Raw genomic sequence first — 72089 nt, 5'->3', positions numbered from 1 at the left:
CCCCCCCCCCCGTCTGTCAGTCTTTATGTTTGTCTGTCTGTCTCTCCCTCCCAGCCTAGCTCTCTCTTCTCTCTCTCTCTCTCTCTCTTTCTTTCTCTCGTAATAGTACTTCATAAATAAGTCTGTAGAGATCATGGTTTCTTTTTCTTTTATCTTGAAACATTTTGAAGGCCATTTTAACTCATCCTATGTTTAGCCTAGTACAAAAGGAGAGATCTTATCAAACGCATTACCAAGCACTAAATGTTTCAATCACAAGATCTTTAACATAATACCTCTAATTCCTTTAGTTATTAAGGCTATAAAGTCATCATTGGTGTTACTTTTATATATGTATGTATGTATGTATAGTACCTAAAAGAGAAGAGAAAAAAATACTGTGATGAAAAGAAAAGTATATGCATAAAGAAAAGTAGCTGAAAGTAACAAAGTGCTCTCAAAAGCTCCCAGTTCACTGTTTCATACTACGGGAAATTACAATTTCTTGAATCTCACCACCTTTTCATTCACAGATATATCCATTGGTCTTCAGATCTGTTACAACACAACTTGTGAACTGTCTGGCAGTTGCCTGATGGATTATAGCGAACCTGTATTGTACTACTGCCTATGTGACAACGGTTGGACGGGCGAGCATTGTGGTAAGTCACACATCTTCCAACCCCGCTCCCTTCCTCTCAATGTATGTATGTATGTATGTATGTATGTATGTATGTATCTATCTATCTATCTATCTATCTATCTATCTATCTACTAGTATTTCTCCCTCACGCGCTCTCTCCCTCTTTCTTTTATCCTATCTCTATCTACTCCCTTCTCCCATCTTTACTATCTCCTTCCCTCACTCGACACCCCTCCCCATCCAACCTCTCTCCCTCCTTCCCAGCCCTTTTCTATTATTTTCCTCTCTTTCTTTCTGTTTGTTTGTTTGATATAGTCGTTATATTTTGCAGGGAAGGTCTCTTTGTGACGTTTGTTGAAAGTAAAGTACTGCATAGTGGTTGAAAATTCCGACCTGAATCTCACAGTCATGAGAACTGGATCATTTTGCAGAAACTTTGACGTATTCACAGGAACTTTATATTCCTTAGCTGGAGTTACATGAATTCTTGAACCTGGGCAGCCTAGCAAAACTTGACAGACATAAACGATATAGTTGTAGTTGATTTGGCTTTCTTCTTTTTTCTATTGTAGAATTAAGCTGATGCGGGAAATAAATAATGCCTATAACACAAAGAAACTGGAAAAATGAAGTTTACATTTATGCTCATGTAGGGAAATGAACAATGGAAAACTGCTGACTTCATGTGATTACACAAAAAGTGATATCTATATAGACGTATGGAATGTCACAAGCTCTTCTTTTTAAACGAGATATCACCAAAAAAAAAATGCAAACTTTAAGCTAAATCATGAGTAATTGTGCTTTATATTCACCTATGTCTTAGAGTTATACCTGTTAACCATGTCATCATCATTGACAACTTTATTGTTACTGATGTCTATGGAAATATATACAGGGGTAAGTTGAGAATTTGTTTGACACACATGAACAGCTGTGCCACGCGCACAGCACGGTGAGAAAGATAGCTTCAAACGTGGCTTTTTATTTGTAAGACTAATCGCTTGGCAAGACACAAGCGATATAGTTTCCCTTGCCCTGCTGCATTCTCAACCACTATCGAATAAGTCCATGGCGCGTTGTATAATCTAAAACCTTACCCCGGAAGCCATGTCAAAGGCTACAAGAAAAACGAGGTTGATTATTATTAAGTAATCACAAACTTATATTAATGTTTGTAAATACAGTCTAAATAGGCCTACTCCGAGGTTGTAGGACATTGTTTTTATTTTTTTTTTCATCGAATTTCTAGGAAACAAGTAATTCACGTTCCTTAATTCTGTCAAATATTGTATTTTCGTCGATAAAAGTGGGGAACTCATTTTCCATTTCCATTCATCTACAAAGTATGCCTTGCTGTTTGTTAGTATATCTTTGTTTGTATGGTGCGCTAATGACAACAGAAACGGCGATATCTACAGTGTGCGACACACAAGACCCGTGTCTGAATGGAGGCTCATGTCGTAACGTTGGAGTGAGTGATTTCTTCTGCTCATGTCCTTCCGTATGGTCTGGAGAACGCTGTGATATATCTTGTGAGTATCATTTAACCCTCCCTTTCAACCTTTCAAGTTCTGGGAGGGGGTATTTTTTGCTGCAAATATCGCCATCTTGTCCTAATTAAGCTGAGAACCCTTGAATAATTATCATTGCATATCTTATTTGGGAAATAGACTGCAGGAACTGACTACATTGTACATTAAATCTGTACGAAGTCAGACCCACTCCCGCCCCCTCCCTCCTTAAAAAAAAAGGAATAAAATTGCGTGTATTTTTGTCAATTCGAGAAAGACAGGAACTTACATTTTCTCAGATCTGTTAGCAATTTGAAGGGATAGTATAGAATTGGTTGAGGTGAGGATTGGCCTTTTAACTTTTTGTGCGATACCAAGAAACTACTCTATATGAAATAGAACAGAGCATACCATTCTTAGAGGAATTTAAAGTTTCTTTGATGCAAATCGGTTTTGGAATGGCTGAGACGTCCAAAAACGAAATAAAACAAAAGCATCATAATAAAAAGTGGGTCCCACCTTTTATTCAGGTCACTCTGTTTTGGGTATATCAGAACCAATTTTCATCAAGTAAACTTTATTTTTTTATAGAATTGCAGGCCCTTTCATATTTCATAAGAGGGTTCTCATTATCTCACAAAAAAAAAAAATGTTAGAAACCTGAAGTTAGGTCTTAACCAAACTATACGACCCCTTTAAGTACCAGTGAGTTATGAATTAATCACTTGAGAGAATTTCGAAAAATAAGTTTGCATAGCAGTAAAGGGCTCCGAATGATTTTTTAAACTAATGAAACTTTAGAAATGAATCATGCATCAGATTCACAATGAAAGACACTTTACCAAATCGATTAAAAATGATTTCTGAGACTTTATGTGTTAGTATATAGGTTCAGTTAACTTGCAATAACAAACTCGGCTCACGCTAGCTGCTGATTAACCTCTGCCACAAATCTTCCGAAGAAAGCAAAAGAAACTGCTTTATTTGCTGAAGTTATTAACAGAATGATATCAACAGGTTCTGTTCCTACTACCTATTACTCCTACCAATTCACTCTGAAAGTCATTAAAGAGCCTGATCATTTTTAAATGAAAAAAAAAAACAATTATACGGAGCCAGATCTGAAAAAATCAAACTGCGATTTCTGTTTTTTGGTGTTTTTTTTTTTTTTTTTGAGGGGAGGAGATGGAAAATGCGTCATGAAACGGTTTTTTTTTCAAACGTTTATTTTCATTTGCAGTAATAAACGACCCATGCGACCAGGACCCTTGTGAAAATGGAGGCACTTGTGTATATCTTGGCGCCTCGTATAATTCAAACTTCGTGTGCTACTGTCTAGACGGGTTTACGGGATCCCAATGTGAATCAGGTATTAGTATATTTTGGTTTCGACTTTTAGCTTAAGCATCATATTGGGTTATCATGCAGACATAAAACTCTATAGAGACATTCTGTTGGAAATTACTCACTAGGGGACAAGTAATGGCTGTGGGAGCAAAATAATGAACCCTCACATTTTGCAGTTAAAAAAAAAATGCAGTAATACGACACAATTCTAACAAATACTCTTCCCTACACATGCTTTGCTTTACCTTTGATATGAAGTGATTGTAGATCTGTGTCGGATATGAAATGCATCCACAGATCATTGATTGTCTTTAAAAAGAAATAAAAGTTTCATTTTAAGAAGTCCCTTGATGAGTTCTATGAGCTGCATTTACAATGTACACTTTCCTCAGCATGATTATGTGTGACAGCGAATCACGTATTTCCGATTCGATCGTGTTTATTTGTTTGTTTGTTTGTTTGGTTGGTTGGTTGGTTGGTTGGTTGGTTGGTTGGTTGGTTTTTTGTTTTGTTTTGTACTACAAACTGCTGGTAACTCTAAATCGACTCTTATGTAATTTTATGAAGTCTAATACTTCTGTACGATATTAGTAGAAATCAAACTACGCTTTAGGCTGTTTTTTTTTTTTTATTCCCCTGTATACTACGATACATGTCTCAGAGGTCCAGGACCCTTGTTCACAGCATTATTGTCTGAACGACGGAACGTGCATCGCGAGCGGAGGTACCGCCTTTTGCATCTGCACAGACGATTTCACTGGAAAATTCTGTAATATCTGTGAGTAAAAATGAAATGTGATCATAAGTTAATTGGGTGAAATTGCGCAGCTACAATGATTTATCTTCTAAAATGTCTAAGGAAAGATGCAAGTATTTTCCTGCAAGTGATGAACATAATGATAAACGACCATGGTTCTGATTCACTTAGCAATTTTCACGCTGGTGATGTTGAATGCCTTCTATTCTGATGCTATTGATGGAAGAAACTTGCTGTCTTTATCACCCATGATTTTAATAGTAAACATAAACCTTGCATCCTTGATCTGCTGCTTAATAATTTAATCAGCTGCATGTGAGCATTGTATCAAAGTTTATGGATGCTTTCATTTGTGACCATGTAGCGACAATTAGGGGCCTACTGAACGAACTCAAGAAATATGTCCACGATTAAACGTATCCTTGGATTGGATAGATTTAATGCATCAAAATCAAACAAAATTGCATGTGATTTTAAAATCATTGTGACGGAATTGAGTTTGTTATTAGATACACGATCAATGCGTTCTGATGTTTGATTTTCTTGCTTTAATTTTTTGGGAGTTTAATTCGGAAGCATACATTTATAAGTAATATCTTACATGCGTGCATACATGTTTAAGTCCATAAAACAATTATGCATAACCATAATATGTTACCACAATGCCTTTAAAAAAGTTGCAGTCATTGGAGCCGAGAAAAATCTCAAATTTAAAGCGCTAATGACTTTCTCCCCTTTTCATTGGTATTAAAGTTTTAGGGGAGAATTTGCCAAATCATAATAAGAAAACTCAGTTTGTGGAAAATTGAAGAGCGACAAATTCATAGAATTGATTTTAAAAAATGAACCATTGTGTATATATATATATATATATATATATATATATACACATTATCATATATATATGTATATATGCACATTATCATGAATGCGTATTCATTCAATGCTTATGTGTTTATATATGAAACTTTACCAGCTTCAAGCTCTTCGAACAATTTGTGTGCCAACAATCCATGCCTTAACAACGGTGTCTGCGTACCATCTGAAAGTGGCTTCTACTGCGTCTGCCTCTCCGACTGGACCGGCGAGCTCTGCGGTGAGAATGTTGGTCTCGGGGTTTTGTTTTTGTTTTTTTCACAAGAACTCCTTTGTACAAGTGCTTATTATTATATATGTTTTTATATATATGAATTTATTATCGTGAGTGTAAAAGGACAAATAAGTTGCATTTCTCCCAAAGTTTCTAAAGATATGTTTGTAGCAAGTTGTAATCTGCAGTTTCGAACCTGAAGCGGTTAAACTTCAAAGAATCAATGGATGTTGTTTTGGTGTCAAAATCATTATCACACTGTGCGAAATCATCGAGAGACCGTCAGACCAATGTCTTAACTACCACCTGCCCAATTTAGGAAGTATATTATCAAAACTTTTAAATTGATCTCTTGTGTTTAAAGGGATAGTACAGTTTTGGTTGAGATGAGAATTAGGCTTTTAAATTTTGGCAAGATACCAAGAAAACACTTATGATATAGTACAGAGCCTACCGTTTTAAGAGGAATTCAAAGTTTATTTGATGAAAATCGGGTTTGAAATAACTGAAACATCCAAAAACAAAGTAAAACAAAGCGATCGTTACAAAGTGTGGGTCCCACACTTTACTAGAATCGTTCTTTTTTGGATATCTCGGCCATTTCAAAACCTGTTTTTATCAAATAAACATTGAATTCCTCATAAAATTGCATGCTCTTTCATATTTCATATGAGATTTCTCATTATCTCACCTAAAAATGTTAGAAACCTGAAATTAGGTCTCAACCAGAACTGTACGATCCCTTTAACCGCCTCGTCTCCTGCATAATTGACAAAACTGCAAAAAGTAAACCGAACCAAACTTTATTCACGTTACTCTGAAACGCGTTTGCTGATGTTTTTCTTTCGTAATCCTAAAAATATGGCAAGTTTTAGTCTGCAGTTTCCGATCTTACGGTTAAATCTCATCGGAGGTGTGTTGTTTGGGAATGTCCTAATCCTTATGAGGCAGTATGAAACCATTAATCACATGAATGATGTGGGGGAATTTCTGGTGTCTTACTAGATCACCACCATTAACCTATATTGATGAGCATTTAAGATACATCAGACTAACTACATCTAAACGTGAACTTGAGCGTGTTTTTCTCTAGTATATGTTTAATTTCTGTCATACCTTTTTTTTTTCCAACATCATCAATTCTTAAGAATTTCTCGTCGCACATCGCGGCATGGATAGATAAAACAAACAGATGACAAAGACATTATAGTAAGACGAGAAAAATAAGATATCAGAATATTTGAATGTTTTTGTAAGCGTATGTCGTATGATACGTAGTGGTATTTTTTTTTTTTTTTACTTTCACACCAACTTTGAATCAGAGTCCCTCAAACGGATTTAATGGATGAATCCTCTCTACAGACAAACTGAGTTACACTGTAAAAGTTATTTATATAATCGGCAATAAGATCTATATATGTGTTGTTATAGCGGGCCTTCTGCATTTTACATGCACTTTGAAATGAAAACCCCATCCTTATGTCACCTTGTCCTCTTTTCCTTGATGTAAAAAAAAAACAAAAACAACAACAACAACAGATAAGGCAGCCGTGAACTTCTGCGTCACCGATCCCTGTCAGAATGAGGCGGTCTGTATGTCGTACCCAAACGGGCACGTCTGCGTGTGTAAAATCGGCTGGATTGGTGACTATTGCGGTAAGAAAGGAAATGAAGGAACTAGGTCCAGCAAAGTTGGCAGAGCACTGCGGAATGTTGGGCAGTGTGTTGGGAGGACCCTTTTTCAATCTAGCAGGCATTGCCGACCTACCAACAAATCAGAATGCCCCTTTATAGCGTAGGCGACTGACGGCTAAGTCAGTGCTCACAAGATTTCTCACATCCAATGTGATGTCTACAGACTTTGGTGTTTATCGAACATAAGGCTGTCAAATGTAAAAACTATGTTTTGTAATGCACACTTTGTATCAAAATCATCTCACGGAGCTATTACAATTCTTAGAGTAATAGATTGACATATGTTAAAAAATATGAATTTTATGATGAAATCACAATGTGTGATAATGGTTTTGTTTGTAACAAAGAGAGCAATCAGGTGCAAGTTTCTTCACTTTGTCTCCCTCTACAAATTAAATATATATGAATAATATCTTTCTTTCAAAGAGGGTAATATTGGGAAGGCGTAATACGTTCTCCACATTGGTACTATTATTTTCTCATGATTGGACACAATGTATGCATGCGAGTTGGAGAGTTAGTTTTATAGAAATATAATAATATACCTTGTCATCTGCACTCCACATTCGTATGTTTACACAGAGATAGCACTGTCTCAGGCGTGCGAGAATCTGGATCCCTGTGACAACGGGGCCGAGTGTCACAACTACGGGCTCGATGGCTACTGGTGTGAATGCACGGACGGCTGGGAGGGCACCAATTGCGAAACAGGTCACTCATTCCTGCCTTTTGTCTCTGTTGAGAACAGGTTTAATGTTTTCTAAAAACAGGTTTCACGTAACACATAACGATTATGGCAAGAACGCATACAGGTGCAACAATGCAATGAATGTTATCTTCTAAAGAGACTGCGGAAGTAGTCTTCATTTTTAATGGATACAGTCAGAGCTAGTTCACAGAATTCTCAAGAGAAGTCTAAGCCATTTTCTCAAGTTAAATGCAACAGACCATTCCCATGCTTGCCTGTATGTGAGTCAGCACATTGCCTATCCATATTTCCGAGGTTCGGTGCTGAATCTGTTATAATGATTTATTGTAAGTCAAACCTGTCTATAGCGGCCACCCAAAGGAAAGAAAAAATATGGCTATCATAAACATGGTCGTTGACACGTTATTTTTTTTTCTCTCGGAGGGAATTGTTTTTAGTGGTCGTTTACGGCAGGTGGACGCAGCAGACAGGTGACCGCTATGGCAGGTTTGACTGTAGTTATTATCATTCTTTCATAAGGCTGCCACGTGAGCTCCAGAGTCTTCCTGTAAATCATTTGTTTCGGTTGCAGATTTTCAAACGCCTCGTTTTTGATAGAGTGACACGACAATTGCTCCTGCGATAATTGCCCTGGTCTCATTTTCTCCGAGGACGAAGGGTTCTGGTTTTGGGTTGGAGAGGATTACAGGTTTAGTTTGATGTGAGAGTTAGGATTAGGGAGAGATTAATGCTTGTTGGTATAGAATCTACGTTTGGTTTTATAGCATGCAGATAGTTTATGGGAGCAATTGTCGCCAGGAGCAAATGTCGTGGAACCATTATTGTTAGATGTTTAACAGATACAGATTCACTTATTCCGTACACATCGCGTATCAGGTTAAAGGAACATGGTTGGAATATATTTCATTGTAAGTTGTCACGACTGAAAAAAAAAAGAAAAATGACATCTAGACATTCAACTTCCTCTCAACAATTTATTATGCAGATTTTGATGAATGCCTGTATGACGATATCGACTGTAACGAAGGAGATTGTGTCAACACTGAGGGTTCCTTCTACTGCGATTGTCCACGAAACTGGGCAGGCTACCACTGCGGTATGGATGTGACTGGAGTACACGGTCCTTATGTCGTCATATTCTAAAAACACGCCCTTTTAAACCGAGGGTGCAGCTAAACAATCTTCACGAGCAATTACATATATCATGTTTTACTTTAATACTAACAACTATATTGTGCTGCAAGGAAATCAGTATTATGATTGTATTGGTCATGCATTACGTAGCGCATGGCATGCTTCTGTGCTGCATATTAACAGTATCTTGAAAGTGAGCGTTATTCCGAAATTCATCGTTAACCACCACAACTCTGCCACTGCTTCTACGTTTTCAATTGTTTACTCTCATTAACTGCAAATATGATAGAAGCATCACTTCCACTGTCTCTTCTCTGATTATTTAAACTTTTTTCAAAAGTAATTATATGCATTGCCCTGATATTGACCATTGTAATTTCGGTCGTTATTGTTGTTGTTAACCCTCGTTCTTATAGTACTTTCACTGCCACTAGAGTGATTCGCAGTATTTCCACTATATTACAACTACTTTGATGCTATTGGTTTCGACGACTTTCTTTCCTAGTACCTTCGTAGTACCTTAGAAAAAACAAAAGAACAAATAAATAAATAGATAAATATATATATATATATATATATATATATATATATATATATATATATATATATATATATGTGTGTGTGTATATGTATATATATATATATATATATATATATATATATATATATAATTTTTGCTGTCCACTTTTTTACAGAACACCAGTTACCCTTCTGCTTGACGAATCCCTGCCTCAATGGAGGCACGTGCACAGATGAGCCCGGGAACCTGACCGAGTACAGCTGCGACTGTCCAGAAGAGTGGGAAGGCTTCGACTGCCAAATCGGTACTACATCTAAAGAGACGTTAGCTCATTATGCTATCCACCACATCTTCGGCAAAAACGTTAATCAACTGAATGGCTCTGCTAAAACGTTTTGTGGAATGACTTTTCAACGTTTTGGAGTGATTCTTAATGCATTTTTTTTATTACTCCTTTCTCAGATACAGATGAATGCATGCAATCAAAGATATGTGGAGAAAATGGGATCTGTGAAAATACCGAGGGATCGTTCACCTGCACGTGCATAGATGGCTGGGTGGGAGATTCGTGCGACACTGAAGGTAAATTTCTTTGTCGCATAGAATAGTTTTCTCTACAGGATTGAGATACATGTTGTCTCCGTGGATGTTTTTGTTGTATTTAAATTCGTTTCTGCTACGATGCACTTATCAAATGTTTGCAGGGGTTATGATATGAGGCTCAACCACTCTCTCGTGCTCGGTGTTTGGAATTACTCGCAACTCTAGTCCCACTGTTGTGTCCAGGTCGCAGTGTTTTAATGATGGACGAATATTTTGATGCTTTGTAGACATACAGGAAATTGCCTCAAATATCACCATATACCACAATGTGAAATTGTTATTGTTTCTGAAATAGATGCAATCCATTCAATTTATGCTCCAGTAAGCAGTAGAATAGTGTGAAGTTGTTTTTGTTTCTTCTTTGCATACATATCAACAAATCACATTTAACACCTCCTCCTGTCAATACACAATCTTATGGTTCACGGGCTTTTCAGTCAGCATCGCCTCAACTCTGGAACAGTTTACCTGAATGCCTGAAACAAACAGACTCAGTAGACAATTTTAAATCCATGTTAAAAACTTATTTGTTTATTGAGGCGTACATATGACTATGACTCATGTCTTATACCGTCTCTGAAACTGTACCTTCTTCTTCTTTCTCTCTTTTCTTTCCTCTTCTTCCCTTTCTATTTTTACCCGTAGCGATTAGAGACATTTCATTTGATAACGTGCTATATGAATGTGAATTATTATTATTATATCTTCATCTATGCATTTGAAGGTTGCCTTTTTAATTCAAATTCGATAGTCAATTCAGCACTTCAATTTCTTTATCTATGTGTCATCTTAATTTCTGATGCTCTCTTTCTTCATTCATCCGTTACTTTGACCCTATGGAAGAACTGTATTGCTACTGAGAGGCAACTAATGTTTGCCTATATGCTGAAGTATTCTTGTGTTGTTTTGTTTTATCCGCAGACTGAATACAAATTCACGTATGCCTATCACAGCAAATATAAGTTATAAACAATCAGAAGTAATCAACGTTTAGCTAAGTTTTGAAATACATTAAATGATGTCTAAACAGATCACTGCTGCCATTTTGAGATTATTTTTTTTTTCTTTCTTGTCTATCGGATTCCCTTGAAATGTTTCAATGATTTATTTCCTTTTCACCTTATGCAGTTGTGGCTTCAAATGCTGCTGTCAGTACAGGTAGGGTATATTGGATAAGTTTTTCCTGTCAAATATGAACTATTTTTCAGAAAGCGGATTACAAGTGATGACCGGTGGCTGTTTTCACTTACCCTTACTTCTTATTTTCTACAGATTTTTTCATGTTTTTGCAAATTCTCAGATGTCCCTATGGTAGCAAATCTGTAAATATTTTAGAGAAAAAAGATTTTAATCCCAAAATGAGTACCTGCGTTATCATCAATTTGAGATATTTGCGATTAAAGCAGGTTAAACAAAGAAACTGATAAGAAAATATTGATACATCCAAAAAAAAAATCCAGACTACTCATTGTTATGTAACAAATGAGAAATTACCGGAAATGTTTTATTTTGCTCCTTTTGATGATGGATTTACTAAAATTGTGGTATTTTTTTTTTAATCTACATTTTCATGTCGTGAGTCCGGCAACAACTAATGGACTAGCATTACTGTCAATCAAATGCATCACAGCTGTTCACTCAGCAAGTAATGGTTATGTTCACCGACTGAAATCTTAAAGATTCGCTGCAATTATACAATATTACTATCAAAAAAGATAATATATGTAGGTCCTACTTAAATCAGAACCTTATACATTTATCAGATTATTAGGCCTGTTTTTTTGTTATCTTGTTCGCACAACTCAAAATTGTGTTAGCATGTGAATGACGTCTGTCCTATGATTATCTAAAAATGTAAGCACGTTGTTAAAATAATATCGTCACCATTTTCTTCACAGAAACCATAATCATCATCGGTGCGAGTGCTGGAGGGGTGTTTATCGTGATCGTCTTTTTCATAGCAATCTCCGTCTGTATCTGCGCGAGGTAAGTCACAAGGAATACTTCAAGAAAGAATTATCTGTAGTAACAGGATGTATAAATTCCCAACTGTAGTGACCAGGGTTGGGTCCGGTAGACACGAGAGGTTAGGGGAGGGAGTGATTCTATTCATTTTGCTACATGTAAGTATATTTATATGTGATGTGTGTGTGTGTGTGTGTGTGTGGTATAACATGTTTTTACAAGTTTGCTTATTATAAAAGATTTGTTTGACTTAAATTTCGCCTTTTATAATAAAATTTCGACAAGGGAAATAGAAAAATTTTGTAATCTCTCTGTGGCACTAAAATATGTCACTTCTTTATTGTATGAAGTCCAATAAGAAACCAATCAGTTGTCGTTCAGAACTGTCAATGCATAGCCATATTTTACGCTTGTTTCGATGTAATAATGCATGAAATGTGATGCAAAGAAAGCAGCCGCAAATTAATTATTGGAAAACGATAAGCATCACTCTTGTTTTGAACATTGACTCATTATTTGTATGAAGGCATCATTCTTCCAAGTCGCCTGCCGGCACAGTCCAAGTCGCCCATAATAGCTACCAAAATCCGCAACCGTACCACACCAACCAGTCCTTCGTGGGGGATTGCATAGACGTACCTCCACCTTACCAACCGCCGCCTTCAAAGCCGCCGTCGAAGATCGTGACAAACAACGTCGACTCGACCGCATATGCTTACGAAGTGCCGCTGCCGTCTCCTACTCCGCCGCAGTACATGTCGATGCGTATGTCGCAGCCTCCCATCCCGCCGGCGCCTGCTGACCAAGAGTACTTGGAACCCAACTCTCAGACGCCAGTCGCCACAGGGTCCACGGCACCTGGCGTATCTGGCTATACATCACTGGATCATAACAACGATCACCTCTATGAGGCACTGAATGACATATCCCAGCCTCCAGGAGAAAATAGCTATATAAACATAGAACAATAGAAAGGTTTCATTTTACCAACCTCAGAAATATGTTGTTAAGAAGTTCAGTCTGTATCTTTACAAACAAAATATTTTATGGTGCTGTGACAGAAAGTGTCTTCTAAAAGCCATAACAATATTATGAACGTAACCACAAATGTATCACTTCACGATGGCTTAACCTAGGTCACACTAGTACCAGATCAGTGGTCGTATCGGTCACTTCTGAACCCGGTAACATCTGGGATAATGTGATGACCTTTGCTCAAGACATAGGTTATAAGTTTTGCAACAATGTCATGATATTTCTGATCAAGGCTCTTCCACTGTCACAAACTTGTCCCATATGTATTCTTCCATGACCTTGCGAATACATTCTGACAGAGGGTTGCATGAATGTTTAGATATATAATAGAGGGGGAGAGCATTGTGCGTGTGCTACTTTGTGTGTGTTTGGGTTGTGCTTTTGACTAGGAGGATCTAAATCCATTACGAAACAATATAACGACAATTCGTCAGCCAAAATTACAAACAACGGCTAAGAAAAAAAAAAAACATTATCTTTCATTATCGAAGCGGTGGGCCTGAAACTCGAGACTCAGGAACCGCTACAAAAAAGAAAGTCATTTTCAACATTGTTATCATATTTATCACTGACTTACATTATTTCATGCGACTAACGAAAACAATAAATAGGGTTGATGCTTCAGTGAAAGCTTAATACGTCTGATATATAGCTATTTATGTATAAAGCGCCTTACCCTTTTGAAAAGGTGCTATACAATTACGTAAGTTATTACAATGTATGTAAGTTATTATACAATGTACGTATTTATGTGTTTATTGGATTTTTATCTTGAAAGCTGTCACAATAGGCGGCTGTCACACGTGTATGGTTTTTCTTTGATTAATTCACAATACAAACCAAACTTATCTGCCGGCTATCAAAAACAACAACAACAACAACAACAACAACATTAATCACTGTACGATACTAAACTAGAATTTTCTCAATCTCCGTTTCACTCTGGCTATCAGATGTCGAGCTGTGCGAAGATACAGCCAAAGCGCATTTTTAAAGGGGCATCGCAGACGATTTTCATAATTGCACATCATGTAGTACATAAATCGACAGCTCCATGTATAGATTCATGGAATTTATTGTGGTCCTTGAGCAGAGAAACCAATACACTGAAAATCTTAAACAAATTAAACTGCACAGTGTTGATGACATCAGAGCCTTACATATTTCTGAAATGTAAGAAGCAGTGTAATTCCATTACATTACCACTTACTCAAGAAGTTCACCTGTGAAGAATCCATGCATGCCTTCTTCTTTTGTTCTGCTTCTTTGAGCCAAAACTCGTGCAATCTTAAAGCGAGGCTGCCATGTCATCATCCTTGCCCATTGCAATTTGTTATAAATTTTGAAAACATTCTTATTCCTCATCCCAATCACTATAGATTCTGAAACTCTGTACTCAGTTTAACTAATTCATAGATGTTCAAAATGATGTATAAGTATGAAAATCATCCGGAAGTCCCCATCAAAGACCTACCTTGTATATAGCCATATTGGAGAAGAGTTGCACGAAAAAGGAGACTTTCTTTTTTCTTTCCACTAAGGCTTAGTCATCCTTCACTGATCTCTTTTGCCCCCGTCCAGCAGCAATATGTCTGTATTATGTTTATGTTTTTTGTCTTCTGATATGTTTACAATTTTATTTTTGTTTAAAATCTTGTCATTACCCAAAGGGTTAAAATGAATTTTACATGGCGATTGCCACTAATAAAAAGTCTATGATATGCGTAAACTACTTGTCTAATAGTGTACAGGATTTACTACTTTGTTGTGGTTTTCGAATGTATATTGGAAAAAATAAAACCTTATGTTGGGGAACGACAGTACGGTATAACGTAACCGTCTCCTAGGCTGTACTCAGGAAACTTACACACGCACACACACAAACAAACATACACACGCACATGACCATTGTATACATGTAGTATATATACAATATGTATATATGATTATTATATATCATACATAATATGAAAATACTTACCTGATGCCCGCACAGGTAAGTATTTTCATATAGATCTGCACATGTACCTTTTGACATACACAAATATGCATGCAGAGAGAACTTTGGACAGCTACACTGCTTGTCTGTACCTGTTTAATTACACGTAATGCAAGCCTACATACATCAAAAACCTGTTCGATCTTAAAAGGACAAAGCAAAAAGAACAACAACAACAAATACATAAAGAAGAAGCAGAAAAGGCTCGGCTTTGACAATAATACACCCTGGAGGGTTTTGAAACAACTACGGAAACACGGTTGTTGTTGAAAAATGTCGTATAAACTATCTACCACGTCGTGAGAGCCAATTAAAAGGTACCATCCCCGGGGTAACATCATAGAGATATACAACCTATTACACGTATGATGTATGGCGCGCATATTTCTTTAAAGTACGGTGAACGAGACATTAAAATCAAGAAAATCATATAAAAGAAGGTGTCAAAGCAGAGGGAAATGTCTCCTAAAACAGATTTTTAATGTGACTTATTAAAAGATATTCGCGCCACTGGGAAATCGCGAGTTAAAACTGACTGATTTGCTTCACTGATATTCGCTCCGGAACAGCCGTCTTTTTCGAGCCCTAAAATATGACGTCACGAAATTAACAAAACCCTTTACGAGTGCAGCGGGACATCGAGGCCGCCATTCATAAAGCACGTATTTCTTGGTGAGCGGATGCAATATCTGACCTGTCTTTAATCGCCTCTGCTTTCTCGGCTGCGGCATTAAAACGTCCAATTTTTACCTTATAGGCCTATTCTACGGAAAGACTTTGACATCGAGTGTGTATTGAGTGATGCCAGTGACAATGACACTGATAGTGACAGTGGCAAAGTTGGAGTGGTAGAAGAAGCGAGGGAGAGGCGACGGATATGGAAGGCCGCCGCGGACACAACTCCTTTGGGGCATACATGGAAACGGGCACACTGCCTCCCCATACGTATGCCCCAAACAAATCACATCCGCAATCTAGGCCCTCCATAGGCCTAGATGGAGCCCACTGTGTGGATGGCGTGGTAGCACAGCGCACATTTCGTGACGTCATAATTTTGGTCACTAAAATTTCGCCGTCAGATCGGGTTCTGGTGGTCTAAAAAGGGTCTCAAAACACCATCCCTCCATTGTTCTGGACACGTTTTTGCCTTCTGAAAGTTAATTATTCATATTCCTAGAGACTTAAGCTTTCCAGAAATGTATAAATCACCTTGTTATGAATATCGTCCTTTTTTTCTCGTTCACCATACTTTAAATGGTTGTGCCATTCTGAAACAGCACAGTTCGTGGGTGAAATGCCAAACGCCATTGCTGAAATTAATCAACTGGACTATATTACACTCGTGGAGAAGATTTTGAACACAAACTGCATCAAATGGCGATAAAACAAGAATCTTTCCCATTCCATGTATAAAGTATATCTCAAAATTATTGTATGCACGTCGTTACTTTCAGTGGAGATCTGTTAAAACCCTAGTAATAGTAAAGGGTGATCCACGCAGAGCCTTTGTAATGAGAGCGTATTGAGATCTCTGTGGATAATCCTTAAAAATTAAGTAAGCCCCGATAGACAAGCTCTCAAAGGTGGCGCTGTTGAAAATCTCACTTCACCGCCGCCGTCATTGTGCGTGAGTCTGTCGCAGCTACAGATAAAACCAGCAGAAAACGACTCGCAAACTAATTTCCTTGCTGTGGTAAGCAGGCACATTGTTTGTCGAGTTTCCGGATGGTTCGTTGGGACTATGTTCTCTTCAGATTCTCTACGGCAGAGATATGCATGTGCCGAGTGTGTGATACCAAACCTGATGCACATTTTCTGCACATTTCATTCCGTTCTCAATCGGAAAAAATATATACTTTTATAGTTCGTGAATAGAAGAACAGCGCTCCTCGAATGTTGATGTTATCTTATACGGTCTTCAAAATCATTATGGATTTCTTTCCCGCCGTGCTCGCTCAGCTCTTATGCTCACACTTTCCATTCCATCATCGCACAAAGTAATTTTGCTTTTGAGGGGCTTGATTCGCCGTGAACAAAGCTGTTGTCTTGCGTCGTAGGCCGCCATAAGTCATACTGTAGATATTTTGGAGCACGCCTGTGTCCTTTACGATTTTATTCCACCTTGTTCTTTGAGGGCCTGTTTTTCCCCCAAGCATTTTGCAAGCAAAATTTCCGAGCATCGTCGTACTTCTTAGCTTTCTTACCACGAGAGCCCCCGATCTACAAAGTATGGTACGCGACAATAGGAGGTCGACGTCTGACTCACTTACAAGTGGTCTTTTTACGACGAATAATTACTGGTCTCATCTTTGGTTAAGTCCACGTCAAAATCGTTCAGACTATCACCGTTGTAGCCCTTAGCCTTGTGTGTCTTGTTGAGAACTTCCCGGTTGCCCTTCTCCTTTACTCCCGGGGCGGCTGAAGACAGAATTAAGGATGATGAGATAATGATAATAAAGATAGGTACGTCGAGCTGGGCAGGAAGCCAGCTGAGGTCGAAAAGAACAATCGAAAGAGGTAGCAAAATTTTGCACTTGTGACAAATACAGTTTGCAAGTGTTCAGCCCTATGAAATGTTTTGGTGTCAGAGATCAAGTGGAGCCATTATTTCACACTCATCCCATAAATTTTTGTTGATGATTTTTAATGGTTTAACTTTTCGAAAGCCAGGACGATGTCGGGGTTAGTGATTACAGAATACATGAGCTCAGAATTCAATGCTGACAGCTTATTTCATTATATTTCAAAGTATTTGATAGACGGCTGATTTTGCTATTTCCAGTCACTTTATCGAGCAGTTGGAACTCCACATTTCTAAGTTTATCGTACATTATTGTTCAGTGAGCAAATTATACGAAAGAGTGGGACAAACAGCCGCTTACTATGAGGACAAGAATGCCATTCATATCTTCCACAATTTGACACCATAAATATTTGTCTTAATAAAAATGAAAGAGGTAAAGAAGCTGGTGTCATATTGTAATGCGCAAGAAATATCTCTATATTCCATTACTTCATATTCATACTGTATAGAATAAGGAAATAAAAGAAAAAAAAAGATGAAGAAGAGGAACAACAAGAACAACAAATTGTATATTGACATTTATGCACAGTCATGCTTGAGTTAAATAGCTGTGAAACAGACAGGTTAAAATACATTTTGTGGCATTCGTGGTTCACATCATACGTTTCCTCTCAGCTACGGACTTAATAACGTACGTACGGTGCTGGCAAATGTCCCCGAACCAGTTCCTGAAGCATTTGCATTTCCCCGGAGCCACACAGCGGCCGTGGTTGTAGCAGTTATCCTTACACGAAGCTACACATGACATGCAAACATACACATTCAAGAGAAGACGGCAAAAAGGAAGGAGAAGACATATTTAGAAATGTGGAGGTGGTCATGTGTAGGTGGTCTGTGTGTGTGTTTCCCCTTCCTTAGGCTCGAAATAAATTTGCAGTGATACAACACAGATTCTGACTCCTCTTGACTATTCTGACTCTGGTTCTATAAACAATATCGCCACAGGCAAACAAAAATAAAAACAAAAGCACCCCCCCCCCCCAAAAAAAAAAAAAAAAAATAGAGAAAGATCCCATGGTAATCTGACGGCAACTGCTTGATGATACTTCCCACCCAGACGAGTGCAATCCACAGTCCTTAAATTAAGTCTAGCCATATCATTTCTTTTAAGATAATGTATGAGTGATTTATGTCAAAAGAGCCACAGATGTGTATCGTTATGTGTTATTATCAACATTATTTTGTTCTCATTTTTTACTTCTTTAGTAAAAACATTTGTAATCAGTGTTTTAAGAGTCGTGTCAGTAACCCGACAGTAACTTAACAATAAACGAAGCATTTTCATCACCATATCAAGCTGGACGAAGCAAACTCAGCACTGCACGCAACCACAATGAATGAGCTATTACCTTGCTAATAATGTATCACATGAGTTGTAATATTTTCTTAAAATTACCCCGCGGCGGGTACCAACAGTCTACCAAGCAAACGACGAATATCAACATTGATGGCGCTGTGTCCTTACCGAGATGACAAAACTTTCCGCTAAATCCCTTTGTGCATGCGCAGACTCCTGGAGAAACGCACGTACCTCCGTTGTAACAATGCGGATTACAGAGCACTGTAATGAATAGAGAATAAAGTCAATCGACATTATATAACACAGCAGGTAATATCATCTTATATCAACGCCAGTCACAACAGATATCATTCTCCGTAATCTACAGGAGAAGCTATAATATCATATAAGTGCAGTGTAGTAGAAACGATGATGACACTGAATATCTGAATATGACGATCTGAAATACTGATAACGTATAAGTTACAATATCGATGAACGATTGGATATAAATTAACAAGTGAAAGAAATAGAAAGAAAATAGAATAAAAAGTTCATCCTTGAAACTCTGGTGTCGATATTCAACCTAAATAATAACGTAAATCCACTCGAGGCGGTGGCTTTGATGTTAGAATTTATTGATCGTTGCGGTGAAGTCAAGATCTTTTAGTGAATACCCAAAACGAACCGCTTCCTGTCCTGACCGGCGTCTTCAGTGTAAGGGCAATAAAAGAAAGAAGCGTCTACCTCCTAGCATGAAGCACTGATTGCTTTCTATCAAAACACATTAATGTGGCTTTTTAACCAACCAAGCTACAGGGATGTCCTGGCTCCGAAACTGCCTCGGTTGAAGGTAAAAGAATCCAGAGAGGAAAAGGCACTCGAAAGATGCACCTATTCACTCGGCGTTCATACAGGAAAATCATAATTAGGTTCACTGTAACGTGGCATACATGCAACTATTCGTATAATGTTTGTTTTGGCTTCAGAGACGTGGTTTGACAGTAAAGCCCCTGACTCGTGATAGTGATTATACATGGGGTTCACAGATCGGCCATATTCCCAACGTGTCGGGGGGGGGGGGGGACAAAAATCGTGTGAATGTGTCAATTACCACATACATAGGTTATTGACTACGCTATATTTTATTCATCAGTATTTAGAAGTTTGCAAATCATACCGTGGAACGCAGGGTGTGTAATGAGGGGGTGTCTCAGAGAGAAAAGAGGATATTTTGGTTGAAAAGGAGAGCATTCGTATATTTTCTTTCTTTGTAACTCGATGAATGACTTTTCTCGCATTGACGCCTGCTCCCATTTAGCGTGAATACAAACGAATTCTCGTAAAATTGGACGACCTTCCTACCGCATGCATTCTGAGGTAACAACAATTCTTGCTTCCAACCCATCCCGTTCCCATAATTCATGGAAGAAGAATAGGTATTTCCTATAACATTACATTCTGACCCAAAAGCGAAGGCAATTATGTGCTAACTGCATAAACCATCATCAAGTCATCGAATCAATGGGACCATTTTCTTTCTTTTTTTTTCTGAGACCACCTCGACGATAAACAGATGAGGAGGAAATATCTCCACAAAAAAAGGTCTTTTGGATTATTCACATAACATCAATGCGGATGATAATCAGAGGTGGAAGTGTATGTGTGGAAAAGAAAAAGAGTACAAAAGTATCACCTTGGCGACATTGCGGGCCGTAGTAACCATCTTTGCAGTCACATCTCCCGGACAGGTTGCACTCTCCTCCTTGGGCGCAAGGTGGGTTGCACACTGAATCTTTCCAGCGAGAGAGGGACGTAATAACAGCATTTTGATGAGCATGACGAGTACTTGGATTAATTGGACTGCATTTATTTTGCAATAAATACACAATTCAAATTAACTATATAGGCTGAGTTTATAGGTTAGGTCAGATGAGGTAATTTGGTACACAGTACATGAGAAAGATATACGCCGAAAGCTAAAAGGAAAAAGATACACGAACAAATCAATGATCAGTTATTGATTCAAACGCAATGGACAAACCTGTCGTAAGTTTAGATAAACATTCATAACATAACTGCACATTGGACCTGATATTTGGAACTCTCTTCCTTCAGAAATTCGAATTTTAAAGTCTATGTATTCTTTCAAGAAAGCTGTAAAGACAATGCTGCTTTCTGGATATCAGTGATCTTATAATGTCATTGCAATTGTATCGTATGTGAAATTCCCTTGTTGAATTATCGCCGTTCAGAAGTTAGTGCGTAATGTTATGTAACCGACCATGACCTGTAAGTGTTCACCTGTACCTCGGTGAGAAAATACTTTGCTATGCTTTACTATTCAGTGATCCAGGTGATCTAACTTTGTGTATAGTGAAAGCAGACAAACCTCTCCTCTCTCCTTTCTCCTATCCTATCTCTATGCAAGTCATCCCTCCCCTTATTTTCCTATATGTTATGTATTATGTACGAGGGCTGCATGCAAATCAAGCAATGCTCAAGCTGTAGCCCTTCTGCGTTATTCATTGCATCACTGATATGTTCTGTTGTACATTGTAAAGGCAATGAAGAAACTGTATTGCTGTACATTCTAAAGGTAATGAAGAAACTTACCTTGTTAGCACTTAATGTTTATGTATATCCATTTATATGTATGGTACCAACAATGTATATGATATATGTGTATGTATCTGCATAAGCAATGATATAATGCAGGAATCAATAAATCAAATCAAATCAAATCAAATCAAATTAATCTAAACAGCGATCTGTATATTATCTAAACTAGATGTAGCTTTCACCCTTCCTTTATTTGTGTGGTGTATGCACTAAAATCAATCTGCACATGGGCAGAGACTCCAACCCCAAGCACCTTCTGATCTGGAGATTCTCCCGCCTGAAACCCCTAGCAAATGGGAGACTCCAACCTGATGTGCACGAAGCGCGATGTTCCTTGTGGCCGGGGTCCAGCTCTAGGGTTCTAGATGTTATCTTGTACTATCTAAGGCTTGTTTTTCAACATACAATGACACTAAGTAAGAAATCATTTCAAGTGGGAGAAATTAAATCTCAAGCGGGAGAACAGGAGATTTCGCAAAAATGGGCTTTCGGCGGGAGATCTCCCGTCGAAAGCGGGAGGGTTGGAGTCTCTGCATGGGGTGAAGCTTCGCTCTAAGAGGCTATAACTGAGCACAGATGACGTGCAGACAGTGATTCATAATCCCATCAACACTTCCCCCTTTACCACCCGCCCACCCAATCAACATCAATTTCCTCACTAGGAGAAATGGAACAAAAAAAAGGCTATTTTTTGTTCTTTCTGTCTAAAATATCAAGTTTTTGCTCTGTGGAATAGTGAGACTTTTCCATTATCATGTTTAATTCATAGGTCTTTCTTCTCTCTTTCCAGAGAATTTTGGCGAAAAAAAAAAAACTCTGGGTCGTACCATCGTACTGTTTTCGGCAGCATCGTTAGCAATCAATCTTGGACTCTTCATCATTTACAAAATAATACTGGCTTTTGGGGCGGGGGGGGGGGGGATGGGAACAGTTCATGCACAGTGTCAAACACTACTTAGAAAACCACTTAAAAGGAAAGACAACACAATGTCATTTCCCCGAGGCATTTTGCTTCAAATGAGTCATCCGGTTCCCATGTAATGAAGGTAATGAAACCTATACTATGTATGCTGCAGCCATTGTTTCTGTTGGGAACATACTAATCTGATTAAAATAAACAAACAAACCATTAGAATCATCCGACAGAATCCACACGGCAGTGTCCAAAATTTGGTGGATAATAAACCGCGTACATCCAACATTTTGTCCAAACTAATGTGGCTATATATCGAATAGCGCCCTCTGTTAGTTTTGAGTATGGATTACTTGCATGTGGCGGACAGGTGGGCCGCTCTGCATGAAATTTAATGGTACGCATGATATTTTCCCAGCATCATAGTATTTAAAATAATGTACGGCCTTAGAATAATTCCATACTTTTAAACATCCCCGCGCCATTGTGGAATGAAATGTAACGTCTTTGAATAATTCCAGACCTTTTATGCATTCCCGGCATTATGACATTTAAATGTAACGCCTTAGAATGATTAAATACCTTTTATACATTCTTTTTCAATCTGGAAGAAGAGCGGGGATGCCTTGATGTCCTGTCCATCGTAGTTCTCTGTCTGGAATCGAATGCGAAAACTGACGAGGGTCGTTCCCGACTCGCGCCCGTTGCACGGAAACTCGACGCTGAACTCTGCAATAGCATCAACAATATAAAGATCAATTAACAAACATTAATGAATATCAGTAGATAAGTAGAAAAGCGGATACGTGATACTGTCGTTTAACGTGAATACGTGGTAGGCAAACCCAATCGTTTCATTGTCGCTCAACATTGTTAAAATGAATGGAAAGATACTAAGGTGAGTAACAATCCGGGGATTCTTGCAAGAGAGACATACAGCGCCCCCCCCCCCCCTCCCAAAAAAAAAAACAATAAATAAATAAATAAGATAAAGACAAAGTAAATTTGCTTCTCACCAGAGTTTTTCGTCGGGACTCTGCCAGTAGTTGGAATGCTGAAAAGTGGATAGCCAAGGAGATCTGGATTGCTTGTTGTCACGTCCTCTATCGAGTAACGATACTGGCAAAATGAGAAATGAAACGTTACCATGACAACGGGTGAGACATATTGGATAAATTGGAACCGCAAACTGGCTTATTAAAAAAAAAAAGTAAATGAATATTAGTAGATACGTAGAGAAGTGGACTCGTGATAGCATCGTTTAATGTGAATACGCGGTAGGCAAATCCAATCGTTTTGTTGTTGCTCTAAGTGGCGATCAGACAATACGATTATACGTAGATAATAAAACAGGCAATAAGGACGGGATTATGACTGGATTTTGATAGTGCTGTTCGGTTCGCTTGGTGTCTTGTTAGGATTACTCTTCTTATCAAATCGACTTGAATATGGGGTGGAGTTTCTCTTTAGGAGCGAGCATGTCTCAAGACCTTGGAAAAACCAGATATTCCAGAAACCGCATAACAATTAAACAAAAACGAAAAGATGAAGAAAAAAGAAAGAAAGAAAGAACTGAAACATCGCCTGACTTTCATCTGACCCAGACGACGTCTTCACCCCAACTGGGGGGAAGCTGTCAATGGCGGCAAGTCTGTAGCGGGAAATGAGACGCTTCCATGTGTCAAGTTTAGGATTCTATTCCTCCCTCCCACTTCCCTTCCAAAACAACCACTTTTTTTTTTCTTCTTTCTTACGGAGAGTTTCTTGCTACTTATAGCGCAAGTGCTAAGGTTCTCTGACACCCAAAAAGAAGGGGGGGAAAGATACAATAACAAAACGAAAACAACAGCAAGCAAGTTGAGAAAAAAAAATGAAATAGAATAAACCGAAGCCGGCATTTAGACACAGCTTCTACCGCCAGACAAATCCTGTGTCGTAAACATAGATGTGGCAGTTTGGGGTGTTTTTGTTTTGTTTTTTCTTTATTCCATTTTACTACAATTAATAATTTGTTAATACTATGTTCGCCGGGTGTTTTTTTTTTTTTCAAGTCATACACGATAGCATATAAGACGACGTCCTTAAAATTATAGTCTCTTTCCACCCTAGAGTCATAAAGCTAATCTTCGCTCTACCTCCATCAAAGGCACGTCAAAATGACTTCTGACTACTGACTACCGGTAATGATTGCGGCACCAATTAGAGAGAGTCTCTCTGCAACTCCTCTTGCCTAGTCATATTTTCTTCAATCCTCGACTGCGATAGGCGTCTAGACGGAGCTATTGAGTAAACATTTTCGTACACGACCCCTCGGAACCTCTCAGAGGGTGTATACATTGACAATGTGAAACCAGAAATGTTCGCGTGCATTTTAATTTCGCGAATTCCGCGAGAGCCAAGATTCATGACTTCATGCCGCGAAGAAGACCGTCGGCTCCCATTCGCGAAAATTTCATGCCGCGAAAATATCTTGCTTTAGTATAAATTACCCCCCCCCCTTCCCTGCCAAGGTTCTAGTAAGCCAGCCTGTTGATACCATGAGATCTTGGGCTATCATTGAATATTTCATTTGAATTTCAACACTACGAACGGCATTAGACCTACCTCTTGAATGTACGCAGTCATTACAGTGTAGGCTTACTTGTTGACAGATGACATGTCACATTAAGCATATTGATAGAGCATAATGATTTATTTTTAATACAACTGGACCGCATTCGATGAAACCTCTGCTATGCTCTTCATTTGACTTTACTCTATCAATTCTATCAGAGTCAACTTGAACAGGCGTGGTATTGCGCTTTAAACATCTCATACCTCCATAATTCGAGAATATGATTCGACTCATTCCGTTAGACGAGAAGGGTCTACTCTCACGCAGAGTTGCTAGCTCATTTCTGGGGGCGCCTGGAAGTCCCAAAGTCTTGCATGCACGTGAGCAAGAACGCGATGTTGATATATCGCGATGATTTATCATTCTTGAACTCCCCCTGTCAGTCAAGATAGAAACGGTTGACGTAGATAGATAGGACACGCGCACCTATGTCGGTTTTTAGGACGTGTAGACTGTAAACAGTGACTCCAAACCCCTTTCAGATTTTGACTGTATGACGGATGGTTTGTTGTAACAGAAATTAAGGAGTGGGAATGGTTATTTACTGTAATACTTATAGTAGTAAAATATTTTGAGACGACAATGTCGACCTTACGGTGATTGACAAGATGGATTGTTTCATATTTTCCCGTTTTGCGCACTTAATATCAAGATTATTTTCGACGTGCGTAGATATCAGATATGATAGGACAAATTGCTACAGAAGAGGTGCAATGCACAAATCATAAAGATTTAACAAAAGCAAATACATACATGTACAATATGACCTGTTTAGCGTACACACAATGTATGCAAGAATCACCTTGGTAGTAAATAGGTTTTCCTCTTTTCATAGGAGAAGGCAAGGCTTTTTCTTTGCTATTATTTTCTCTTCATGGAATTACAGAGTGTCGCATTCTCTAAAAATCTTCTATTTTCTATCAGTAAAGATCTTGAAGTAAAGAGATTTTTTTTTTTCAATGTTCAGGCCTACACCAATTTGAAGTTAAGATACGCGTTAAATGATTTAACGGAAAAATCGACGACACCCTATTTTTCATGGCAAACTGACATAAAACACATGTATGGTAACCAATAAATTTTGAATATAATTGAAGTGATTCGACCTGATTTTCGTGGCCGATAAGGAGGCAATGATTGCTTTAAAGCAACCAAAAATAAACAAAACATGGGACCATTGGCTTAAAGTTCTCTCCAAAGGACTAGGTAATGAGGATAAAGTGTCTTGCCTAATTACGAAAGAGGAACAACCATTGTAGCCAGGGAGTTTGGACCTTGGATGTCGTGATTGATAGTCCTATATATCTTCTCCATGCTGAAACGCAACAACTCCTTAACGGGGAAATCCAGTCCAATCACAAATAAGTATGATAAGAAAGAGAAATATCTTTCTAGTTCAACGGTATAATTTTGAGAAATATTTTTCTAGTTCAACAGTATAATTTTGATCAAAATCGGATGAAAAATCAAGAAGTTTTGACATTTTGAAGTCTCGCTATTTTTTCGGGAAACAGTTCTTGAAAGGTCAATATGAATATGCAAGTAGCAAAGTGAGCATGTCATCCCAAAAATTAGCAAAACTTTAAAATGTCATAACTTCTTTGCTTTTCATCCGATTTCAGTCAAATCGTTACCACTGAACTCGTAAGATCTTACTCTTTTTTTATGACTAACTTATATTTGTACTGGATTTCCCCTTTAATTTAGGAGGAGCATGCAACGAGTCTGGAAGAGTGTCAACTCTGCGATTCCTAAAATTAATATGAACCACTAAAGTGTATCCGACAAAACAGCTAGAAATTCCATAACCACCCTAACCCTCTTTTCAGTTTTTTCACCAACGATTAGGAGTTTGTTCGTTGGCCCTCCTTCACTAATATTTGTTGTATAACCAGCGGACGATGTGAGTAGGCCTATCCCAGGTAGCCCACCTCTCAACTTTTCGCTGCTTCCGCTTCTTACGTTCTTGCTGGGGAGACAAGGCAGAAAAAAAAATGAAAAAAGAGGCGAACGAGCATGAACACCTGCCAAAAGGGTAATTATTTTTATAACTGAATGCTCTGTTTTGCCTCAAGAGAGAGGAAAACGTATATAAGGTATGCATATATCATTCATCTCTCCATCATTCTCTCATTTTACAGTTCCGAAATCAGTGAAATCTGTCTTTCTCTAACTCACCCACCTCCGTTTCTAATGCTACGAGCTACAGCTCAGTCAGAATCGCCACATGGGGTTAGCTGACTGATTGTACGAGTTCACACCTCACGAATATCCGCATCGTGTTTCCATAGTGACGTCGAAAACCCCATTGGCGAGTGCGTCATAACAGTATATGCTGTACTTCCTTCCCATCGTAATGCTGCCCACAAATTTTCCGTGTTTCCTTGCCCACAAATTTCCTTTGTTTAGTCATTAAGTTTTTGCCCACATTGTTTTGTTGGGCTTAAATGTACTCCTTTTATTTGTAAATACGCATTGAAACCGCAGCACAAGGGAACTGTTCATTGTGGCCATTTCTGGGCATATTACAATTATCTAGAAGATGAAAATATTATGGCAATTTTTCGCACAGGGAGCACAGAGAACAAATCATCACTTTCCATCTTCCCTTCCTAGAAAAGCAGCTTGCTGTGAAATTTGGCACACTTGTATTGCATGCACGTTATCATCTACCGCTAGATGGTTAGGTAATAAAGCGCTTTAAGATTGAAAAAAATACATATAGATAAATATTTGAATATACATCCAGTACACAAACACACCCATTTACACACGCAAACACATGCACAGATTAAAAAGAATATATATATATATATATATATATATATATATATATATATATATATATATATATATACATATATATTCACTGTTTAATTCTTCTTCTTTTTTTTTTCGTTACAATTTATTTCTTCCTTCGTCAGGGATATAGCTCACTGTGCAAGGTTGTTGCCAAGACGGCCTCCCGTCGCGAGATCTAATCTCATTGGCTAAAGATATACTGTTGTGATCCGTTATGTTGCTACTCTTCCTGTGTAGTTTTGTTATTGATATCGTCGGTATGGTTAAGACGATTTCCCTTTGCTTTCTGCTTTTCATTTCAACTATACTCGCTTGTCCTAGAAATATTAGGAAGTGGAATGTTGGGTTTCAAGTTTGTCTCAAATTACATACGAAGAGAAAGAGAACATAGAGAACAGAGTTTAGGAAAGAGAGAGAGAAAAAGGGAAAGAGTGAAAGAAGGAAAGGAAGACAGAAAGAAAGACGGGAAGAAAAGAAAAAATAACAAGGAGAAATAAAAGGAGATTGCTTGTGGGGTGGGTCACTATCTATTAATTAGACGACCACTGTGCCGCGGCAGGGTCTCAATCTCGTCGCAGTTGCGATCGTTTAATGCGGTTACTATCGATGCAGGTAGCTAATTGTCGGAAGAATAGCACGGACATGTCAGCTCGGAGCTCGATATTCGTCGAACGGAATATCACGGGCTAGGGGCCAGAAGAGTTCAGTAACATAGGAGACATGAATGCTCTGTCGGCCATGATGAGTAACACGCCTAGACAATGCTGCACAATTCATATCAGACAACTTGACTCTCACGGGAAAATTGAACAGAATAAAGTGATGATAGTGTTCGTACGCACGCGTGATGTGTGCATGTGAGCATGGGTGTGCTTCATTGTGTTTCATTTCATTTCATTTCATTTCTTTTCATTTCAATGAAATGAATTGAATTCAGTTCAATTCAATTCAATTCAATTCAATTCATTTCAATTCAATTCAATTCTATTCTATTCTATTCTATTCTATTCTATTCTATTCTATTCTATTCTATTCTATTCAATTCAATTCAATTCAATTCAATTAGCACAAATGAAGATGCATAATTATGAAAAACGATTTTATTGATGAAAACACAAACAGACAGACAATACAGTTAAGAGAGTTAGGTAGACAAACAGAAAGAGAAAGAGAGGGAGAGAGATAGAAGAGCTAGTGGGGTTGAAGGAGAGAAAGATGATGCTGTGTTGAATTCAGCGGATGGACGTTCTAGAAGAAGACAAGAGAGAACAGGGACAAAGAACAGAGAGGAGGAGCGGTCAGAGGCTGAACAGAGTGAATAGGAGGATCAGCAAAAGGAAGAGGGGAAAGAAACAGAATTGTGATGATGATAATGAGAAAGTAAAGCTAGAGGGAGAGAGAAAGCGGTGCGAGCAAAAGACAGGGAAGGGAAGATGGAGTGAGTGGAGAAGTGGGAAATGCAATTTCGACTTATGTGAAATCTATTTGAGGGGTTTGCCTTCGGCGTGTGAGGTATGTTGTTTCAATAGGACGGTAAATCCCGGAAGCCTTTCTTGAGATTCTTGCTCAAGACGGCCTCACATGCCTGGAAGGGCGAGTCAACACCATCGACAAGCTGGGGTAATCAATCCGGCTGCGTGGAATTGATTCCGACTCGCCTCTGAGGGAACTGGCGGGAAGAGAGAGGGGGATGGCCATGATGGCGGAGGGGGAGGGGGAGATGATGGAGGGTGGGGTGGTGGAAGACAGAAGGATGGTGGCAGAGTGAGTAGGGTAGAGGAGATTGCAGGAGGAGGAGGTAATGTCAAGGGGCAGTGCGATTACCTTAAATACGTAGATGGAGATGACAGAAGAGGTGATGAAAGTGGGAGGGGTGAGGACGGGGAGTTGATGGCAGTTAGAGGGATGGTGTAGAGGGTGGGGTCATGCTAGAGGGGTGGGGCAGAGGGAGGGAAACGGGAGCTGACAGAGGGATGGGTGGTGATAGGGAGGGGTGATTGCTGTGGGAGATGAAGGGATGATGGCACAGTGATGGGTAATGACATAGGGAGGGGTGATGGTAGAGAGCTGATGGCAGTTGGAGGGGTAATGGCATAAGCAGGAATGACTGTAAGGGGAAGAGATGATGGCAGGAGGGGAAATGGCAGAGGGAGGGGCAATGGCAGAGGGAGGGGTGATTGCAGATGGAGGGGTGATGGCAGTGGGAGGGGCGATGGCATAGGGACGGATGATGGTAGAGGGAGGGGTAAGGGCATAAGAAGGGATGATTGTAGAGGGAGAGATGATGGAAGGAGGGGCAATGGCAGAGGGAGGGGCAATGGTAGAGGGAGGGGTGATGGCAGTGGGAGGGGCGATGGCATAGGGACGGATGATGGTAGAGGGAGGGGTAAGGGCATACGAAGGGATGATTGTAGAGGGAGAGATGATGGCAGGAGGGACAATGGCAGAGGGAGGGGTGATGGCAGTGGGAGGGGAGATGGCAGAGGGAGGGGTAATAGAGGGAGGGGTAATGGTAGAGGGAGGGGTAATGGCAGAGGGAGGGGTAATGGCAGAGGGAGGGGTGATGGCAGTGGGAGGGGAGATGGCAGAGGGAGGGGTAATGACATAAGAAGGGATGATTGTGGATGGAGAGATGATGGAAGGAGGGGCAATGGCAGAGGGAGGGGTAATGGCAGAGGGAGGGGTAATGGCAGAGAGAGGGGTGATGGTAGAGGGAGAGATGATGGCAGAAGGAAGGGCAATAGCAGTGGGAGGAGCTGTTGACAGAGCGATGGATGATAGCAGAGAGGTGATGGCAGAGGGAGGAGCGATGGCAGACGGAGGTGACGACAGAGGGAGGTGAGACAGAGAGAGGGGTGGCAGTGAGAGAGGTAGTATACCAGTGAGAGGGGATAATGGCAGTGGGAAGGGGTGGAAAAGGAAGTGGTGGTGGCAAAGAGAGAGAGAGGTAACGATGGCAGAGCGAGAAATGATGAAAGAAGGAGACGTGATTACAGAGGAGACTTTGATATCGGATTAATAAATTGATAGCAATGTTTGCTAATCAGATCCAGAAGACCTTGTTAAGAAGTGGTAAAGCCTTGGCATACATCAGCATCTATTAAATATGTGCTTACCAAACATCATCACTTAACCAACTTAGTATGCCTTACATTGCCATCCTCATTTGATCAACGACAGAAGCAATGTTCGGTGTCACATACTATGTTGCAGGGCATAGCGTTGATCACAAGATCAGAGTGACTTGGCGACGAGATACGCTGGAATTTAATCTTTTCAACGCACATAATACATGACGAGAATTCAGAAAGTGACTTTAACTATTTCCCACTGAAATCTAAATGAAGGGCACTCAACGGATGCTTGCAAAACGCTGCGAGTGCCATAACATTGGCCTGATGACAAGTGTTTGCTATTTCGCTGCTATTAATATGTTGATCGGATGTGCAAAGTGGGACCTGTGATTTCACCGTAGTCTCTAGGAGGGGTGGGGCGGGGGACGAGTTGAGCCGGTGACACCATGGAGCGGAGTGGAAGGGGTGGGGGAGAAAGATTCTATGCAGGAAATATGAAATAAATCCCAAGTAATTTCCGGGGCTAAACTGAGAATTCTACTCAGGTGGCATCGGCTTCTATCATCCAGGGTGTGAGAGTAGATGTGTACACAAAGGCAGAGTTGCCAGAAATGTCTGTGTGTGTGTGTGTGTGCGTGTGTGTGTGTGCGTGTGTGTGTGTGTGTGCGTGTGTGTGTGTGTGCGTGTGTATGTGTGTGTGTGTGTGTTTGAAAAAAAAAGTGTGTGCACGAGCAAATTTTTTAACGTGAGTTTGTCAACATGTGAAAGTGTCCTGATTAAGAATTCAGTGCATTGCTGCAACTTGTGAAGAGCCATCAACGTTTCGTTTTGTTTTGTTTTTTGTTTGCTTGTTTGTGTGAGTTTTAGTTTGTTCGGTCACACTTCACTCTTTTATTCGTTCATTTAAATATAAGCCAAGTATTACTTATGAATAGATAAGTAAGAATTGGGTTATATTTAAATGAACGAATAAAAGTGTGAAATGTGACGGAACCAACTTAAAGCACTGTTTGTAAACACGAGTCGGTTCCTTCTGTTTAGTGTGTTCTAAGCTGTGTAATGTTATGCAATAAATGGCAAAACTCTCCAAACAAGAACCATTCATAAATAAACTACAAAACTATATATGATTTATACTTATATCATCATTACTGATAAACAGCAAACATATGGAGAGGGATGTAAAGTTTAAAGAGAAATATCAACAAATTTCACAAGGTATAGGAAGGACTCTGGAAGGCTTGTGCACGAACGTCTCTGAGTTGCATTTGTTTTTCTCGGTAGCAACGTTGAAACAGTAGTTTCGTGTGTAATTATAGACACTTGCGGGAGACCGATCTCCAAAACAAAACACGGTGAAGTTCTAGAACGATGTGACTTGTCAGCTCCAAGGTCGGCTTGGAAAAGGAAGGATCTCCTGGCGCCCGTCAGGGAAGGGGAAGGCGGGGGAGGTGGGGATTTCACACAGCTAAGCGTATTGGGAGTGCAGTATTATATATAGCTTCCATGACATGGGCAAGTAGACCAGATAGACCAGATTCCAACTCCCTCGCTTTGAAGCCATTTTCTCGAAATCTCTCGCTCGAGTTTGAATTTCTCCCGCTCTAGCTGTGTGTCCCCCGCCTAATATTTAGCAGTTTCCCGCCCAATCATTTTTTAGTGTGCCCAAGTTTCCCTAATCAGCATTTTAATCAGAGTCCCCAGATTGCCAGAGGGTTTAGGCGGGAAAATATCCCGTTTAAATGATGCTTTGGGTTTGAGTCTCTGCAGATGTGACAGTCATATAATTGCAAGACTGGCAGGGAGGTGTTTCTTCTCACCTCCCTGGACTGACGAAGGCTCATCTCAGTACTAAACTAACAACAAGGCCACAGGAAGAACGACCAGTGACAAAAATACAACAACAACAACAATATAAAGGAAGTAAGTATCGCACTGAAATAGTCAAGTCAGTCATACGGGGATTGTGTGGAGGCAAAATTAATAAACCCTCACGAGAGAGAGATGAATAGAAGAAAGGAAGAGAGTGGAGGGAGAGAAGGAAAAGAGTAAAAGAGAGGGGTAAAAGAGAGTCAGACAATATGAAAGAAAGAGAGAGAAGAGATCATGATAGAGAGCATCAGTGGGGGGGAGAAGAGAATGAGTGAGAAAATGGAAGAAAAGACAAGGTCCTCACAGGGAAGTAGAAAGAAGAAGAGGAGCAAAAGAAGAATGCATTTGGCGAAAGAAAGTGGTGGGGAGGGAAAGAACTGTCTGTGCGTGTATGAGAGGTGTGAAGACAGAGAAAGGGGGAAGACAGTAAGGGGGTCGAAATAAACATGATTGCACTGAGAAGCCGGGGAGCCAAATCAGAAACGATCCAGGAAATCAATAATGTTAACGAGGATGAGTCCCCCTCCAGAGCCGTCAGGGGAGATAAAAGTTATGAGAGATATATTTATTCCTCCGGGGGAGACACACGTCACCGACAACGAGGGGAGATGAGATTGAGCTGGGTGAAAGATCTTTATTGGTAGAAGATGGCAAACAAACAGGAGTCGTGGATCAGGGTCGCAACAAAAATGGCGGGATGACAGATGGGTATAAAAAGGACATGGAAGCCAGACGTGATGCGATGATGAGCGTCGTTGAAAAATGAATTTCCTGTAAATTGCTTCGCATTATAGACGATAAGACTGTATAGTAGATAAAGTGTGTAGCCATCTGTGAATATGATGATAACCTAACACTGAGTATTAATTTTCTTTATTAAAGTTTTGGGGTTTGTTTGAATAACAGTATTGAGCGTTTCACCTCAGTAATATTATAAGAGAGAATACTAGGGTGGACATACACATTCTATTAACAATAATGAGAAATTAAATGATGTTCATGAATAATGACAATAATTTTGCGATTATAATCCAATACCCTCTTTATCATACCAGGAAACTATATGAGGAAGCATCCCTGATGAAGAATACGTTGCAGCCAACGTACGCTATCCAATATCTCATACATGACACAAAGATTTAATTTGACCAAGGAGCTTCAAGCTCCTTGATTAGACTAAAAAAATGTTACGTTTCTTATATGCTTATACATCTTTCATTCTACATCAGGCGTACTGTCCATGTCATTAACAATCATCTTACATAATTAGGCCTATATCTTAAGTTTCTTGCCATTGCAGAATTTAGTAAAATATGGAACTGATTCATCACTATCCCCTCAAAAGAGAGAGGCGGGGTTCATCTTCCTAACGGGTCTAGGGCAATTACCCCCTGGGCAATTACCCCGCACCCTTCCCCTGGCCCTAATCCTAATCCTAATCCTGAACCTAACCCTAACCCTAACCCAAACTCCTAACCCTAAACCTAACCCTAACCCTAATCTTTACTCTTACCTTACCACTAACCAGTATTTGGCCGGGGGGTAATTGCCCTCCGGGGGTAATTGCCCGGATACGGTGTCCTCACGTGTATACCCATTTCGATATTCTAGGGCCGTTAACTCTATCACTACCATTGGTAATATTTTTGCCTGCAATGTCAATGGCGTAGCGAGATGGCGGCCCTGGCAACACTAGTATGTAACAACACTAGTAAACTAGTATGTTTATTGAGTCATGTAAACAAATGACGTGTATCTAAATTTCATTTGGAAATGTACTAGTTACATTGTACTTAATTTGCTTATATGAAATTGTCATATTGTATGTTTTGGCCGGAAATGAAATAAAAATGAAATGAAATGAACACTCTCTTTGTTGCAGAGATTGAGGTTAAAGGGATCGTATAGTTTTGGTTGAGACCTAATTTCAGATTTCTATCATTTTTTTTTTTGTGAGATAATGAGAAACCTCTTATCAAATTTGAAAGAGCATGTAATTCCATGAGGAATTCAACGTTTATCTGATGAAAATTGGTTTTGAAATGGCTGAGATATCCAAAACAGACCGATTCTAATAAAGTGTATGGGACCCACACTTTATTACGATCGCTATGTTTTGATTTGTTTTTGGATGTTTCTGTTATTTGAAACCCGATTTTCTTCAAATAAACTTTGAATTCCACTTAAAATGGATGCTCTGTACTATTTCATAAGTGTTTTCTTGGTATCTCGCAGAAAGTTATAAGCCCAATTCTCATCTCCACCAATACTGTACCATCCCTTTAACCTGGAAAAAATTTTCGATGACCGAAAGGTTGAGAACCCAGCAGCGCTGCATCGTTAGACTTGATGCAAGTTATTTATTTCTTTCTCACTAGATTGATAGTCACATATCGACGAAGGGCAGGTGCTGTGGGTCTTAATTACTTTACCCTTTCTTTCTGCGGCCAGTTGTTTTCTTTTGTTTCAATTCTTGTTTGTTGTGGATTTGTTTTCCCCTCGGCGGACCAGGCACTTTACTCTTCGCATCAATTTCAACATAATCTAATAGCTGTCTAATGTGGCCCTGCATCACAAACCAACAAAAAAGTCGCCAGATATGGATTTTTAGTTAAGCGTAGATTCTGAGAGAGCACATTCTCCTTAAAACGATGTCTAACCCAATATATATGAATAAATAAATAAATGAATAGATGACTAAATTCTATGATCCCAAACTTTATATCTACGTAGAAGAAGAATGGTCTCTCAGACAGGATACAAATTAAAGATTGACTATACTAAGTTGAAACATTTCACCTAATTTGATTCCTAACATGAAATCGGGTCATGCAACTTTCTATTGGTTTTGTGATGCACGGTCGCATTATGGTGACTCGACATTTGCTCCTGCGACAATTCCTCCGGTCTTATTTTCTCCAAGTACCTAGAGTTAAAAGGGTGTGTACAGTTCTGGTCGAGGTGAGGATTTAGCTTTTAAAGTTTTGCGAGATATTCAGAAACCACTCTATGAGATGTCAAAGAGCATGCAATTCTTAGGGGTATCACAAGTTTACTTGATGAAAATCGGTTTTGAAGTGGCTGAGATATCCAAAGACAAGGTGAAACAAAGAGATCCTAACAAAAGGCGTGGCCTTGTCACCTTTTATTGTTATCACTTTTTTGGATATCTCAGCCATTTGAAACCAATTTTCATCAAACAAATGTTGAATCCTTCTTAAAATTACATGCTCTTTCATATTTCATAAGAAGTTTCTCATTATCTCACTTAGGAATGTTCAAAACATGAATCCCCACCTCAACCAGTACTGTACACTCCCTTTAAGATAAGGGTTGTGATAGTTTAGTTTGACATGAAAATTAGAATTAGGATTAGGGTTAGGGTTATGCTGTGGGTAGAATGTCTGTTTGGCATAGCGTGCATATATTTCATGGGAGCAACTGTCACAGGAGCAAATGTCATGGAACCCACATTAAACACTCACAAGTTTCGATTGCTTGCGATGAGTTTTACATGTATGCCCATCATGTCGTTCAACAATATGTATTTCACAATGTTTGTTTCGCTTCTTTTTTTAACTTGTTACTGCTTTAATCATTCATTAGTAAACATTCCTCGTTAGATAAGGTATCGTTTAACTCCTTCATCATTCTTGCAGTTGTTTAACGATACTTATTTGAATGTTGCCTTGCACGTTTCTGGTGTCTCAATATATGCTTCGTAACTATTATTCTTCGGGGAGGGGGATTCCTGCCGATTTTCTGTCTTTCCTTTCCGACTCTCCCCTTCAACAACTTAAAAAAACCCAACAACAACAACAACAAGAACAACAACAACAACAACAACAACAAACCACCCCAAATTCTTTCTTGCTGTTATGATATATATTTGGCTAGTTGCGACTGTCTTTTCCTGTCCCTCTCCCCACCCCTTCCAGTACCACTCCTTTTCTCCCTACTCGAGTTACTCATCAAATTCCTTTGAATCATATTTGTGTACGTCTGCCGTCATGAGCTTCGGGACCGCAAGAAGAGAACCATTTTGTCTCAAAAGCCCTGCTTCTAAGAGTTGAAATATAGTTCAGACTGATCATACAGATATTTCACCCCGGGGCAACAGATCGTCTGGGATGAGGATAGGTGAATTACCTGTCACAGTTAGACATGCTGGCATGGCGAACGAAGTCATTTTGGTTGATCGTCGTATGGCAACCATCAAGGTAAAGGCGACCGCCACAGCCACACACAAATATACACAACGCACACGCACACGCACACGCACACACACACACACGCACACACACACACGTACACACACAATCATGCATACGCGGGTGTACGCACAGATCCCTACCTCGAGCAACGTACACCCACAAGAGTTAGCGTTTTCTGCGTATCTCGCGTACACACGACACACACACAAATACACAAAAAACCGCACAGACACGCACACACACACACACACACATGTACACACACTTATCATACAGGAATCTCATAAAAATTATGTTTGATGTCTTTTTAGATCGCGATGTCAGATACGGGCTAAGGATGTATGACCCGCCCTTGTTGACCCCTCTGCAAGGAACATCATTAACACGACTCCCCGCGGCGTACTTAGGCCTTATAAAAGTTGATAAAATTGCCGTCTGAGGCTATACGGGGGAAAAAATATATATTTGCGGTTCTGCATCGGAAACTTAACATGTCTTAAAACCTAATTGGGAAACGCAACCGAGACTTTATTATCAGTTTCGCATCTGTGCGAAAACGTCAAGCTTGTGTTTCTAGTTAAGAACAACAGATGACATCCCAAGACTGCAATATTGTGACAACTGTGATCGCCGTTGACCGTGGAATTTACTGAGTCCAACCCTTTCCCCTATAAACTAAATTCCAATGCATCTACTGTAGTATTCTCGTTTATTTTTCGTTCGCGATCACACATGCAAATTAGATGATGCGAAGATGTCATCCCCTCACAGATTTCCCCCTTTCATCTTGGACATAAATTTTTATGAATGTCTTTATTTCATATGAATTCAGCACAAAAGATGTAGGGGCCTATAGTAAGTTAATGTGAGTTAGATTTAACACAAGAGTTCAAGAGGAGAAAAGGGGGGAGGGGTCGAGGCGGTGCACAGAAATGGGACGAGCTGATTATTGAGATGACGTGTCCTGATGAGGTCGTGTTTGTCTCGGTCTCTCGTCTCATCACCGATACATGTCGAGCCGATTATGGCTAATTGCTCAGACATGTGGCAGGTGGGTGGTAAAAAGGAACGGTTAGGAGAGGGAGTGGGAGGAGGGGAGGGGAGAAGACAGAGAGAAAGAAGGGGGAGAGGAAGTTTGGAGATGTCGAAAGCTTTCAATACTTTTCTCAGACCTCGTTTGCCTTCTCATAATTCTTTGAAAGAGCGACCATGCAAATTTGTTATTCCGCTCCCTATGTTGGAAGTTTTTCGCTTAGTTTACAGTGCCAAAGAAACGGGACCAACAACACATGAATGTCAGAGGCAGGGAACATCAGAATAGTCGTTTTGGTGACCGTGATATCACCTCTCATGAAATGCTTTTGACCAGACTCTAAACTTTCTAGCTCGTGGGATCCTTGGAAGTTCATGCATCATTTGATTGCTGGTAATGAGAGCGTTGAACACAATTAACCCGGAACTGGTGGCTTTGTTGAAATCATTAAACAGGTGTGATGAAAAAGCGCGCAACTCGCATTTGATTGCTTCGACAAAACAAAAGTGTGGACAACCCCTGTAGCACCGCCACATCAAAATTCTGACGGCATTCTGTGCATGCAAAGTTCCCAAAGGTAAAGACAGAGTTAATACCACCTTCTTCGCCTGGAGCCAAGCCTTTAGCAATCTCACCTGAATCCATATTGATATGGCGCATAAGAATCGTTGGGCAACGGAGGGATTTCTTTTACCCCCCTTTCGTCAACAATTTTCACCTGCAGCTATTTGTCAAGATTGAATATCATTGCTGGCTCACTCGAAAGTCTAAACCTTGCCCCAAATTCCTTTTTACTACGCTTTTAAAGGATTCCAATTACAAAAGAATAATCAGTCATCTTTTTTTTCTTTTAACTTGCACTTTGCCCTCGTTCAGTCAGTTGTTTTGTTTTTATTTTTTTCCTTCTTTTGCGCTCATATAATCTCAACACTGAATTCTTTCTTTGCGGCAGAGAGAGAGAAAGTTTAAGTCGAAGGCGAAGTGTTTGATTTCCGCCACTGGGAATGAAAGTGTTCTCTTTAACACAAAGTAATCGGGGACAACTATTCACACTACATTCCTAAAACTCTTACACCCAGAAAGCCCGGGAACCGATCTCTTCAGATCTCGTTAAGCCGGTACGATCCTTGCTCGACAGCCAGTTCGTTCTTGAACTAAACACTCCACTTAAGCACGCAGCTACTAGAAGTGGCTCCATGACTTTAGGTTTCAAGTTGACTCAGATGTGGATAAAACCAAAATACTCCCGAATGAGCGAGATTTCAAGTAAACAGGACCACCCCCCCCCCCCCAAAAAAAAAACAACAAACAAACAAACAAACAAACAAACAAACAAACGAACGAACAAACTTGGGAACATCATGAAATGTGATTGTTTAAACAACAGGGATGTCAGTGAGAATCACACACGCACATCCCAAAGGGAGAAATATGAGATCATCACCTCACAATAACTTCCCCTATAGTGTAATTACTTTTTGAATTTTTGGTAATTGATTTTGCTGATACAACCTATATTGCTTGTAATGAGTACTGGCAGTATTTGATGCGAAGGACATAATCCTTTCCGTTTCCCCTTTATTCAAATTTTAATCAACGAAAAATTAGGATTTTTGTGCAGATTTATGAATGGATTGCATCATCTCATGATTCATATGCATTTATGCCATTGAGACTCACATCACTTCTTGCCGGGGAACTTGTTGACTTCTAATACACCTTTCTTTCTTGTCGGAATGAAATGAAACACGGACTGTGTGTTTCTCAAGTTGTACTTCTTTAATTAGAGTCAACTTCAACTTACAACCCTTTGTAATGCTTGATCTCTGGCAAGAAACGTCGTCATGATTTTTTTTTTCCGTTTTACTCAGTTTCTTGGATCAACGCACATTTCGCAGTCCAGTGAGTTTAGATGAATAATCATAACGGCAGTGTACTTCCGTTGAGACAGAACACAAGCGCCCACTGAGTACAACAGCCACATAAGGCAGAAATATACGTCTTATTTCAAAACGTTTGACGTATGCTGCTTTTGAATCTTCCGTGTCCGTGAAACCAATTGGTGAAACCAGGGAGGTGATTACATTCAACGCGTTCACTGAGGCACCGTAACCTCCTGTCTCCTCATTCAAAAGGAGAAAGATCTATGCCCCGTGGTCTTCTGTCCACGATGCAGAGAATATTACTGCGATGATATTATGCTGGTAAGAGAATATTAAGAACATCACCCATCAAACAAGAAGAGGCCCTGTGGGTTTACTAAACCGCGAACAATACGAGCGCTGTTCGGTGACATTCCCAATTCCTTCTCTTTTCTCTTTCCCGAACTGTTGCTCGGATATCACATGTTGTGAACAAATCGCTACATTATTTGCCTCAGCAGTCACGACCACAAACATACAATTGCAAACTCGTGCAGTGCAGTAATGCATGCCTCAGTTTCCTATACTACAAATTCGTGACAGCAGTGTGGAAGTGTGCGTCCCATGTGTACCGCTTGACATTGCTTCGATATCACAACAGAGTTACAATGATTATTACCATACAATAACATTTTGTGAGAATTTTGGTTTGTTTGAGTTTTGTTTGGTTTTGTTTGTTTTGTTTGTTTGTTGGTTTCTTTAGGAATTCGCTTTCGTATACCCTTGCATGAGAAAGTATTTTATATTCACAGGTGTGAAAACTATGATGGATGCCACTATAGGTGAAACTCACCCCCGCTGGAGCAGAAAATGAGATGTTCAGATGCCTGGTCTCGTGGGAGAGCTGGAGTTTGGACCGCGTCGAAAGGTGTCGAGTCTGGCCGCTGCTTAGGAGCGAGGAGGGACTGTCGTTCTGAATGAAGTAGTACGGACCGCTCACACCTTTATTTCATGAGGAACGAGAGAATTAATCTTAATCTTTTATGAGGAACGAGAAAATTTAATAATCTGAAAACAATACAGGAAGCGAGGATGAGGTTTTCTACACCACTACTTAATCTCGCAGTATATCATTGACTGATGAAAACGAGAAAAGCTTGTGATCTGATTAATATCAATTGTACAAGCAGTATTGATACTGTTTGGTCTATCGGGTCCAGTCTATGTTATCAGGTGTCTCCTCAACAGTATTCTACGGCATTCCATATCCACTCTAGACACGTTTGCAGTCTGTTCCTGCTTCCACAACGAATACTGTTAGCGATTTCTGCTTATTAACGCCTTATCCCTGGTGGCATCATGTCCATAGGCCTACTTGAATATGGAATAGAGTGATGCTTTAGTTGAATCAAGGAGGTACTAGGCGAGTACCTCCTTGGTTGAATCGAAACAAATCGAATCAAAACACAGGTTACACGTGTTTGTTTGTTTTATTTATTAATCATAAGTATCATCTTACATCCGACATATCTCTGATTTATTTTTAGTCAACATCACAAGCACAGCCAAAAAATAAATTGGCTGTTTGCTGAATGCGTTTGAAGAGATTTTTTCTGGAGTATTGAGTGAATAGAACTCAGAATTGATAAATATCTGAATTCTCATCTCGTTTTTCACCTTACAGTGTGGCAACCAAACCTGCATATTCTGTGTCACAAGTTTTGAGTCGTGTCGCCTCCGTATTTATTTGGTTAGCTAGGGAATATGCATACTCTGTCAAGCGAAGTAGGAAGATGGATTGGGTAAGTGTGGGAGGGGGCGAGACACAAGACATCAATCACTGTGAGAGAAGGAATTCGGTTACAAGTGTACATTGCTGGAATGGTGGACTAGTAGCAGCCTTTTGTTGAAACAGGGTAGAACTTGAGAAAATCAAGTTCTGTGTCAATTCAAAACCCTTTAAGTGCCTATTCCCGTGAAGCACTATAATGATAGTACATTTACGACAAAATGCAAGAAGTGTGGAAGTGTGCAACTGGAACGATAGATATTTCTGATAGTATAGACCAATGGCATGCAACCTCTGTATCACTTTGTGTAAAAGTAAAACAAGTGGGTTGGGTGTTTGTTTTTGTTTTTTGTTTTTATTTCTTGGGGGGGGGGGGGGTGAGGGGTTACCTCACGCCCCAATAAGCCCTCAGCACCACTATCCCCCACTCAAAAACATTCCGCGGTCCTGTGATGTGCTAGGCCAACTCCTTACCAACTTGTGTCGCATTATTTGTAGAGACAGTTAATTGAATTTTTGGGTGGAACTAGGTCCTATACCTAAAAGCTGTCTTGCTTGGTTGTGGTCGAGCCAGACGTCGAGCCCTTTGAACGACCTCGTCTCGTGTGATCGAAGGGTCAACCAGAGCAGGAAGACAACACTGACGAACCCGACGCGGTAACACCGAGACCAGCTTCGACACTGCAGAAATGGCAACATGAATGAAACATGTCAGTATCAATATGTACCTATTTGTTGTGAGCACAGATTTACGTCACAAGTATGATGTGAAGAAATAAAAACACAAAAGGAAGACAAGATGGGAAATCTAAAGAGCAGCTCGTGCGTATCAAACTGTCATCACGACTATTCACATGAACATCAAAAGTGTAATGTAGGCCTATAGCTGCGCTGATATGGTGAAGAGCTTTTTTTTCGAACTTTGACGTATTAGGCCGTCATGCTCTGATTCCATAGATTTTAAAGATAGCAGTTGATGCAGACATCTTTTGAAAGCCCACTCATTAATTGTCAAAAAGTTCATAATTCAGGCAGTAGAATGGGCGGAGTTCTGCGGTGAATTAGAAGTTGGCCACAGCGTGTAAAGGAAGAGAATTTCAACGGTGGAATAGAACGACAAAACCTAACCTGCTCCAAAGGTCCTAACTGTTTGGGGAGACGGTTTAAGATTTTATTCACTGAGGTAAAGTGGAATCATAGTTTTAAGCAATGGGATAAAGGAGAGTCGCGAGCTTTGATGCTAAAGACGGTACACAAAAACGATGTGTACGGCCTTGGTTTAGTCATCTGTAGTCGGTTCGTCGTGAAGGAGTATGATGAGTTTGAAGGGAATTTGTCTCTTGCGGAGAGATAGTAGTACATTGTATCAGAGGTTGTCTGTTTTTACGTCATTCTCCGTGAATAATAAGATCGTATATGCTGGATCCGTATGATCCAGCATGAAAGAGAGGTGAGGCATTGGGTATTTGTTCAAACATCATCGTGCCATGAACCGGTTTCACTTCAGTGGTATAGTGCCCGGTAAGCAGTGGATGACGCGGGTTCAAACCCCAAGCTAACCCCTTCTTTTTCACTTGATGTTCACTATAAGATCAAACATACGATCTTATTCATTCAGAAAAAAAAAATCAAACAAATACAAAAACAAACTGCAAAAAAATTGTATAAAGCAAAACAAAACAAACTTAAATCTCTGTAATAATAATGATGAGATGTCACATATACCAAACCCAAAGTTGCAGGAACCCTTATCTCTGCTCGATAAACTTTGCCACTGGGGTACATCCACGGGCTTTCCATGAATCTTAAGAATTTATTTTGTAATGTCATAATGACGTATAATGTCTCTATTGATTTTCCTCTGTAATTCGCCGACAGAGAAATCCAATTATCCGAGTGTTTAGTTTATAGGTCCCTACTAGTTCAAATGATGCCACGCATGTCACAATAAATATGCAGCACTGGGAGTGTTGAGAAGCAAACAGCGTTGAAGGTGCCCTTGGAACTATAGTGCAAGGGTCAGCATGAGCGAAAAGCACAAAATGATTTTTAAAGTGTGTATTAACTGGATTGAGCTTCAACAAAAATTAATATCTCTTGAAGATGCAGCAGAGGAGAGAAAGTGTCATGTCGTGCATGTGGGAGGACTTTGCGCCTTCACGATCTGCAGTTACAATGGCAGTACTGGCACGACTGGTCTGTATATGTGACAGATTGTGACATCTCTGACGATGACTGTTAGGGCAGGGATGTGGTCGTTTCAACTCCCTGGTTAGGGTAAGGGTATTGGTTCAGTCATGATATCCAAGTGCATGTTGCTTTTGTGCGAATTCCTTTGAGGGATCTATGAGTAATGAAGGTTGTAGAAACAAGAAAAATAGGTTTCAAAGATATGTACTGTAGGCCTACAAGCCTATTGGATAGGACAAATTATATTCCGATGTCCGGCATGTCCGGTATGACCTTCTTCTGGTTGTAGGCCTATTCTTTGACTCTGAACAAAGCAATAAAGGAAAATTAAATTCCCGGCGAGACTGGCAAAATGCAAAAGACTGGCAAGAAGTAGGGTCCTCGACTGGGTGTACAATTGTGAGGAAATCTCGCCGTTCTTTGGTCAAAGACCGCCAACAGCCATACCACTTCGAAATTTCACCGCTCTTTGGTCTATCTGTCAGCCTATTAATTTTCGGAACCACCCCTTCGTGACCTTATCGGGTCAAGCGGCAAAGAAGCTGGATTGACCTTCCTCTCTTAGTCTCGCATTCAGACACCGGCTCTTGCTTGCTTAACTAGCTTCGATGTCATTCTAGTCTGGTTTCCAGACCCTTTGCACACTGGACTCCACGGCAAAGGCGCACAAAACCACCAGTTTTCAACGTTGAGGGCGTCAATATCCTGGATAGCGAAATAGTACGAGCAGAGGGTCTGGAAGCCAGACTAATGTCATTCCGAGTTAATATATTATAGCCACTAATTTCCCCAAGTTTAGCCATTCCATATACAAGGAGTGCAAACTGACCATCATTTAGAGATACAAAGGCTTACATAATGCGATCAAAGGCTCTCCTTTTTTTTTTCTCATTTTAAAAGTCAATTATAGTTTGCTTGAGTGTTATGATATTCACTGGTTGCCTTCCAACAATATCTGCTTGATATAGGCTCCTCATACTACTCAGACGGATAGGAAGACTTATTGGATATTGCTGTCATTGTAAATGATATTTGCTCGGATGCTTTCTTGTACAAAAAAAAACGAACAAAAATAACTATCTAAAAAAGACCAATAAAAAAGCAAATGTTTGGAAGATGTCGCGTCTTAGAAAGAAGCCTATGCAAACTGCAATGTCTCAATTTTGAAGGTCAGGAGTCGAAAGCTACCGAACTGTTTTGGGAGATGGAAATGGGATTAATTATGGCTCTTTCTACCAGTGAAGAATCTGCCATAATATGATTTTATCCTTGCATTATCGCCTGACAAAATAAAGGGAAAATTGACGGTAACTGACGGGCAACAAGCAACACATGGGGATCAGCGATAAAAGAAAGAAAGGGGGCAGGAAAACAGTGGATTAGTCTCCTACTCCGCTGCTTATGAAGTCCGTCGCCCAAACGACAGTCCTTCGCACATTAACATTGGCGCGAAAGGGCGTGGAGAGGATTCTGTCACAACGATTAACACGATATACAAGATGATGGCTCTTACACATCGAATTTTGACAGTGTTCGCGAAATGACTGTCTCCCAAGCTCATACGATTTTTTTTTCATTTTCTTAAATCTGAAACTATTTCTTTCACGTGAAGATTTGTCGTAAAGTCCGACATAATCAAGTGCATTGAAGGCCTATATGTGAATCTCTGCAATAGGTGTTTCAACACAGCAATGATCAAACCAATTTGATGTTTTTAATAGTTTCACTCAATGTCATAGGTCCTACAGTACAGTTTGTCACATCAAGATCATCAACGACTATGTCTGGGAGTAAGACTAGCACCTGCAAGGAACACAATCAATCTTTTCTTCTAAATTTCAGAATTTTGCCCGGGAACACCAGTTCTTTTACCTCAAGTCATCACGAGTTCATAATCACGCTCTTAACGATGTCAAAAAACTCTCTACGATCTGTCGCCCCTGACAACAAGCCTTGGGCAGGTCGTTTACACCACACATTCATAAGTCGAAATACTTTTCAGAAACGTAAGACCACAAACTTGACCCACGTTTTGTATCTGGGGGTAATTGGAGCGACATGCCGAACAAGAAGGCGTGAGGCTCTGAGTTTGACATTATGCCGAGCCTCAAGCTGTCATAAACCCCTTTCTCCTATCCTCTCTACCCCTCCCTCCCCTTATTTCTTCCTCCCTCTCCCTCTCTTTGTCTCTCTCTCTTTATATATATATATATATATATATATATATATATATATATATATATATATATATATATATATATATAATATTATGACATTATGCCGAGCCTCGAGCTGTCATAAACCCCTTTCTATTATATGTAATAGAATGATGCATATACACACAAACGCATGAAATTATACACAGAGAGCGAGAGAGACAGATAGACAGATAAAGGGTGAGATATATATATATATATATATAGGTTTTACCTGTGATTACAATCCTCGTCAAATGAAGTTTCATTGCTGACAGGAAAGTAAACATGTTTTGAAGCACTGGGATCATAGGTTCGAATATTGTCACGTCGCGCAAACAGACTTGCAAACTATCAAGGTACTGATAGCTTCCCAGCAACATCAATAAAGCTCTTGAATTTGCGTCTTTAAATTGTAACAAAGCTGACAATATCATATAGAACACGTTACCCCAAACACATTTGTTTCCATCAAAACAAAACAACGATCAAAGAAACCCTTTACTCTCGTACAAGTTGGCCTTTAAAGAACGATTGGAAATGACACTCACTTTGATGGCGAGGAAGAAAAATAAGGACGGTCAAGGCTAAACATGCGGCATTGATTCTTGATGGGGTAAGTACTGTCACATTATCATGACCTCAATGATACTGTTCCAGTTACGCCAATTCTTGGCACAAAACCCTGTTGACATGATTTGCCGCAGACAATTCCACATCTCTTATACCCGCCTCCTCCTTGATCCGGCAGGGGGTTTAAAACATGAACCCAATTTCTAAATTCCCGAGAAAATCAGTATTGACAAGCAAAAGTCTTCTGCCAACAGTGGCCAAAGGCTCTATAAGAGAACATGATTGCCGCGGAGTACTTAGATCTTGAAAAGTTAAGAACGCAATTTGAAATGAAGTCATCGACTCATAAATACCTTCCAAAAGGCTCTCCTTCGGCGTACCTTTGTGAAGATAACATTGGCAAGTGCTGAACTCTCCTATTACAAATTTCTCGTTGATCTTCTTGTCGGTTTCGTGAACAAATTAATATTCAGAGAAAATGATCGTGAAGTCATAATAGACAAGACAAAATAGACATAAAACATGATGGACAATTAGATAAAATTGAATGAAATAAAAAAATACCTATGTAGGCTTTAACGTTTTAGTTATCAATAATCTAAAGTATCGCGTCTGTTCTGGGACATCGTCAAGATTCCATTTGAATAAAGTTTATTACGAGAGCTTACATTGAAAAATGCATAAACGGATACTGACATTATATACCAATACATGCATCAACGAGAGACAGTCATCAGTATAAATGTCCATACCCTTTTGACTGCCAATGAGACACCTGTGCATCAACTTCAGCTGTTTCTTTGCCGAAGAAAAAGAATGAGTCACACAACGATTTAGAATCTCATCGCTCTTGGGAATGCTTGGACAACATCCGAGAAAAGTCTGTTAAGAAATGGCACGACAGTCTCATTAATCAAATATCAAGTGCTAACCTGCAGACGAAATATAGCTGGAAAACGAAAAATGTTTGAAGGTGATTAATTTGTCACGTTTCAACGGGTTATAATCAAAATACAAGATGGATAATAAATCCGTCGGATTTTCCTACTCCAAACCCGTCAGTCGACTAAACAATAATTGTTAAACACTAATGATGAACCCAAAAACCCTATGAGAGGAGGGAAGAGGGGGTAGAGTGTTTTCATGGCTCCAACACAGCCACTCTCAATTACGTAACCCCTCCTAACATCTATTTCGACTGATCGAGATATTGCAAATAACTACTATATCCACTCAAGTATGACCTGTGCAAAAATTGAACCCTATCGCAGCTATCAAATAGTATATATTTCAGCAGAAGGGATCCAAGGCTTTAGCACTGATTTCTTTTCTACCAGGAATGTCTACATGACTTGATGACTATGTGCTTTGTTGTACCCCTTTAACAAACTCGCACAAACACATATTTATTTTTCTTTACAGATCAGCCGAAAATAACCAATCTCAAACAACATAACAAGAATGAAAAATTTTCTCACTTCTAAGATGACTGTATTATATATCTATGTTCAAATGCAATTAAAAAAAAATGCTCTCCGACAAAAGGCATTTTATCGAGTTACTAGAAATATGTAAAGTTCCCCTTTTACTGGCGTGAGATTCGGAAGAGCCCAAGGCAGAAAATTTTTTTTAATGTTCGCATTGGGTTGTCTCTCTAATCGGCTATTTTTAGAACGCAATTAACTGTTCTAAATTAATCGTTGTATTTACTTTGTCCCATAACCCGTTGCTTACAAAGGAAATGGGTTATCATGGCGATGATTGATGATGATTATGATGATGATGATGATGATGAGGTGAACAAACTGTGAGGGAGAATCACAGCAGATTGAATTCAGTGGCAATAGCTGGCTCTCTCACACCAGGGAGGTGGGAAGAGATCCCACCTCCCTGCTCACACTAAGCAGACACCTACCTTTGGCAGTTTGGGAGCAGTGATTTTTAAAATGTTCAAAATATCACATTTGATGCATATGTGTAGGTCAGTTGTATCACAAAACATCCTACCATATTGAAAAAAAAAAATCAATAAATCCAAAAATATAGAGATATCACTGTTTTTCCTCAATAAACCATAAGTCTGGAAATATTTTTATCAAAACTATTGTTCACATTTTGTATATCTAACAATACTTAACATCCATTATACTGATTCAAATTTTTACATTGGTTGTTTCTATCCCTAACTCACATTTTAGAACTATTTTGAAGCACAAATGCGGGGTTTTTGTTTCATCTGCAAATGGTGAATTATGCCTTTAACAACACGCCAACATCTCTCACCTTGAATACTTAGTACTTCCTTCCAATGATGGAAGCTTCCCACTTTACCTCACTGCATACAGGAAGGTGCAGCTTACAGCTAGCCTCCTCTCAAGTCAGCTCGTGCAACGGATTACAAGTCACGTAGTGGATCAGTGCAGCTTACACTAAGCGTGGCAAGCGTCAGTAGGCCTATATGTGATTGTGATTTAAAGCCTCACATACACCTGTGCATAATTCTCTTTTGAAGGCACATGTTTAAACAGAAATGGTCGAGAAACTATGCGTGGCAAGCGTCAAAAGGCCTACTATTGTGATTCAAAGCCTCACATACACCTGTGGACAATTCTCTTTTGAAGGCACATGTTTAAACAGAAATGGTCGAGAAATTCTATCAATAAAACAGGAATATTTCAACGTCTTTCAAAGCGATTCGTTTCACTCCGACAGCCCTGATAATCTACGAGGAGGTTGCTCAAACTGTAGCTCACTGGTCCTTCAGAGTTGCCATTCGGAAGTTGCCATAGTGTTTTGCGAATCTACACCAGATGGTAATCTAAAGCACATAATAAGTAACGAACAATCCCACTGTAAGTGGATGTGCTTTAAAGGAAATATCCAGTCAAAATATAGGTTTGTCTGATAAAAAGGAATATAGGCCTAATCTTACAAGTTCAACGGTAAAACTTTGACTGAAATCGAATGAAAAATAAGGAAGTTATGACATTTTGAAGTTTTGCTAATTTCTGCAAAACAGTTCTTGTACAGGGGATATAAATAATTATGCAAATGAGTCAGGTAACTATGTCATAACCTCACAATTTTCCATTGATCGTGTACAAAAGAAAAATGACGAAAATTCAATGTTTCTGTCATTAAATCTGAAACAGGATGTTATTCCTGTTTGAATAACTTCAGAATAGTGATCAGTTAGATATACCAGGATTTAAGCCTTGGGCATATTTGTGTTTTGAATGAAAAACTGGAAATTTCAAAATTTTATGCAAAAACTATATAGCAAGTTGTGAAAGACTGACATGGTCACTTTGCCATTTGCATATTTATCATTCATATTGACCGTTCAAGAACTGTTTCCTGAAAAATAAGTGAAACTTCAAACTGTCATAACTTCGTAATTTTTCACTCGATTTCGATCAAAATTTTACTGTTGAACTCGTAATATTTTACACTTTCTTATCAGACTAATGTTTGGACTGGATTCCCCCTTTAAGAGATGAATTTATTCTTATTGATAATCATATCAAGCTGACATTTATATATTTTTGCAGGTTTATTTGAGTATCTTTGGAACGGTAAAGTAATGGGACACGGGATGGTCCAATCTATACCTTGTATTTACGGAAGGTGACTTTTAAAAAGAGACCTAAAACCAAAACTAGCCTACGATCAAGACAGCTTGTTCAGTCGACTGCATACATGTACTATTGAATACACTGAGTTGAACTAAGTGAAGTGGTATTGAAAATGATATCTGTGAGAAATATTTTCTGTTTACTTGTGCAAAGAATAACGAGCATCAGGCCATGAATTTGGTTGCTTTACGCACTAAAATATTCGTAAATCAACCGGTGACATTCTGTTACCTGCTTTATCGTCTCATAATTTAACTATTTCGTTGATCATGTAACTAGATCACTTCTCTTTATTCTGTCTCCCATGCAAATATAGGCTCAAACTAAAAGATTGCATTATTTTTTATGAATCTACTGTTCAACTATCGACTCATCATCGTCACCATAATCACCATTATCATCATCATCATCATCATCGTCACCCTCATCATCATCACCCTCATCATCATCATCATCATCATCATCACCCTCATCATCATCATTGTCACCATCATCAACATCATCACCACCCTCATCATTAACATCACCACATCATCGTCATTAACATCACCATTAACACACATCATCGTCATCACCATCATCACCATTATCATAATCACCATCATCACCATTATCATAATCACCATCATCGTCATCACATGCATCATTTCTTGCAAGTTGTTCAAATGGAATCATTCACTAGTTTCTAATCCTAAACCTGACAGATCATTATTTTGTGGTTATTCAGCTACGAATGACAGAGTACTTTACACTTTAATAAAAGATTATTTCAATTTTTCGTCATTTTTTTTTTTCACAAGATCACATAAAAACTGTGAGGTGATGGCATCAACATCCGGAGCTCACCCATTTGTACATTCAATGATTCATATTAACTGTTTGAGAACTGTTTCGAAAGCATTAGCGAATCTGTCAAGTTTCATAACTTTTTCATCTTTAATCAGATTTTATGATGACATTATCATCGTTGTGGTTGTAGATAATATTGTATGTTTTTGTTTTTCATATGTTATTTGTAATCATATCATGTTATTTGTGATCCGGAATGTCAACACGCTACGTACATATTATTATGCAAATATAATTATACGTATGATATATGAGAAAATAAAGAGAAAGGGGTATTTTCACGTCATTTATATGGACAAGGGCAACGTTCATAGGGAGAAACAGAGAGCAAAGAAGTTCGAGAAGTAGAAAGACAGGTAACAATAACGACAAACTCTGTAATCTGGTATGAATTAACCCCATCAACAAAAGTTATTGTTGGTTGTTGAGTAGGTAACAGACGATATTTGAGCGGGGCCATTTTTATTCCAATGGGAGCTGAGCGAGGCGAAACGGGATCCCGATTTTGATCTCACTCGTCGAATATTTTCCCTTTTAATAATCACAACTCCAATCCTGTCCCGAGGCGATGTTTCTTTTTGAGCAACAAAGGTGTCGCCTGGATTCGTGATTAAGCTGTCCGATCGAGTAAACTTGTACGCATGTTTTGCTGAGGAAATTTTTCATTTATACGAAACCTGGCTCGATTATCGAGATAAACGACGTATTGCTGAGCTTTTATTTACTCCGCCCTCCCCCCCCCCCCCATATTCAGGGTGCTTTATACCTTTAGGCTCCTCTCTTGTGATAATCTTGCTTTGTGCTGGTAGCGACTTTTATTGGTTTTCCGGTGAGAATTGCAGCTTGTCATAACTGCTTCAGTTTCTGCAGAGCTGGCACAGGTTCTACATGTAGACTCTATACAATGAGTTGTGTTGTAACATGAATGTAGTTTGAACGAGTAACAGATGACTCCATTTGCTACCTTATAATATGACTAACATTATGATGTCGTAGACCTGCAATTTAGTTTCTATATGTGTATCTCTGGGAAAGACACAGATTCTGTTTACACAGTAGGCCTATATCCACTTTTCCGCATTCAGACTCAGGAAGTCATATCAAACCCCGGCAAGAGTATAAAATTGTAAATGCATCCTCATAACAGCCCAACACAATTTGTCCCAAATTGCACTATTATGTGATAAATGTTACTTGTTTTATTGTATGTTAAATGATTGTAATCAATATAAGACACAATAGGAATCTGGACTTCTTTAATCCGTGTCCAGATATAATCAGTCGCACTGATATGTCACTTCATCTACATTATGTTACCCCCCCCCCCCCCCGCCTTTTATCGCGATCGTGATCTGATTCCTTATCGGGGCTTTAGTAGTGGAAATCAAATTCCCCCATGGAGTTAAAATAAGAAATCAACGACAGTGACACAAGAAATGGACTACATCACGGGACTAGGTTATCTCGCTCTGACTTTCAATGTTGTACGTTTGTTAACATGAATTATCCAAAGCTCATTCACCACAGGTTTCCATTTCGCTGGGTCTTTTCATGTCTCCACAGATTTGGATGATCTCCATACTATTGCTGCAAGCGCCCTTTTTGAATCAAAATTACGTCTAGCAACTCAGTATAAGAGATATAATCCACTGAACCTTCAAGATGGCCATGTCGATCAGTTTCTCGTCTGACATTAAACAGCGGGAAACTTTCAGATCCATATCTCTGACCACTATTCCCTTGCAAAGTCATCGTCCATGGGAAAAAAAAAAAAAAGAAGAGAAGAAATACCAAAGTAAAAGGAAAGGCTTTCATCCTCCGTGACATTTCGCGTGCGATATTTTGGCGCCACTGCTGTGGCTGATTTAATCAATTTCCGACAATTTGGCAGATCTCGGTGGGTGTGTGTGCGTTGGGGGCTTCCTTCAGAACGTCCCCAAACACTATACGACTTTCATCAACAAAACGATTGCCAAAAAAAAAAAAAAAATGTTCTTTAAGTCATCAGGGTTTGGCTTGGCACCTCCACCTGCCATGTGAACTCACATGCTCATCTGCTCTTAGTAACCCCCCCCCCCCCCACCCTCGCCTCCCGATTTACCTGGGAAGAAGAAATTCTGGTGAGGGAGCGAGGGAGATCCAGGGAGGTGAATGGAGAAAGGTGTCGTAAGAAGGAGAGGAGACTTGCTGTGAAAAAGTCACCGCGACGTCGAAAGGACCAGGGAGAACATCTAAAGATTATCACTTACATTTTTCTTTATACGGTTAATGTGTTTCAAGGGGAAGTCTTTTCCCATGCTCTGCTTGACTGAATTATATGGTGAAAACAAACAAACAAACAAACAAACAGATGTGTACAAGTTTCATTTAAAATGTTGGCGAATTGGATTCATGATTTTGTACGAAAGAATGAGACGCTTTGCAACTATTATGGCATCAGTCGCAATCCCATTTGCAAATTTAGCAAGTATTGGTCTGTATTTGGAAATATGATATAGGATTCATTCAAATCCGTCATCTACAGAGACATCAAAAAATGAGTTGAAGACTTAATTGTTTAATGATTTGTTTGAACTTTTCCTGTTTCTTGATTTTATCTGTTTCTTTTCATTTTTAGTGCGCCTTTAGCATTTTATTTAATGGATTTGGAGCGATATAGTTTGCAACTATTGTCAGTTTTGATATTATATTTTTAATATACCTATAGGCCTAAACAGAACTACGTAATATGTAAGCATACTTGATTTAGACCCATAGAATTCATTTTTGTTAGGAGTGCGTTAACCGGTACCACCTTCACTGCCCTTTGCATATATAGGCCTAAACAGTGTACTCTGTTTTTATTACCGATTCCCTGGATAGCTTGATTGAATGGATAAGTAAGACAGAGTTGTATGATTTTTTTTGACTTCATAGGATATTTTGTGAAGATTTACGTACACGCAAATGGAGGTCAATTTAAGTGAGGTCATCTGAATCATCACTAAAATTCATTCACCCGAGTCAAACAATGTGCATATTGTGACCAATATAACTATCATGTAAGGGTAGGCCTATGTGAAAGTTTGAGAATTCAAAGCTCCTCATCGTTATTTCGTTGAGGTCTTTATCAGACGGCCGGAATCAGTCCTTTTGCTGGTTGTACATAAATGTTGTTCCAGATTATTTATCTTCTATGAATGTGATGGGAAAATAATTCATCGCACTGGTTATTGCGTTATATACAAATTTTTGTGTTTTCCTGCTTCATTTGCTGTTTTTGTAGCATCTCTACGCAGTAATTAATTGTATAAAGGGCATATATTCCCTCAAAAAGGGCAAATATTCCCTAAAAAAGAAGAACAGAAAAGAAGATTGTTTTCGATCTTTTCACCTTTATAGTCGTCACTTAAAGAGGAAATCCACTCCACAAAATAGATAAACTCTAAAAGAAAGAAAAATCGATCCCTACAGAACGTTCTAAAATGCCAAAATCGGGTAAGAAATAAGGAAGTTATGACATTTTTGTCTTAATTGTAAATTTTTTTCGGGAAACATTTCTTGACCAGTCCTTGTGAATATTCAAAAGAGCGAGTTGATGATGTCATGTCCCAACGTAGGCTTTGTTATAAATGAAATTCGGAAAATTGTTATTTTTAGCTAATACAGGTAAAATCATATCCATATACCAATATATACCAGAGTTAATATTTGTTTCTTTTTGTTTTGGGTGGTTTTAAGGCAATTTTATATTTATACAGCTGTCATTTGTCATTTTGTCATTTCTGTATTTGATTATCAAATAAATAAGAAATCGTGAGAGTATGCCATCTTCAACTTGTTGATTCGAATATTCATAATGACTGGTCAGGAAGTGTTACCGAAAAAAAAAGTGAAATTTCAAAAAGTCTTAATCTCATCTGATTTTGATAATTTTTGCTCTGTTCTTCAGGGAATTGTTTTCCCTTTCTTATGAAAGTGATAAAATTTTGGAGTGGATTTCTTCTGTAAGAGTTTGGTGCAAGACATAGCACTCCAATGCCCTTTCTTAACTTCTCCTTTTTTATGTCCATCACTCAACCAGCTTTACAGTATGACACGTTGACCCCCTTCCATCCATTCTCTTCAATCAAGAGCGGAGGATGGAATCCATAATGGACTCGGATGCGTCTCCAAGGAACGCGTCCCCGCCTAGCAACGCCGGGCGACACGGGAGAAGCACAGAGTAAACAAACGTGACGGATGATGGCATTGGGCCCCATGCTCTGGCCCGTCTCAATTTCCCCTCTCCTTGAAGACGTCACGTGGTTAATTTCCTGTCCGATTCCTCCTTGTGCTGGCTCACAGGCGCGAACTTTTCTACAGACATAGGCCCATTTTCTTTTGATAACAACTAAGTAGGTCATACGACACAAGTTGTTGTGTTTTTTTCTTTTTTTCTAGATGAAATAAACCTAGATTTTTTTTTTTTTAGTTTTGATTGGTCATTGATAACATAGGCCTACATCTAAACAGGGAGGTGCTCACCTCTCTGATGTTAAATGATGCATGTTCACAATTAACACATCGATTATTATGCCGGCTTTTTTTTTCCAACGACAATAAGGGTGATATTAACAATAATGACATCCGGCAGTTACTAAGCGAGCTCCCTTACATCTTTGCTGTGATTGTGACATGCGTTTGCGATTTCAGTTGTATATTCTCGGGCCACAATAATGGTGGACAAAGTCGAAAGAGAAAAATAAGCACCCTATGTTTCGTAAGGGTTCTAACGGCAAATTAAAAAAAAAAAAAAATCTGGGACCTGTTGGAAACAAAGCAAAAAATTATAATGAGAGTTATACATGCTCGTGTGTCCTCAAAGAGCAGTATATTTGGTATAATAATGTGCAATGGCATAGACTAATACGTTTAATGCAGATCACACATACACACACACACACACACACACACACACACTACACACGCAAAAAGATAAACTTAGTGAGATATAACCATGGAGCTACAAAAGAAAAGCTGTAACAGAGGGAGGCATAATAAAAAGAGAACTTGTCATTGTCAAATGTCACAGCATGAGACGAGTCAAGTCAAGCATTGTCTATTATCCCATATCACAGAACGCACGTCATTCACGGCTCGACTTTTTTTTTGACAGGTTTGATTTACGAACGCAGTCATTGCAGCAGTTGACAACCAGACAAACATTTGTATTTCCAAGGAGCTTCAAAGGAGCTTCCCTGAAGCTCCTTGGTATTTCCCATCCAGCTTGTTCTCCCTCTTTTCCTCCCTACTCCCCCTCCCCCTCTTTCTCTCCCTCTCTCTCCCTTTCCCTCTGTCATGTATGTATTTCTGTCAAGTCTCTCTCTGAATATGTTTTATCACATCACAACTGTGCGTGGCACCGTTTGGAACCTTGGGCCATTTAAACGTTACATAACCATTCTTACGTCTGCTCTAAACTCAAAGGTATAAAGTTAGCACACGTACACATATAACGCTACACGCAGTAACATCGGAGCTCCATGGAGCTCCATGGTATGGTGCAGGACATTATGGAACTTCGCAAAAAAAAATGTAATATATTTATTCTTCTTGACTTTCTATTAGGCTTTTTTTTTCTGGTGTTTTTGATCACTCTTTGGATCGTTAACTCCTTGACAACGGCCTGGGCCACCCGGTCACGGCTAATATCAAACCCTGCCTTTATTAATCATGTTAATTCGTGAGATATTTGATTTTCAAGTATCTCCAATCATTTCTCAGTTAAACTCTCGGGATGCCTGTGTATTCGATGGTTTCATTAAATGTCTTGTGACCATTATTAAGAATTACAAATACTTTATGCTTTAAATATTGCCTTGGTTTGTTTCTGGTTTGGGGTCTTGTTTTTATTTTTGTTTTTATTGATGTTTGTTTTGATGGGGATTCAAGCAACGTTCTCATTGCACAGTGCAGTGGCAAATAGATCGACTTCAGCAGTGTTGATAAGGATCGTATTCGATTCGCTGCAATGACTTAAAAAAAAATATCTATAGTGACATTTACAACGAAAATTATGATGACCATCACCATCATAATCATGAAAATGATGTGTTAATAGTGATTGTAGTGATGATGATGGAAATCATTCTCTTGTTTCCAACGTAAACGTGACTTGCAATATCAATATAATGTTAGGTGGGCTCTTGAAATATTTTTTAAGCATGTGGAATAAATAGGCTACATTTAATTGAATTGAACTGAAATGAAGCCCCGGCAATTTTCAAGTGAAAATGAGACGAATAGTATGTCTGCGTTTAATATCCTCATGCACTGACCATTCGTTCTCTGTCACTTACCAAACGTTTAATCTTGAACATCAGATGCATCATGGGTTATTATTGACGTTCAGATATGAAACCTTCAAAGCATAGAAACATGCACGTAGTTGTGTTAACACATCCTTCGTCCTCTCGGGCATCGGAATCCACACAGACCAAGGAGTGAATATCACAAGCTCATTTGCTCAAACGATCCTCCGGACGAGGTGAACCGAGACACGATAATACCGTTTACTGCGTCCTTTGATAAGCAGAGTCAAGCGCGTTCATTTCTATGTCGTCTGCTACATTCCGAGTGAGCATTCTTCAAATGCGTACGTCCGCTGCTGGATCTACTCGCACTGTTCTTGTCATTGATCTTTATCCCTGGAATCACCGGCAGACAGCGTCTGCTAGATAGAGTCAGCAGCTAGGTAGAAAGTTTGTCCAGGCGAATGGTGTGGCAGAAGAGAATTATTCCAGACTGCGGTAGAATTCGTGCAAATGGATATGAGGGATTACCAGATGAGGTCCTCCTCTTTACCTCACCAGTAAATTGCACCTACTGTCGGGGCTCCCGCTCATTGAGTGAATAGTCCTCATTGAGTTAATAGTCAGTCGGGCAGGGAGGGGAATATTGCGCCGAGTGCTGTGCAACCACTGAGAGCCCGAAGCAGAATCGCTTTGCTCATGTGAGGGCGCACGTCGCCAGTGCGATCCTAAATCAATGACTCTGGCTTGTATTGGTGGTATGCAACTTTTGCTTTCAACCTCTCTGCTTGAACTGTTGATCCCAAGCATTCACAAAATTCCTTCTCAGGTTGATCGTGCATGTGTGCGGTACCTTTTAATCATTTCTTGAGGGCTAGATGTCACTGTCATTTCGTGTCTCGAGAAAGCACGCCATCACGGGTAGCTGACAAGATTGCCTCCGACAGTCGAAATTACAAGCGGCTGGCGCGGACCAGCAGTTGGCTCTTTCAAATCCAATAATCACTCAATTTGAAATACAAATCCAGTGATACCAAGCTCCCACATTGAGAATGGCTTCTCCCCCCCCCCCCCCCCCTTTCTCTCCCGTTCTGTCGCTTTCTCTCCCCTACCGGTACGTACATGTCATAGTTTTATCTCTGTCTATCTATCTATCTATCTATCTATCTATCTATCTATCTATCTATCTATCTATCTATCTATCTATTTCTTCTCTCTCTCTGTTTATGTATTTATCATCTATAATCTATTTTTATAACTATCTATTTTTCTAGCTATTGATTGCAGTGAATACTCCATAGACGGTAACCACTGAAAACTTGAAAAACTAATCAAGACAGAACTAGACACGAAGTATCCAACTCTCTCGTTTCTGAACAAAGACAACGTCAAAATGTTCTAGTTCCATTTTTTATCTTTTTATTGCCCTTTTACTGACGTAGTCCCTATTCAAAGTTGACGAGTATCAGATAGGTAAATTAGATTTTAGTTTGATTTGGGCTTGCACTTTCTTTCTCTATCTCTCTTTCTCTCACTCTGTGCAGAATTCGGGTCATAGTTCCTAATGATGCGTGACGCTGCTAGAAGCTGCAAGAAAGGGGATAAGAGAAGGAGAGAGGAGGGGAGAGAGGGAGAGAGAGAGAGAATGAGAGAGAGAGAGGGAGAGAATAAAACAAACACAAAGAAATAGAGAGATGGGTAAACACGGGTGCATTCCCACGATATCCACGCACTGTGTGCTGTGACGTTTTGCTCGGCTGAGCAGTGGACACGAAAATTTACTATAGAAGTCGCACTTTACAACATATTAATATGTACACTCTTCCACACTGACAGGGTCTATTAATGCAGGGAGGTGAGACAAAATACCCTCCTGATCAATGATATTTCTGACGAGTAGAACAATCAGTAAGTTCGATCACCTTCGCCCTCATCTATCTCCTCCTCCTCCTCCTCCTCAACAGGGTGACCCACGCCTGAGCTTTAAGATGATTTCTATAACTTGAAGCATAAGACCCTCGAGGGTTTATCCCATGAGGTTAAACGGGTCCTGCTGAAACCCCCTCATTATAGCTACCTCGCTATGATCCTAGTGCACAATTACCTCTCTTTGCCTCCTCTTTGGGTATCGTCGACTCCGACCTGCCTCCATTCTGAATAGAAAGAAGATGATGTCTGAAGTTCACTGTGTTTTAGCGCCCTCTATAGATTCCTGCCTCTGGGCCTTCACGGAGAACCACGGGGATTTACGAATTATTATCATTATTATAATTATCATCATCATTATTATTATTATTATTATTATCAGTAGTAGTAGTAGTAGTAGTAGTAGTAGTAGTAGTAGTAGTAGTAATAGTATTATTATTATTATTATTATTGTTATTATTATTATTATTATTATTATTATTATTATTATTATCATCATTATCATTATCATTATGATTAATTTATTCCGTATTCCTTTTAAGTTTCATGAAAGCATCTGACATTGTCTGATCATGGTATTCTGATCACATTATTTTCCGATACAAAAGAATTATTTGTCTTACGCTTTCCCGTAGGGACAACTTTTTGTAACAGCTGTGCACAAGTAATAATAGTCATTTATGCAAACAAGGGCCACAGCTCCTTCGCTTCCCTGTTGCTGAGACGCTTTGTAGGAGTCATATGCAACTTTTTGTCTTCATCTCCTGATCTCCGTTTCGGAGAAGCACTGGTGAGCATAATCTAAGACAGAGCTGAAAGACATAATGTGTGGATTTGTTTGCTTGTTCGTTTGTTTAATAAGTTCTGTTTTGTTTGGAATGCTTTGTTTGATGGTTTGGCTTATTTTATTGCTGTTGTGGCTGTCGTCGTCGTTGTTGATGATGATGATGATGATGATGATGATGATGCTGTTGTTGTTGTTGTTGTTGTTGTTGTTGTTGTTGTTGTTGTTGTTGTTGTTGTTGTTGTTCTTTTCCTCCTCAGATATGAGTACATGTATTAATTTTGCAAATGCAATGACCCTGGACGCAACTCGCTATTATGCAGGCGAGATAATGCTACTGTCGCGGCATTGCTGCCCTCTCTTGTTTAAAACGCTAAAGTGGGTTTCACTTCCCGTGGTTACTGCATTGTGACGTTGACTCTCTCAGCTTTTTATTTTTTATTTTTTTCATAAAGGCTTATACTATATGCACACATTCTAGACGACCGACATGAGAGGCTTTTTTTTTCGGGGGGTGTTGATGTTGTTGCTGGTTGTTGTTGTTGTTGTTGTTGTTGTTGTTGTTGTTGTTGTTGTTGTTGTTGTTGTTGTTGTTGTTGTTGTTGTTGTTGTTGTTGTTGTTGTTTACGATGCCTGTATGTGTCTGTTAAACTAGTTTCACTGTTACAGTCACCCTATTACTATCAACTTTATTCCTTTACTCTCGCCATCATTTATGAGTCATTTCAGTTACCAAGCACTCACACTCTTAACTTTCTCATTTTCTCAAAGGTCTTTGATTATCCTTAGATTTGTTTATACACAGTCGTTTAGAGATATACTTTCGGGATATTTTTTTTTTTTTTTGGTCTTACTCATTATACGCCCTCCTAAGTAATTGGATGCTTTTTAAGAAGTAAATGCAGATATTTTCTCTTAGTCTTTATGTTCAACATAATACACATGCTCTGACTGAGTTAAACCACTTTATTTCAATATTTTATGTAAATTTGTAAACATGATAGGAGAAACGATCTTCCGCTTGTAACACCATAAAGGAAAACATTTTGAAAAGAAGGATGAAGTTACTTGTCACATGTCACATCACATCTACGTCAGATTCTCGCTCCTTTCTTCAAGAGGCACCAGACAACAGACTGAGCCAGCCACCTTGCCGAGAGAGTTAAATGTCACCCCATAGCTGCTCTTCCCCTCCATAAAAGTGTGATTTCCATTAATGTACGCGACACTAAAATGTAATAATCATAGCGTATACAACATGCCATGAAGAAGTCTAGACCCTTGCTCGATCACAGTAATGACGACCAATCTCCCCATTTTGCACTGACATAAATTTTCGTATCTATATCATGTCCGCTTTCCATGCCAGCACTTCTTTTGTTTCTTTTCTATTTTCTCACTTTATGATAATGTGCCGTTGTGTGTATTAGAGAAGAGAGAGAGATAGAGAGAGAGAGGGAGAGAGGAAACAGGTTTTGTATGGCATTATTGTTTTTCATGAATATCGACGCACTGTGGAAAAAAAAAAACCCACTGGAAACGAAATGGCACCCCACACACACATGCACACACACACACACACACACACACACACACGCACACATACAAACAAACAAAGAGAGAGAGAGAGGGAGAGAGAGAGAGAGAGAAACAAGCACAATCCAAAACTAAACGACAGGCTGACAACACCTGCCGGATTTTAAAAACGTTGAACAAACGGTGAGTATAGCTAAGAGTGGCATATTGGCATCAAATCTTTCCATGGAAATGCTCCCCCCCCCCCACCCTCCCTAAACAATTCAAACCATGACCAATATCAAACTTTGTTCGTTTTACAGTGACACAAATGATCACGATCTTGCAGTTACGAGCGAGTTTGTTCTCTGGGGAGATGGAATTTAATAGAATTAATTAATTAAACCAGAAAAACAGGGCAGGGTCATGTTGGTATCAAAGCCATAATAAAAAGGGTTTTGGATTTTAGTAAATCCTGAAAAGGTTGTGTCAACATCAGCACAGATCCAATTAACCACTCTGTTTTTTACTATGACGTCATTATTTGTCCGTGGAATGAAAAAAAAAACGGAAAAAAAGATTGAATTACGAATTTGTCATGGTATTTCACGTGTTGAGCAGTGTCACGAAAAAAAAAGGAATGTATGTAGACTCTATATTCGCAGAAATTGTAATATTCTCTATTTGTAACGCTCTCTATTTTTAGCTATACGTGACTAATGCAGCATGCTGCGGGTCTTCCTATTCCAGTTGAAAGTTTAGTTTAGTTTATATTTCGTGTATCATATTGAATTGTTATGACAAAATCTACAACTTTCATATGATACAAACAAGAGTACTCACACCAACCTGCGCAAGCTAGTTGATCTAACAACTCACTCGTTATCATTGGCAGTTATACGCTTTGCCTTGTATCACACTTATCAATTCCATGGTCTTTCACTTTTCGGTCCTGTTAAGTGACTAAAATGTATTCCCTCTCTCTCTCTCTCTCTCTCTCTCTCTCTCTCTCTCTCCATCTCTCTCTCCCTCTGTGTGTGTGTGTCTGTGTATCTGTGTCTGTCGATGTAATCTTCAACACGCAAAAACTTGCTTTCAGAACTTCTCGAGATTGCCGCGGAAGTTGGCTGAGAATTAGAAACTAAGGCAAACATAAGTTGGAGCGGTGTGTGGGAGAAATATGAATTGAGGTCGACAATAATGATAATCTAGACTATGACAATGCGGAAACGGGGGTAGGCTCTCTTTTTTTTGGGGGGGGGGGGGGGTTAAGAAGAACCAACTTCTATGCCCGTCACAGGCGGAGGAGATTATATGAAAATAAGTGTGTAAACACCAGACATGCCAGATCAAAACATTGATTCGGGAAATACGGTATCCTCTTGTCAGGTCACTCCATTTTGATGCACCACGCATTTTGGCATATCTGCATGTTATACGTTGGGGCTAACGTAGCTATCAAGCAATGATAAAGCGTGGATTCTACCACCATATAACTTAATTACATTTCATTTATTTATTTCAGCATGGCACAGGATTCAGCCAACACGGCTTATCTTCCTCATGTCCGTGCATCATAAGGTAAAATAATGATATTTAACAAGGCATATTATATACATGTACGTGGAAGTATATACATCATAGAATTAGAATTAGATGAAACAAAGTAGAGCAATATTTACAATACACATTATCATCTCTGGCAGATTACTATTAAGAGAATGCGTATGTTACAACCAAAGATGAAGTATATATATATATATATATATATATATATATATATATATATATATATATATATCATGTTATGGTGTTTGCCCCTGTATGTGGGTTACGTGTCATTTTTACCGAGGGGGCAAGGTTGTCAGGATAGTGGTATGTCACATCGTCGTTTCATAATCGATGTAAATGCAAAAAAAAAAAAATGAGTAAGAATATAAGAAGAGAACTATATTCTTCTTCGTTGTTTAAGATGCAGATGCAACGAGGATGGTAGGAGCGGTATCATCATTGTTATCTCATCGAAATAAAATGTATACATGTATTATAATGATGCTGGGTACACAGCATATAATGTAGACCCAAACACACCAGTATTTATTTGCCAGTTCATGCATTATACTAGGTGTTATAAAAAAAAAAACATTTCCCACTTTTGATGCTTAATAGTTCGAAGACTATATATCAGATAAAACTGTCATTGATATGAGTAATAGCTGAATAGTGTACAATTTTGTTGGAGGTGATTTGAATATAAATACCTATATCAGTTTCATGAAATCTATTATTAATTTCAAAGTTAGGTTCCAGATTTTGGTCAAATTTTAACCCTCTGTACAAAACCTGAACTTTACACAGAAACTAATGATGTGTATGTGAGTGTGTACTTACAATGACCCGGAACAATGGACATGGATACCACCTGTTCAGAGCTCTGCTCCAAGGTGCGTGAATGCTTGATTAATTATTCATGATGGATTGCCCTGGGCACTGCTAGTCTGAATTCTTGGCAAAGGGTGAAATGCATTCACATGAAAAAATAAAGCACATGTTTTCATGTGCGAGCATACACCACGTTTCAGAATGAATAAAGACTAGCTGTGAAAGTGGAATTCCTCATGAATAAGCAATGGAGCATTCAAATCCTGGTCATTGTTCAGGAGCATTGTCTGGGTATCAACTACACACTCCCATACACACCAACTGACTTCTGTGCAAAGTTAAAGTTTTGTACAGACAGCTGACAGAGGGCTGAAAATAGAGCAAAATCTGAAACCTAACGGAAAAATCAATGTTCAATTTAATGAAACTGCATCATGCTTTCATTTTAAAATTGCCTCCAACAATGCTGTACACTATTCAGCTATTGTTCATATCAATATCAGTGTTATCTAATGCACAGTTTTTGAACTATTTAAGGATCAAAAGTGGGATTTTTTTTGTAACACCTATTACCACGGAGCAACAACATCTCCATGAATATACTCTCGCTCCCTCTTCCCCCTCCTCTACAGTCTCTCTCTCTCTCTCTTTCACGCTGCCTTCTTATCTTCGTCATTATTATGTCAACTACAAATATCCATCCTTGTGCCCATATCATGTATCGAAGAATAGTAATGCTCAAATTAACGTAATAAAAGATAAACACAGTGACTACTTCGATATCAATTACCGTAACCGATGCATGGACAAATTTACTTGATACAAACATCACCTGTGTTCTATCGCAGGCAACAGGCAGTATTTCATTTTGTCGTTTGATCAACTTATCAGAAAGATATGAGGGGAAAATGATGAAGTTGCCATGGCAATCATGAAACAAGCAAACCGGAAAGAGCATGCACAGTCATCTTAGAATACATTTGTACACGGAGAAGCCCTTCACAGCTCTCCCAACCGGAAAATCAGAGACATCGTTTAATTTGATGAAAAAGGACATTTAGTGAACAATATTGTCAATTGACCAGCCAGTGGTACCTACGTCAAAGCAAATGCACGTAGAGTCATTATGCCGATACTTCTTGATACACACATAATTTCGTTCTATCTGTACTCAAATAACCTGCGATGCTACTCTTTACAGACACAGAACACAGTGACATGTTTTTACTAGCAATGTGAAATCATGCCTGATCAAGAGTTTGGCGAACGATATCCATGTTATTGAATGAGAAAGTACAAAAAGAAATGATAATTGAATAATTTCGTACACTCTTTTTGTGTGACCTTCATGGAAACTTTATAACGTCTTTTCTGATATTTTGTACTGCAGTATTAGACGACCATTTCAAAGTGGTCGTATATCTCTAATATCAGGAGAGGATATTTTCAAAAGAACCGTTGAGATGGTACAAACAAAATGCCAACTTGCCTTGCCTTTCCGCTACATTTTATATAACTCATACAACCCCAGTTATCAACATCATGCTTAATCACATTAAACTTTGCCCCCTACGGCACTTGGTCAACTAGAATGTCCAGTATAACAACAAATTATTAGTCTTTTCAATCAAAAAGAAAAAAGGTCATGTTTAACAAAAACTTGAAAAAAACACACAACAACAACCAACAACATAATATTATTCAAACCACATCTTCGGCTAAATCAGAGAAGAGGCAGTGACATAATCAAGTTATAATTTCCCATTCATTTTTTTTTTCACAAACTAAGAATACCAAACAACAATTTTTTGTTTTAATTGATAACTTAGCACGTAGGCCTAGATCGGGTAATACCTCTTCCCTCTGAAAGTTATCACTGTTATCTACCACAACACTTACAATTACATTAGACGTATGAAATACTTATTCGTAGTTTATATATTTTTATACATGACCCGTCTCTTGGAGACTGCAGAGGAAAATACTGTATAATGACTTGTGGGCTATGGCATTAGCACCTCTTCAGAGTCACACACGGCCGGGTCACAAAACGGATTTGATCCGGTAGAAAATGAGCCGGATTAGTCTCGGAATGGAGGGTAATTTATGCTACAGTCACACACGGCCGGATTTCGAACCGGGTCCAAAAGGAATTAAAACCGTATCGACCGGATTCGAGCCGTAGAGACCCGTGTTGACCCGTATTGAACCGAGTAAACGACATCCACTTTATCGACCCCTATATCGAACCGTGTCAACCCGCTTAGACCCGTACCGACCCGGATGTATATCTTGTCATCATCCGTTGCATGAAGGCAATGCGGTATATGGCAAGGGTCCATACGGTTTTACACTGCGCGTTTAAGCGGGTCGATGCGAGTCAATCAGTCAATGCGGTTCGAACCGGGTCATTTCGGATATCAATACGGAATTGAAATCCGTGAGAAAATTTTGAACATGACCAAAAAATTTTCACCGCCGTATCGTAGCCCCCGGAATCCATCAGGAATTGACACGGGTTACGATGCCGGTCAATGCGGGTCTCTACGGCTCGAACCGGGTCGATATGGTTTTAATTCCTTATGGACCCGGTACAAAATCCAGCCGTGTGTGACTCTAGCATTAGTTCGTGAAAATATATGACGTGATGTCGTGTACTCTAAAATCTCGTATTTCTCCCATCGTGCACTCTTCCAGTTCTACTGGAACCTCTGCCCTTCTATTTGTTCGATTTTTCTGTCTCATGAGTAGTGGAGCTGCAATTTAATGCATATATGCCAAGAGTAGAGTATATCACTGCTCCGAGTGTTGTACATAATTTATACAGACTCGGTGCCTAAGTAACATCCCTCAATCTACAGCACGCAGATGACATGATTGTATGCGTCAATCACGTACACATACCATTATCATACGATGTACAAAGTGGTACAGACAAACACGCACATGCACTTTGATACAATATCGATAAAATTGCTTCCCCTATAGATTTTGCTCTTTAGCTTTTGAAATGTTTGTCTTTCACCAGAAAGCACGCTGCGTAGAAAAATGGTTTATCAGTGTATTCAAAACGTTATGTACTGTATATCTTTTCTTTTGACTTTGTGACGCACCAAAAAATAAGCCAGTTCGTCATGTGCACATTATAGCAGTAAAAAAAAAAAAAAAAAAAAAAAAAAAAAAGACATTTCTTTTTTTTTTCAAGCTATTTACGCACTTCACTCGTTTTAAAAGCGACATTATGCAAAAGCTAGTCCGATGTCTGGTCACAATTTATGAAATTCATGTTCAAACGAAGAACAAACTATAGCTTAGACCTGGGCCCTGTTGAATATTATGTCAGACAATCAATGTAAGTCAGTTATCAGCAAAGCAAATGTGAGTATTCAGACTGGGTATGTTTGATATTCTGATTAATGCAACGTTTCATGCAACAGGGACCAGAATAGTTTGTTAGTTCATACTTTTGGAAGTATCCAGTTCATTGTTTTGCATTGAATGCATTAACAAACTTTTTTTTTTCGAAATATTGCCAAATGCTGGACTTTAATAAACACTTTGTTGCTGTCAGGTGGATGTGCTGGCAAGCATGAGGATAGCATGAATGATCATTACATCACAGATGCTTAGCTCAGTGAATTTACAAACCTTAATGCCCAGTTGGCATAGAATACTAATCACCTTTTCCTGCTCATGCGCAAAGTGAAACTACAAACTATAGCTTATTCACCTGTTCACAATAAATACACTTCAATACCGGAGATCTTATTCATATTTGTGAATGAAATCCTGGAATAGTTTTCTGATTGTTTAAAAGAACTGTCTTCTGTTATAAAGTCCACATGAAAGTATTCACCTTCATCATCTTTATCATCTTTGATGATAGTGATTACAGAATATCGCCCTTTTACGCTTCAAAATCTTTGCTTGACAAAAACAAAGCTGTTCTGCATTTCATTCATAGTCCTCCATGATAAGTCATGCCTGCATGCATGCATAGTATTATGAACATGATCCTTTAGCAGTGTTTTGTTTGAATCGAGTCGCAGAATTATAAGACTTATATACTTATATACTTGCAATATGAAGATTCGTTTTGTTCACACTGAGATCATTAAGGGCAAGTTTCAAAGATAATAAAGTTGTTTAGGGGTGGCACCTTCAGGTTTTGTTTGAAAATCAAATCCAAAGCTTTCTATTGTCTTATCCAAGATGATGGATTAGGAATCCTGTCGTACTGACATCGCAAGAGGGAGCGAAATATCTGCTTAAAGTGTGGATGCTTTTGGGCGTATATGAGAGGGTTAATGCAGCAGTTGACGGACATGAGGATGAAGGTGTAGATGGAAGGGATCTCGTGTCCCGGGATGAGTACGCACAGACTGTGGGGCATCACGCAGAGGAAGAAAGCGCAGACTACCAGAAAGAGGTTCACGTTGATTTGACTGTCCCTTTGGCGTGTTTCCATCCTTGATGGGGCGTGGCCCTGATGCGATCCCTCCTGAGTTGGATTCGGGCACATCGCCGACTGACTGGCCGCTGATTGAACCGTTGCGGCGCCGCTTTGCGCCAGCACTCGCCGCTGCTGCCTCACTCGCATGAAGATCTTAACATAGCAATAGATGATGAGGAGAAAGGACAGGAAGATGTTAACAAAGGCGATGGACTCGTAGATACCAACTGGATCTTCCTTACTCAACCAGCTGCACCAGTGCTGCTCGCTGGAGTAACCCAGCGTCTCGATATTGAGGACTTCTGGTACAAGCAGACAGAGTATTGACTGGAACCAGGCAACGGCCAGCATGAGGCACAATCGAAAGGGTTTGTAGAGCCATTGGTAGTCAGCTGGTTTTCTCGTGATCAGATAGTAGCGGTTGAAGGCGATGAGAGCGAGAGTGAGCACGCTGGTTATTGTGAAGATGTAGACAGAGGCTCCTACCATCTGACAGAAGGTGTGGTCCAGGGGCCAACCTGCAGGGTGGACCAGTCCTAAAGACTGGAAGGGGAGCATGGCGCACGTGAGGAGGTCAGTAACGCTGAGACTGAGTACGAACACGTTCGTAATGGTCTGGAGTTTCCGTGAGACGGCCACGGCGACGATCACGAGGCCATTACCAGTGATACCAGCGATGGAAGTGACGCTGAGAATGGCGGCACCGATGGCGCGGTGGACGAAACCGACTTGAAACATCTCCTCTGGAGCTTCGTTGACATGAAGTGTACAATTTTGCATCGCCATTAAGAGCCTCACTGTCAGTCACAGTAATTGTCCGATGAGGAAATCAGTGTCAGCAAAAGAATGTAAAAAATGATCAACGATTTTTTTTCTTCCCTTCCGTGTGGAAATGTCAAGCAGATAATTACTCCCAGCGAGGACGTCCCCTTGAAGGTAAATAAAAAAAAATCTTCTTACGTTGTATTTGTATTTACGTTAGTAAATCAAAATGCTTCCAATCGCAAATGAAAGAACGATTTAAATGAGCATCAGATGAGAATCCGTCAACTACTTTTAATGTCAACAAATGATTCTGAGCACTTAGTCAACAGACCAACTCTCGGCAGCGGAGACTAGACGGTAAGAGTTACAGGATGGCGTGTTTCCAATGCAGCTTGCTACAGCTATCGGACGGCGAACAAACTAAGAAGGACGGCGCTTTTGCGCGCGCATACAGAGGGAATGAATCAACACGTGCAGTAAAGTATTTCACTGATAAACAAGGGGTACGAGGAATGACCGGACTTGGCGGCAGTTTGCGTTGGAAGACGTAAAAAGTGACACCATTTTTGAGCTGGATTTTGGTTAAGCCAATTACTGATACCGATACTATACAATTACCGATGAACCAGAATGACAATTATTTGTCATATCCCTCAATTTCTTGATTTTGAGTCTTATATACACAAGGGCTGAAAACTTTGCTATCACTATGCAATAACTTCATTTGCACATGTACAACCTCGCCATCCTGTATGCATGCTGTCAATCGTGCTTGTTCGTTATAAGGATTTATGTTTCATTTTTCTTTTTTGTTTTAGTTATCATTTTTAAGTGATTATAATGAGGGTGATGAGGGAATTACGGATAGTCACTGACATAGTAAATATCTATGTATCATGATTCTATTGTATCTAGTGGAATTGTATTCGTTAGTTTTATCATTATTCTCCTTTCTTTGTTTTATCTTTTATATGGGTACTTCAGAAACTGTGAAAGTGAAAAAGGCACACCTCAACAACAGAATAATATCTAGCATGGCCTTGGACACGTCCGTCTAAAGAAGTTTGGAATCTTCTCTTCCAGGAGACCTCTCTTTAAACAATAATAACAACAACAACAACAACAAAAGAAAGCCAACAAATCCGAAACTAACGTTGCTTTTCAAATAATAGCATGCGCATTGATAATGCATTTTGTTTTGTTTTGTTTTGTTCTTTGAGATGTTTTCTGAATGTTTGTTTGTTTGTTTGTTTGTTTGATTTATTTTTCTTCCAACACAATTTCATGCATAAATCAAAATTATTTTCCGTAATATCACATGGAATATCAGTAAGCAGATTACAAGTACATGATTCAAAGAAGGAAGGAAAAGAAGGAAGGAATGCACTATCTGTTAAATTGTTTGTCTTTGAAAACAAAGAGGGATGCATGGGAGTTTAGCTGATTTCATTACAGCGCTATAAAGTGAACAAAGTAATACTTCATCGTGTTCATGCATCAATCACAACTTTTAGCCTTGTGAGAATGTAATATTGCTCGTGTTCGGTCTGGCTTATTGCAGTTACTATGGTTACGTCACATTTCTCATCTATTGTCATCAAATCAAGCGAGGACAAACTTTCGTTGCGACGATCCGATGCCGTCTGTGACCGACAGCGAAAAAAACCCACATCATAATACTATTTACGTTGTTCTAGATAACGAAAAATGGTGTCTCAAGTGTATTGCAACAGCTTCGTTTTGTTTAATCGACGTCCTTGATTCTTAAGTGCATTTTACATCCTGTATACTATATACTACTAGTATAATTTGGATGGCTCACTCTTCCTTTGTACGAGGGGACAGAAACTAGTGAAAGATTGACAAAAGCGAACACCAATGGTTTTATCGCAGGAGCATTACTGGAATCTTCGCGATGTGAGTTGAGCGAGGGTCCGACAAAAATTGAGAAATTATAATCTCTGTGTAAAATGTATGAGATTGTTATGTCTCTTGGGTATTTTTTGGCAAAAGAAAATTCAGTGGTGTCAGGATCAAAATGATGATATTATGGTGTATGGAAAAAATCCGAATATTTTAATGTATTGTTTATTTAAAGGAATGAATAGAAACCCACAACTTTATGACGTTTGTCACATGCATGCTTTGAATGTTCTATTTCCTCAGTTTGCTAGTAAGGAAAGAGAGAACGCTCATTTAAGTTCAAATAAGTTCAAAATATGGAACATGATGGAAAGAAAATACTTGAGCACTAATGTTTATTCTAAAGAGAGAATTATTCGAAAAGTATTCTTTGTATACTTATTTGTAATATTCATATTATGTGCAGAGGCATTAGTGAATACCAGGTTTGCCTGGTGATGGCTGTAACTGCGCAGCAAATGTCATGGTAATTGACAAACTCTGAATTTTAAAGCACTTTCAGTGTTTGTTTGTTTGTTTGTTTGTTTGTTTGTTTTTTGTAGGGATCAAGAATGGAATGAGGATAAAATCTAGCCTTTGTCGGTTATAGGGTCAAATCAAACTTTACACACGTTAATTATTGACTTACCACTTATTTCACAACCCCTTCCCCCAATCGTTGGTAAAAGCCAGAACTTGCCAGTTTTAATTGAAATACCAGGGTTTTATTTTTTCATTCTTTTTTCTTTAAATCAATAGTCTCATTAAGCGTGATTTTTTTTCTGACATAATGGCGTGATAAAGATTTTAGTTGTATCTTGTATATAGATAAACAACCGCACTTCAATGAAAATTGTTAGAATACTGGTCGTAATTTTATGCGTACAGGCACACACACACATATACACACATACACACGGAAACGCACACACTAACACACACAGAGTGAGACACACATGCATACACACACATTTTAAGCAGGGTTGTGATTATAAGTTGT

At 39.2% G+C, this 72089-nt stretch overlaps 2 protein-coding genes across 2 annotated transcripts; both read right to left on the bottom strand.

The window, feature by feature from the left end:
* Positions 1 to 16312: 16312 nt before the first annotated feature.
* Positions 16313 to 57504, bottom strand: LOC140243891 (protein shifted-like). The gene is made up of 9 exons (XM_072323564.1): positions 57411 to 57504; positions 42188 to 42329; positions 40713 to 40861; positions 23405 to 23507; positions 22971 to 23117; positions 20550 to 20648; positions 19040 to 19135; positions 18214 to 18309; positions 16313 to 17408 (listed from the first exon to the last, which is right to left on the bottom strand). The coding sequence occupies exons 1-9, from the start codon at positions 57441 to 57443 to the stop codon at positions 17272 to 17274; spliced, it is 1002 nt and encodes a 333-aa protein (XP_072179665.1). The 5' UTR covers positions 57444 to 57504; the 3' UTR covers positions 16313 to 17271.
* A 10660-nt stretch (positions 57505 to 68164) lies between these two features.
* LOC140243879 (octopamine receptor beta-2R-like) lies at positions 68165 to 69163 on the bottom strand. Its single transcript, XM_072323553.1, has one exon. It carries the CDS (start codon positions 69158 to 69160, stop codon positions 68165 to 68167), a length of 996 nt encoding a protein of 331 aa, XP_072179654.1. The 5' UTR covers positions 69161 to 69163.
* Positions 69164 to 72089: the final 2926 nt, after the last annotated feature.

This window comes from Diadema setosum, chromosome 2 (genome assembly GCF_964275005.1).
Source record: "Diadema setosum chromosome 2, eeDiaSeto1, whole genome shotgun sequence".
Taxonomy (NCBI): Eukaryota; Metazoa; Echinodermata; class Echinoidea; order Diadematoida; family Diadematidae; genus Diadema; species Diadema setosum.
The sequence above is the reverse complement of the archived record's forward strand: the minus strand, read 5'-3'. Positions and strand labels throughout refer to the sequence as shown.

Bases quoted from the DNA above. Each gene is read 5' to 3' on its own strand.
- LOC140243891 (XM_072323564.1), bottom strand. From the start codon at position 57,443: ATGATGCATCTGATGTTCAAGATTAAACGTTTG. The intron at 23,118-23,404 runs GTGAGAAGCAAA...ATGCTATTGCAG, and splicing joins AGTCCCGACGAAAAACTCTG to AGTTCAGCGTCGAGTTTCCG. The intron at 17,409-18,213 runs GTACGTACGTTA...TTCTGTCTTCAG, and splicing joins CGGGGACATTTGCCAGCACC to CCGCCCCGGGAGTAAAGGAG.
- LOC140243879 (XM_072323553.1), bottom strand. From the start codon at position 69,160: ATGTTTCAAGTCGGTTTCGTCCACCGCGCCATCGGTGCCGCCATTCTC.